Source organism: Podarcis cretensis, assembly GCF_951804945.1.
Source record: "Podarcis cretensis genome assembly, chromosome: 13".
NCBI classification, from domain to species: domain Eukaryota; kingdom Metazoa; phylum Chordata; class Lepidosauria; order Squamata; family Lacertidae; genus Podarcis; species Podarcis cretensis.
In genome coordinates this window covers 56,378,620-56,443,588 of record NC_137182.1, presented here as the reverse complement: position 1 = coordinate 56,443,588, position 64,969 = coordinate 56,378,620, and the positions used below count along the sequence as shown (strand labels likewise).

Sequence of the window (64,969 nt, the reverse complement as noted above, 5' to 3'; positions counted from 1 at the left end):
TACTTACAAAAACAAGAGGCACAGACTGACCAGCCCGGAAGAGATAGGCAAATTCCAGAGAAAATATAAAGAATTACTAACAGAGGAAGAAGAAGAACTTAAAGGAGCAGTAGGAGGAGTGGTGGCTAAGGGAGTGAAGGACTTGAAGGGAAAGATGAAAAATGGTGAAAAACAGGAGGAAGAAGAAGAAGAAGAGGAAGAAGAAGAGGAAGAGGAAGAAGAGGAAAGATTATAATAAAAAATTAGGGAAGATTATTATTTTTATTAATTGGAAACAACATGGCTTTAAAAATATGGAATTGGAATATTAATGGACTGAACGATAAAAAAAACGGAATAAAGTGGAACCATTTTTAAAGAAAAAGAATTTAGACATAATTTGTTTGCAGGAGACACACGTGGCAAAAAGGCATAGAAAAATTCTGATTAACAAAAGACTCGGAAATGAATTTATATCTTCAGATAAAGAAAAGAAAAGAGGAGTGATTTTGTACATAAAAAGTAAAATTGAAGCTCAACAAATCTTCAAGGATGAAGAAGGAAGAATTATTGCTGTTCAAATCACTTGGCAAGGCGAAAAAATAATAATTGTCGGGATCTACGCACCCAATGGAAATAAAACTGATTTCTACAAAAGTTTGGAAGAAAAATTGTTGGAATATGTGGATCAAAAGATAATAGTGATGGGAGACATGAATGGGGTAGTTTCTACAGAAATGGATAGACTGAGAAATAGTGGAACGAAAGAAGGTAAACTACCCAAAACATTTTTTGAAATGGTAAAGAACTGTAATTTAATAGATATCTGGAGGCTAAGATACCCATTGGAGAAACAATTTACATTTTATTCAGACGCAAATCAGTCAATGTCCAGAATTGATCAAATTTGGATTTCTAATGAATTAACTCCAAGAATCCTACAAGTGGAAATTGAACCAAGAGTAATCTCAGACCATAGCCCGATTAAATTAGAACTCAAAGGCTTCGAAGAAAAAACATTCAGATGGAGAATGAATGATTATCTATTCGACAATCAAAAATTTGTACAGGAGGCACAGAAGAAATTGAATGAATATTTTGTGGACAATTGTAACAAGGGAACGAAGATGAGTATAGTGTGGGATGCAAGCAAGGCGGTGATGAGAGGGTTTCTTATACAACAAAATTCAATTAAAAAGAAGAATAGAGAGAAAGAAAAGAAAGAAATCCTAAAACAAATCATGGAAAATGAACAAAAATTAATTAAAAAACCAAACAACATAAGAATTAAACAAAGTATTAAGGTTCTACAAACTCAATTTGCAATGATGATAAACAGAGAGGTGGAATGGAATATTAAAAAATTAAGACAAAAGATCTTTGAATTTGCGAATAAATCTGGAAAATGGCTTGCTTGGCAGATTAAGAAAAGGAAAGAACAAAGTACAATAAACAAAATTAAAGTGGAAGGAGAAGAGATAATCAGCCCTAAAGGTATTAGAAAAGGATTCCTGGACTTTTATAGACAATTGTATAAACATAGAGAAAAGAATAACATGAGGAAAATAGAAAGATATTTAAAAGAGAAAGAGGTGCGAAAGATCCCGACAGAAGCAATAGAGAGGCTGAACACCCTGATTGATATTGAAGAGATTAAGGAGGTAATAACAGAATTGAAAAACGGGAAAGCCCCAGGACCAGATGGTTTTACAGCAAGGTACTACAAAGAACTGAGACTAATTTTGATGACACCGTTAAAGAAAGTAATGAATAATATCTTAAAAGAGAGAGAGATTCCGGAGACCTGGAAAGATGCATTTATAACCTTTATTCCAAAAGAGGATGCGGACTTAACTCAAGTAAAGAACTATAGACCAATTTCTTTATTAAATATGGATTATAAAATCTTCGCAGGAATAATGGCAAAGAGATTAAAAAAGGTATTACAAGAAATCATTCATGAGGATCAAGCGGGTTTCCTTCCTGGCAGACAGATGAAAGATAATGTGAGGAACATAATAAATATTTTGGAATATCTGACAGCCAGGAATGAGAAACGAGCAATGTTAATGTTTGTAGATGCTGAAAAGGCATTCGATAATGTGTCATAGGACTTCATGTTGAAAAACTTAGAATATATGGAAATGGGGAATGATTTCTTTAATGGAATTAAGGCAATATATACAGAACAAAAGGCGAAGTTGATAGTAAATAATGTGATAACAGAAGAAATCAAAATATCAAAAGGTACCAGACAGGGCTGTCCGCTCTCACCTTTACTGTTTATATTGATCCTGGAGGTCTTTCTGAATTCAATTAGGAAAAATGAAAAGATAAAGGGGGTGACATTAGGCCAAAACGAATATAAAGTTAAAGCCTTTGCCGATGATTTGGTTATAATGACGGAAGATCCGATGGATAGTGCAACTGAAGTGTTGGAAGAAATTGAAAAATTTGGCGAGGTGGCAGGTTTTATATTAAACAGGAAAAAAACGAAAATTATAACTAAAAATATGGAACAAACAATGATGGAAGTGCTGCAACAACAGATGGGTATTGAAATTGTTAAAAAAGTTAAATATTTGGGAATATGGTTAACTCCAAAAAATATTGACCTATTTCAGAACAATTATGTTCCGGTGTGGAATGGAATTAAGAAAGATCTGGAGGTATGGGGAAGGTTAAAACTATCCTTTTGGGGTAGAATTTCAATGATCAAGATGGCGATGCTACCAAAGATGTTATTTTTATTTCAGATGATCCCAATTCTAAAAGGAGTAGCGATTTTTAAGGAATGGCAAAGAGTGATTTCAAGATATATCTGGCAGGGCAAAAAGCCGAGAATTAAATATAAACTACTAACAGATGCAAAAGAAAGAGGAGGCTTTGCCCTGCCAGACTTGAGGTTATACTATGAGGCATCATGTCTTTGCTGGATAAAAGAATGGATAAAACTTAAGAATACAAAACTCCTGGACTTAGAAGGATTTGATAACAGATTTGGGTGGCATGCGCATTTATGGCAAGAGAAGAAAAAGGGTTACAAATATTTTGAAAACCATATCTTCCGGAAATCGTTAATTGAAGTATGGGACAGATATATAAACTTATTAGAAATGGGAGTCCCACATTGGTTATCCCCACTTGAGGTTATAGGAGTTAAGAAAATTAATATGAGGAGTGAATGGATTACTTATGGAGATCTAGTGGTGAAAGAAGGAGAGAAATGGAGATTAAAACCATATGAGCAAGTAAAAGAATATGTATATGATTGGCTGCACTACCATCAGATAAATGATATGTTTAAAAAGGATGTGAAAGAAAAAGGGTATAAAGAAAAAGATTCGAAATTTCAAATAGAAATTATTAACAATGATTGTAAGATAATCTCGAAAATGTATAAAATCTTATTGGAATGGCACACGATAGACGAGGAAGTAAAAGTGGTTATGATTCAATGGGCCAGAGATTTAGGATACAATATAAATATGGAAGATTGGCAAAAAATATGGAATGAAAATATGAAATTTACAGCGTGTACTACGTTAAAAGAAAATGTTATGAAAATGGTATACAGATGGTATATGACACCAGTTAAATTGGCAAAAATGTACCAAACTTGTAACTAATGTTGGAAATGTAAAGAGAAAGAGGGTACATTTATTCATATGTGGTGGGAGTGTAAGAAAGTGAAGGGGTTTTGGGAAATGATCTATAACGAGTTAAAGAAAATGCTGAAATACAGCTTTGTAAAGAAACCAGAAACCTTCCTACTGGGAATAACTAGAAAAGATATAAATAAGAGGGACTGTAAACTTTTTCAGTATGCAATAACAGCAGCGAGAATACTGATGGCTCAAAAATGGAAACAAGAAGAAGTACCGACTTTGGAAGAATGGAGAACAAAATTAACAGACTATGCGGAACTGGATAAATTAACTGGAAAAATTAGATTTCAAAGGGACCATAAGTTTTTAGAGGACTGGGGAAAGTTTAGAGAATATTTGAAAACTATATGTGAAGAGCAGACAACGCTAGTGTGTTTTAAAGAAGCTTTGTGAAAAAATAAGAAATATTGTAAGAATGTAAATGAGGGAGGAAATTTTTTATTTAAAGGCGATATTAGAATTAAGGAATGTGAAGTTAGGAATTCAACTACGGATGACTGTTAGAGAAGTTGAGGGAGGTCTAAAAAGTTAAAATATGTGATGTGTAATTTGTACGATTGGAGATTTTATGGAAAAACTTAATAAAATTTATATTAAAAAAGGAGCAGGAGAAAACAAGCCTGCTCCCTCTTCATGGGGAGATCTTGGGAGATGGCCAATATCTCAGTCTCCTCTTTCCCAGACCCCAAAAGGCAGAAGTTTGTGGGTTTCTGCTTTGAAAAGGAAGTAGCAAAAGCTCTTGGTGGTTTCAGGGAGAAGGAAATATCATCACATGGCCCTTTCCCTTCGTGTCAGCAGGGGTGGCTCTGAGGGACACAACCGAAAGTATTTTGTGACGGCAAATCAGGGGACTAATTTATCATTTAAGAACATAGACCAAGAGCCCTGCAGGCTTAGACCAGGGGCCCATGTGGTCCAGCCTCCTGTCCTCACAGGGGCCAAGCCAGGCAGAGGCAAGCCCGGCCCTCCAGATGTTTGGGGACTACAATTTCCATCATCCCTGGCCACTTGTCCTGTTAGCTAGGGATGATGGGAGTTGTAGTCCCAAAACATCCAGAGGGCTGAGTTTGGGGATGCCTGTGAGGACAGGAGGCTGGCCTAGATGGGCCCCTGGTCTAAGCCTCCAGGGCTCTTGGTATTTGGGTGGAGCCCAAATTCACCTTTCTTTAAGCGTCAAAATGGCGTTGGAATGAGGAGTGTTGGTAAAAGTATGGATTTTCTACAAATTTTAAAGATGTGGCCGCCCCCATGTCATTTCCTTAACACCATCTTTTTATTATTTATACCCCACCCATCACTGACGGGGTTGCATTATGGAACCTCCAGGGCCAGAGGAAGTCTACCTAGCTTCCTAGGTTCTGAGGGGTCTTTGGCCACCGTGAGACCCGGATTCTGGACTAGGTGGACGACTTTGGACTGATCCAGGAGGGCTCCCCTTCTGTTCCCCACCAGAGCTTCCTTCCTTCCTTCCTTCCTTCCTTCCTCTGCCTCGCCCTTTCACTTACCTCCGCCCAGGACCACCACCAGCAGCAGCAGCAGTCCCTGGTGGATCATATCCTTTGCTGCTGGGGTGTCTCTGATGGCTTCAGGGATCAGAGCAAAGCCCGGCTGCAGCCACAAAAGCCACACACAAGCAGGTCCAGGAAGCCTCTCTCCCCTGAGTGCTGGAGATTCGGGTGGAAGATTGAGCAAAGGCCAAGCACATACAGCCACAGCCACAGCAAGGAGGAGGAAGGGAGGCGTCGGTCGTGTGAAAATTGTGCTGGCCTCTGAGCACAGGCAGATTGAGACCCCCACCCCACCCCAGCCATGGAAGAGGCACCCACCTTTAGAGGACTGGGAGTAAGCCGGCCCCACCAGGTGGGCTTCTGCCTCCTGGAGGAATTGGCTAACGACCTCCCTGCTCCTTTGCAGTGGCCTAGCGTGGGTTGTCAGCACCCGGGGCAAGGCAAGTCATTTGCGCCTCCTAACCCATGGATTTGCGCCCCCCAACCCGTGGATTTGCGCCCCCTAACCCTAACCCCCAGATGTTGCGCCCGGTGCGGCCGGCCCCCCCTGCACCCCCCACGCTACGCCACTGCTCTTTTGTCCCTTATGGGGAACCCAAGAACCCGTATAAAGTCCTTATGTAGGTTCCCTCTGTAATAAATGAAAATCTGCCCTTATGGGGGACACAAGAGCCCTTATGGAGTCCTTTGCAGGTTCTCCATCGGTCGGAGAAAAGAACAGAGGCCAAGCAGAGAAGATTGAGAAGCAAAGCAGCTAGTCTGATCTATATTGAACTCTTGCAACAGGGTGTTCCCCTCACACGCAGGAGGATGGAGGAGGACCCCGAACCAAGGTGTACCTGCCCTTATATAGACATTTTAAATTGCCTGCCCTGGAGTCCAAGACCACCCCCAGATACATCATACATACATCACAGAAGGGGCGGTCTACAGCAGAAATCTGAGTGGTTTGTTTACCTCCTGTCTGGCAGGTTACCTGTTAATGCTCACTTGATTGGATACCCTGGGGAGCCTGGCCAGTCTTTTGTAATGACAAATACTTACGGTAGTTCCTGAGCCAGGTCACAGGCTCACACCCTATTCATACAGAGACATACCCTTAAGGCAGGATTTGTGCAGGAAAAGACAATGGGGAGGCTTTTCCATTTTCCTGGGACCTTAAAATTATTATAACGCCAGCCGTAGCTGGGAAAATGTGCTCCTAGCCACAGAGGGTTCTTGAGCGTGACAGAGAGGGGTCCAGGAGCACCCCCAAAAACCTGCTCTTTCCAAAGGGGGGGGGGTTACCCTGCCCCAGCCAGCCACTCTCCAGCCTCCCCCAACCACAAAGCCAACATCCTCCCAGGTTCAAACTCTGTTAATTTCTACTCTTTACAGAAGTGCAGCTGTGCTTTTACAGATCCTGCTGGGTTTAGAAGACTTTATTAAAGCAGAATATAAAATTTGAAGTTCAGCAATTCACCAGCAGCACTTGAAAGCAGCAAAGAAGTTCCAGAAGCTAAAAGCTTCACAGCTAAGTTCCTGGTGCCCAGCAAAGAGAGGTTTTTTAAATGTTTATAGCTTCCCTTTTCCGTTTGTGGCAGCCAGGAAGAGAACGCTCTCCCTCGGAAGGTCCCAGGAACTAGACTTGACAATCAACAGCCTTTCCTTGGACCTTGTCAGGACAGAAATTCCACCCATGCGCAACCAGACTCGTCCCGTGTGCCTCTTTCCCCCTTTTGTTCCCCACCTTTCGCTTCTCATTGGCTGCTGAAACCGTCCTCTCCATTTTACGTACCCACTCTCCTGTGTGGGTGTCTGAGGGCCCTGCTCCTTCCTGCCACTCACCATCTGGCCTGGGGCGGGGCCTGACAGGCCTGACAGGGACGATTGCTGCCACTGCTGCTGCGGCCCAGGGGGATCCGGAGGGGTGCAGAGTTCTTTTTAAAATGTTTTAAAATTTTCCTTTTCCTTTTTATTTCTTTATTATTATTATTATTGTCATTATTATTACTGTATATGCAGGGATGGGGTGGGGGTGGGATGGATGTTTAGTTGGGAATTTGTTTTGATTTTGATGGATTTGTAATTTTTGGAGTTTTTTATTTGTATTGTTTTTTGTTTTTTGGGGTTTCTTTTTTGTTCTGTTTTCATTGTTTTAAGGTCTTATTTTGTTCTTAAGGGGAGGGGTCAGGGCTGCCGGGGAGTGGGTCCCAGCCAACAAAATGGCTGCGGCATGTTCCACAGGGGGGGATGCGTTGGGACAACCGATCTCAGTGATCTCGGGTAGGAGGAGGAGTTACGCTAAGACCAGACCATGTCATTACAGAGGAGGCAGGTTTAGTCGTTGTCTGAGGACTATCCCTGCCTCCAGGTCTGGTCCTGACCAGATGGATACTAGAATCAGCAAGGGATACCCACATGACCTGAAGGTGCTGCTGTGCAATGCCAGGTCAATGATTCATAAGACCACTGCCATCCATGACCTGATCATGGATGGGGGATTTGACCTGGCATGTGTAACAGAGACTTGGTTGAATGAAGCGGATGGGCCTGTTCTTGCTGCTGCTTGTCCACCAGGTTTCTCTTACGCACAGCAACCCAGGCCTTGTGGGCGGGGAGGGGGGGTTGCAGTGATTTTTAGGAAGTCATTAGTTTGCACCAGGCGTCCTATTGGGAAGACCCAGTTCTCTGAGTGCATGTTCTGGAAGTTGGGCAATAGGGGCAGTACAGGATTCCTTTTGGTGTACCGACCTCCCCGCTGCACCAAGGATTCCCTGCCCGAGCTGCTTCAGGTCGTGGCGGATGTTCTCCTGGAGACACCTAGTTTGGTTGTCCTAGGGGATTTTAATATCCATGCCGACACGACCTTACAAGGGGCCGCTCGGGACTTCATGGAAAGCATGGCCTCCATGGGGCTGTCCCTGAATAAGTTTGGCCCAACCCATAGCCGCGGACATGCCTTGGACCTGGTGTTTACCTCTACGGATGTTGGTGACCTGACACTAACTAAAAGTGAAACAAAAGAAGTGCCATGGTCAGATCACTTCCTGGTGCAACTGGACTTCTCCGCGACCCTTCCCCTCTGCAGGGAGGTGGGACCGATTCGGATGGTCCGCCCCCGCCACTTAATGGATCCAAATGGTTTCCAGAGAGTGGTAGGGGATGCTTTATCCCATGTTGATGGCCTTTCAGCTGATTCCCTGGTGGCCCGCTGGAATGTGGAGTTAACCAGGGCTATTGACTGTTTGGCTCCGAAGCGCCCTCTCCGATTGCATGGAGCCCGAAGAGCCCCGTGGTTTTCCACGGATCTGAGGGCAATGAAACAATCGTTGAGACGGCTAGAGCGCCGGTGGCGGATAACTCATTCTGAAGCTGACCGGACACAGGTTAGAGCTCAATGTCGAGCCTACCAAGTGGCGGTAGCGACGGCGAAGAAGACTTTCTTCACCGCCTCTATTGCATCTGCAGAAAACAGCAGCAGGAGACTTTTTCAGGTGGTCCGCAATTTAGCGGAACCACCTGCTACATCAGGGCCCAGTACGGGCCACATGATCTCCTGCAATGATTTTGCAAAGTTTTTTGCAGATAAAGTCGCTCAGATTCGGGAAGAGGTAGACGCCACCGTGGGAGCAGGGCCGGGGCGGGAGAGTGCTAGAGTCCTGTCTAGTCAAATTGCATGGGATCAATTCCAATCTGTTACCTCCGAGGATGTGGACAGGCTGCTTGGACGAGTGAAACCAACCACCTGTCTCCTTGATCCTTGCCCATCCTGGCTTATAAAAGCTAGCCGGGAAGGACTGGGCGATGGGCTTCGTGGGGTGGTGAATGCTTCCCTCCGTGAGGGAGCCTTCCCAGACCCGCTGAAAGAGGCGGTTATCAAACCACTTCTTAAAAAACCATCTTTAGATGCGGCCACGATGGCCAGCTATCGCCCAGTCTCAAATCTTCCATTCTTGGGCAAGGTGATTGAGCGAGTGGTTGCTGAACAACTCCAGGCACGCCTGGAAGAAGCGGACCATTTGGATCCCTTCCAGTCGGGATTCAGGCCTCATCATGGGACTGAAACTGCCTTGGTCGCACTGGTTGATGATCTCCGGCGGGCTAGGGACAAAGGTGAGAGCTGTTTCCTAGTTCTGCTGGATCTCTCAGCGGCGTTTGATACCATCGACCATAACATCCTTCTGGACCGTCTTGAGGGGCTGGGAGCTGGGGGCACTGTCCTACAGTGGTTCCGCTCCTTCCTCCTGGGCCGTGTTCAGAAAGTGGTGGTGGGGGATGAGTGTTCAGACCCCTGGGCTCTCACTTGTGGGGTGCCTCAGGGTTCTGTCCTCTCCCCCATGCTTTTCAACATTTACATGCAGCCGCTGGGAGAGATCATCAGGGGGTTTGGGCTGGGTGTTCATCAGTATGCGGATGATACCCAGCTCTACCTCTCTTTCAAATCAGAACCAGTGAAGGCGGTGAAGGTCCTGTGTGAGTGTCTGGAGGCGGTTGGAGGATGGATGGCGGCTAACAGATTGAGATTGAATCCTGACAAGACAGAAGTACTGTTTCTGGGGGACAGGAGGCGGGCAGGTGTGGAGGACTCCCTGGTCCTGAATGGGGTAACTGTGCCCCTGAAGGACCAGGTGCGCAGCCTGGGAGTCATTTTGGACTCACAGCTGTCCATGGAGGCACAGGTTAAATCCGTGTCCAGGGCAGCTGTGTACCAGCTCCATCTGGTACGCAGGCTGAGACCCTATCTGCCTGTGGACTGCCTCGCCAGAGTGGTGCATGCTCTGGTTATCTCCCGCTTGGATTACTGCAATGCACTCTACGTGGGGCTACCTTTGAAGGTGTCCCGGAAACTACAACTAATCCAGAACGCAGCAGCCAGACTGGTGACAGGGAGCGGCCACCGAGACCATATAACACCGGTCTTGAAAGACCTACATTGGCTCCCAGTACGTTTCCGAGCACAATTCAAAGTGTTGGTGCTGACCTTTAAAGCCCTAAACGGCCTCGGTCCAGTATACCTGAAGGAGCGTCTCCACCCCCATCGTTCTACCCGGACACTGAGGTCCAGCACCAAGGGCCTTCTGGCGGTTCCCTCACTGCGAGAAGCCAAGTTACAGGGAACCAGGCAGAGGGCCTTTTCGGTAGTGGCACCCTCCTTGTGGAATGCCCTCCCACCAGATGTCAAAGAGAACAACAACTACCAGACTTTTAGAAGACATCTGAAGGCAGCCCTGTTCAGGGATGCTTTTAATGTTTGATGTATCATAGTATTTTAATATTCTTTTGGAAGCCGCCCAGAGTGGCTGGGGAGGCCCAGCCAGATGGGCGGGGTATAAATAATAAATTATTATTATTATTATTATTATTATAAAGTGGAATTTCAAGAAATGTCTGCAGAAATTGTAATGATCAGGTGGGGTCGCTATGAGGAATTATGAAATATGGCAAGCCATTTGTGTCAGCAATGAAAGCGTTGCGCTGACTGGGTTTGATTCATTGACAATAATTTCTGATTGAATCCCACAGGCCTCTCCACCTCTGCCATTTGCTCTCTCTATGCCTGACAGGCACCTATCAGCATTCTGAAACACAGGCCATTTGCTTCCTCAGGCATCCTCAGTACATAAAGACAGTAGGTAGCTTCTTTGATGTACCCTTCCTTGGTTTTTGTTAATCTTTAGATAGATCTCAAGGGCCAGGAAGAGAGTTCACAAGGAAATGGTAAATTCTCTTTCCTTGTCATCCTTCCGTCCTCTCCTGTTTATGGCCTCTGGGGTTTCCTAAAAGCATTTCTCCTTGCTTCCTCTTTTATTTACTCTGAACTACTATGCATGCTCAAGTAGGAAATCGTTTCTTTGTAGTTAACAGGATTTCTTCTGAACTGACTTTGTCCCACGTGGGGGTTTTTTGAAATGCTCAGAGGAAATCTAATTGGTTCTTACGGACACTGTGTAAAGAATTCTTTTGTGAATAAAACGACCTGGGCCGAGGGGTGGAGAAGGAATTATTATTATACGCACCCCTCACAAGTCTTGCTGGTCAAGCCTCATGTGTATTCTATTAATCAGGGTCCAATCCTTCCTTGCTTTGGGAATGCAACAGAAATCAATGACAACAAGCAGCACAACTTCTTCTTGAGCAGAAGGACAGCGGTCCTTGCGTGTGTGCCTACAGGTCTCTGCCGCGGCACAGAAAAGCCTCGCTTCACATGCCCCTGTCACTGCCGGGATCGGATTGCAGCCATCAGCAGTCTTACTCTCCTGTAAGCGCCATGGATCTGGGCCCAAAACCATGTTGTTGGGATACTGCCGGGGAGATGGGGGCATCAGGCAGGCCCCCAGCTGGCTCCAGATGATCACCAGTCTCCCGTGAAACAGCATCAGTCAGCCAGCAACACGAGCCTCAGATACGCTTAGAGACTTGTGCACGCTCTATCAGCAGAGTGTGTAAACCATCACACAGCGGATGAGGCAGACAGAGGCAGATGTAAGCATTATTTACAGCATTTATTCAGCATAGTTCAGGAACACAGGAAAACATGTCTGCATCCCTTCGTCTCCGGTAAAAGAGCAGTATAGCAAAAGCAACATACAACGGAAGTTCCCAGCAGACTGCGCTGGAAGTAAACAGGCACGTGATACACAAAAGTCATGCCTGTACTCTTTATATCCTAACATGCCCCCCCCCCCGGCGGGCACCCAATGCACTCCCTGGCGCCCACAAAGGGCTCCTTGGCCGAGCTCACAGAGCCAGGAGGTCGGAGCTGGTGGAGGTCTCCACGAGGATGGAGCCCGGGGGGCAGGCAGGGGGTCCCCCTTGCAGCCGCAGCACCTGCCCACTGCCAGCATCCGGGGGGGTCTCCGCAGCCAAGACTTTGACGTACCCCAGCCGGGTGCTGCGCAGGAACCGCCTGGCCCACACCTGTGGAGCGGGGAACAAAAGGAGAGGAATGTGAGGCAGTAGATTAAGAAAGGTTGTGGAAAACAGATTTGTAATTTACGGCGTGTTGTGAATTGAAAGAAAACTACCTCCGCTTACGTAACCCTCTGGCTTGGTAAATACTATCTTTCCCTACCATCCTTCCTTTCCTGTTTACTGCCTGTTTATGACATCCGGGGGGGACGCAGGGGGCGCTGCGGGTTAGAATCATAGAATCATAGAAGAGTTGGAAGAGCCCACAAGGGCCATGGAGTCCAACCCCCTGCCAAGCAGGAAACACCATCAGAGCACTCCTGACATATGGTTGTCAAGCCTCTGCTTAAAGACCTCCAAAGAAGGAGACTCCACCACACTCCTTGGCAGCAAATTCCACTGTTGAACAGCTCTTACTGTCAGGAAGTTCTTCCTAATGTTTAGGTGGAATCTTCTTTCTTGCAGTTTGGAGCCATTGCTCCGTGTCCGCTTCTCTGGAGCAGCAGAAAACAACCTTTCTCCCTCCTCTATGTGACATCCTTTTATATATTGGAACATGGCTATCATATCCCCCCTTAACCTCCTCTTCTCCAGGCTAAACATGCCCAGCTCCCTTAGCCGTTCCTCATAAGGCATCGTTTCCAGGCCTTTGACCATTTTGGTTGCCCTCCTCTGGACACGTTCCAGTTTGTCCGTGTCCTTCTTGAACTGGGGTGCCCAGAACTGGACACAGTACTCCAGGCGAGGTCTGACCAGAGCAGAATACAGTGGCACTATTACTTCCCTTGATCTAGGGTTAAACCACAGAGCCTAGGACTTGCCGATCGGAAGGTCGGTGGTTTGAATCCCCGCGACGGGGTGAGCTCCACCTCCCTCCATGAACCAAGAAGCAGGAACAGGGCATCCCACCATAATTCCCGAAGTGTGAGAGCACAGACAGGGCCCCCCACCCAGGGAGTGACGGGGGGGGGCAACCCTAGACATCCGCAGAGGCAGTTGAGCAAGTCAGGTTCTCTGAAAGCCCATCTCCAGACAAGTCCTGAGGGCAAGGAGATGTCAAGAGTTTGATAGTTCTTTGGGTGATGGGTACTTAAAAGGGATGTGGGTGGCGCTGTGGGTTAAACCACAGAGCCTAGGACTTGCCGATCAGAAGGTCGGCAGTTTGAATCCCAGAGACGGGGTGAGCTCCCATTGCTCGGTCCCTGCTCCTGCCCACCTAGCAGTTAGAAAGCACATCAAAGTGCAAGTAGATAAATAGGCACCGCTCCAGCGGGAAGGTAAACGGCATTTCCGTGCACTGCTCTGGTTCGCCAGAAGCGGCTTAGTCCTGCTGGCCACATGACCCGGAAGCTGTACGCCGGCTCCCTCGGTCAGTAAAGCGAGATGAGCGCCGAAACCCCAGAGTCGGCCACCACTGGACCTAATGGTCAGGGGTCCCTTTACCTATGACCTCCAGGGTTTGCTAAATGCATTCCTCCTTCATTCCTGTTTTATTTACCCAAAACGTATGCATGCTCAAATTAGCTCTTTGTAGTTTTAACTTTATCCCCACATGGTAGGTTATTTTTTTTTAAAATGCTCAGAGGAAATCTGAATGGTTCTTACAAGCACTGTTATAAGTTAATAAACTTATAAGTTATAAGTTATTTGTTAATGAAAGGGAGCTGGGCCAGGGTGTGGCAGATGATTATTCCCAGAGTCTTGCTGGCCAAGCCTCGTGTGTATTGTATTAATCAGGGTCCAATCCTTCCTTTGCCTTCGGAGCGCAACAGGTGGGAGATCATGCCGCTGCCCGTGTGTCCCCCCCCCCCCCCCGCCCAATTCCACCCACCTCGATGCGGATGGGCTTCCGCGGGCGCCGGCGGCAGAAGACGGCCTTGAAGTTGAAGTCTGGGCTGGAGGTGGCCTTGTGGAGGCAGGATCGCACCGCCTGGCCTTCGGAGCAGACCTTGACGTAGACATCTGGGGCTGGATAGAGAGAGGGAGGGGGGGACACACCCCAGTCATTTGCCCCCAGGTCTCTTGTGGAACCCCTCTCCCGGGACCTAGGCCTTCCACAAGAGCCCCTCCCTCATCAGCACCCCCCCCCCCGGGCACAGGTAGACTATTCCTGAATGTGGAGGCTCTGCACCACAGCCTAGAGCTGCTGGCAGGCGTCTCCTGCCGCCTCCCCCTTGAATTCGCCCTATGCCTTTTGCCAAGCCATCCAGGGCATGCCCTCAACACCCACCTCGTGGCAGCGAGATCCACAGAACTGTCGTAATTTTATCTATCGTTGCTGCATCACAGCGGGTTGGGCTGGATGACCCTCAGGGTCCCCCCTCCAACTCCACCGTTCTACAATTCTGGTCAAGGCTCCCAAAAGGGGTGGCATTTGGGAGAGGGGAGTGTCTTTCTGCGGAATCACAGTTGGGAGAGACCCCCAGGGGTCATCTAGAACAACCCGCTGCGATGCAGGAGTCGTCACAAGCTCACCTTTGCTGGAGCTGGGGAGCCCCAGCCCCACGGCCCGATGGACACAAACAGAGGTGATGAGCTGGTGGGATCCGGAGCAGCAGCTGCAGCGTGGAGGTGGGGGGTCATTGTGGTTGATGGCCCTGGGGGGCGCAGAGAGGGAGGGAAAGAAGTGTATTTTTATTCTAATATGGGGGGGGGGGAATAATAATAATGATCATAAATTTTATTTATACCCCACCCTCCCCAGCCAAGACTGGGCTCATGGCGGCTAAAAACAATTGATTGAAATACAGCTTAAAAACAAGATTAAAATACAACATTAAAACATTAAAATACAGCCTTACTTACAGGAACATAGATCTGTATGGGGCTCCCAGGGGTAATCCAGTCCACCCCCTGCAATCCCTGCTTAGGGCCCCTTCATCCATAGCCCACCCACCCGCTAAACTCCCCTGTGAACTGCAGTTTGCCAACAACCCTGGGGACCAGGGGTCTGTGAGGGGCACATGAGCTCCCAGGAACTTTTTTTTTGGGGGGGGTGCTTTCAAATTAAACACACAGCAAGGAGAGAAGCCCCACCAGCCTCTGTCTTTAGGTTATCAGACAACTGTCTCCATCTGTCGAGAGGGAAAAGCACTCCGCCCATGCCCAGAGGAACGCTTGTCACCATCGTGAAATCTCAAGTTGCCGAGCTGAAAGGGGCTGCTGCAAAGAGGCCCCTCGGGCGAGGCGAATGCACTCTGCAGATGCTCAGAGGGAGGGAGACTGGGGTTCGAGGGGCCCTGCTCACCGCAGCCTGGCCGGGCGCTCACTGTAGATGCGCAGGAGGAAGGCGCTGCTTTGGCCGGGGTCGAAGGTCGTGGGCAGGAGGGCGTAGCGGCCCCCGGGCACCTCCGCCCGGAGCAAGACGCTGCGGGAGTTGATGTAGGTGGAGCCGGCCATTCGGGGCGGGATACAGTGCAGGCGCCAAGTCCGGTTCTGCTCCACCTGCGAGGAAGGGAATTACATGGAATGGGGAGGGGACCCCAGAGGTCATCCAGTCCAACCCTGGCAAGGCAGGAATCGCCACTCGAGAATCCCCGGGGGGTGGCCAGCCGGCCTCTGCTCAAAGGCCTCCGTTGGGGTAGATGAGTCCTGGGGGTCCCTTCCAAGTCTGCAATTCAAATTGCAGCGCCAACGCCCCCCTCCTCAGCCCCTCCCCTGCCAGGTCAGGCAAGGCCTCTCCCTCCCCCCCCCCCAGGGCAGTTCATTAAAAGCTTTGTTTTGAAAATGCCTTCTCCAAAGTCTTATCATACTACACCAGGGATTATATAGCTGTATCTGAAATTTCATGCATATCAGTTATGGTAATATCTTGACCCTCCTCCACGAAAATAGCTGTTTATTTGGCCGTTTTCCCATGTCGTGAAGGATGAAATTTCAATTCACCAGAGCAGCGTCAAGATATTGCCGTATTTTTCACTCCATAAGACGCACCTAGTTTTTAGAGGAGGAAAACAAGAAAAAAAATATATTCCGAAGGAAACAGTGGATGTATGATTTTTGTGGTTCATGCTGTGGCCACAGACATGTGATCTGGTGGTGAATTTGGGGTGACCCAATGCAAAAATCCTGAGGATCCATGTGGATCTGTGCTTTGTAACCGTGTTTTTGCACCATTGCGGCCCCACAAAACAGTGGGTGCGTGGTTTTTTTGCTCAGGCTGTAGCCATGGACATGCTATGTGATCTCGTGGTGAATTTGGGGTGACCCAATGCAAAAATCCTGAGGATCCATGGGCTTTTACCTCCCCCCTCCCAGACAGCCTCCTTTATTGCTGGTGTCCTTTATCTCCCTCCCCAATCGCTTGCCGATTAACAGCTTTGTTTCAACAAAGCTTTTTTCTTTCAAAAAAAGAAGCATGATCTGCCTTTTGCCCCGGGGCAATTCGGCTCCAGGGACCACGCATTCGCTCCATAAGACACACAGACATTTCCCCTTACTTTTTAGGAGGAAAAAAGTGCGTCTTATGGAGCGAAAAATACAGTAACTGATACGCATGAAATTTCAGGTATAGCTATATAATCCCTTGCTGAAGAATGGATGCTTTTGAATTCTGGTGCTGGAGGAAACTCTTGAGAGTCCCATGGACTGCAAGAAGATCACACCTCTCCATTCCGAAGGAAATCAGCCCTGAGTGCTCACTGGAAGGACGGATCCTGAAGCTGAGGCTCCAAGACTTTGGCCACCTCATGAGAAGAGAAGACTCCCTGGAAAAGACCCTGATGTTGGGAAAGATGGAGGGCGCAAGGAGAAGGGGGCGACAGAGGGCGAGATGGTGGGACAGTGTTCTTGAAGCGACCAGCATGAGGGAGGCAGTGGAAGACAGGAGTGCCTGGCGTGTTCTGGTCCAGGGGGTCACGAAGAGGCGGACACCACTAAACGACTAAACAACAACAACAAACAAACAAACAATATAATCCCTAGTCTAGGAAGACAAGACTTTGGAGAAGGCATTTAAAAAAAAAAAAAATGAACGGCCCTACTTCGCCCCCCCCCCCGAGCTTCCTGCACCCCCAAGCCCCCCCCCCCCAATGAGGTGCTTGGACTCACACTGAAGAGCTCAAAGCCAATGGGGAGGTTGTGCCCTCCGGATCCAGACCCCCGGAGCTGACGGGTATCTTCCTGCTGCAGTGAGATTAGGACCGAGTCTCGAACCCCAGACACGTCAAAGAAGAACTGGGGGGAGAAAAGAGAAAACGTCAGCCAATTGTTTTCACAGCTTATATATATATCTGTTAATATGTATGTGTGTGTGTGTATATATATATATATATATATACACACACACACACACATGCACACACGCACACACACAAACATATATACATATACATGTACATATACATATACATATGTATATAGGATTGTTCTTATTCTTATTTTTATTATGTACCGTAGAGTGGTTCCTCTGGCTGTGGACACGATCCGTTCCGGGGTGCCGTTCGCACCCTGAAAAGTCTGTAACCAGAGCGGCACTTCTGCGCATGTGCAAAGCACAATAGAGCGCTTCTGTGCATGCGCGAACCGCACAGAACACTTCTGCGCGTGTGGCGAAACACTGAAATAAACACTTCCAGGTTTGCCGCATTCTTAACCCGAAAGAAACGCAACATGAAGCGTTCACAAGAAGAGGTGTGACTGTATAGGCCTGAATATAAGCCTCACCTTTTCTCCCCCCCCCCCCCCCAAATTCTGACCATGAAAAGTTAAAGTGTGGCTTACCGGTAAGTTCACAAACTAAAAAAACCTGGCTTTTACGATATCGCTGCTGAAACAGATATATGGTAAAAGGGAACGGATGTGAGTACCTGTGGAATTTTAAGGGAGCGGCTTATATTTGGGCATTGTCTTTTTTTCTCCCCCCCCCCCCGAACTTTAAAGGTGCAGCTTATATTTGGGTGCGGCTTATATTCAGGCCAATACGGTATTTTGTGTTTTTATCTTGTGTTTTTATGCTGTGCACCTCCCTAAGATCTACGGATGGAGGGCAGTATACAAATTTAATAATTTACATAATCAAACTGCAGAATTGGGAGTGACCCCCAGTGGTCATCTAGTCCAGCCCGCCTTGCAATGCAGGAATCGCAGCTAAAATGGAGACAGAAAATCAAGGGCATTTAAAGCCTACTAAGCAAAAGAAATAAAATGCTCAAACAGAGGAGAACTCAGCCTGCCACCCTTATTCTCAGCTTGCAAACAACCGAAACTGATGATAATAATAATAATAATAATAATAATAATAATAATAATAATAATATTTTTTTATTTATACCCCGCCCTCCCCAGCCAAGGCCGGGCTCAGAGCGGCTTACAAGCAATAATAAAAACAAGATGAATGATTACAAACTTAAAAACAAAAATAAAATACAACATTAAAATATTGAAACATTAAAATATTAAAATGTAGCCTCATCGCAGGAGGAGATGGAAAGGAAAAAAGAAAGAAAGGGAGGGAGGGAATCAAATTGGCTCCAAGCCAAAGGCCAGGCAGAACAACTCTGTCTTACAGGCCCTGCGGAAAGAAATCAGATCCTGCAGGGCCCTGGTCTCATGCGACAGAGTGTTCCATCAGGCCGGAGCCAGTGCTGAAAAGGCCCTGGCTCTGGCTGAGGCTAATCTGACTTCCTTAGGGCCCGGGACCTCTAGGGTGTTGCTATTTATGGACCTTGAGGCTCTCCGTGGGGCATAGCGGGAGAGGCGGTCCCGTAGGTACGAGGGTCCTAGGCCGTGAAGGTCAAAAGCAGCACCTTAAATCTGACCCTGTACTCCACCGGGAGCCAGTGCAGCTGGAAAAGCACTGGGTGAATATGCTCCCATGGCAGAGACCCCGTGAGGAGCCTCGCTGCAGCATTCTGCACCCGCTGGAGTTTCTGGGACAGCTTCAAGGGCAGCCCCGCGTAGAGCGAATTACAGTAGTCAAGCCTGGAGATGACCGTCACGTGGATCACTGTGGCCAGGGCGGGGCGGGAAAGGTAAGGGACCAACTGCTTGATGCGGCGAAGGTGGAAAAATGTCGCCTTGGCTGTTGATGTAACCTGCGCCTCCATAGAAAGGACCCAAACTCTTAACAGAAGGCAATGGCACTAATTGGGCCCCCGCAAGAGAAGGGAGTTGGTCCCTCATCCCCAAGCCATCCCGACCCAGCCATAGGACCTCTGTTTTCGAAGGATTTAGTTTCAATCGGCTCCCACGAAACCATCCAGCCACAGCTTCCAAGCATCTGGTCAGTGTGTTCGGGGCCGAGTCGGTGTGGCCATCCATCAGCAGATAGAACTGAGTGTCATCAGCATATTGGTGACAGCCCAGCCCAAAGCTCCGGATAATCTGGGCAAGGGGGCGCATAAAGATGTTAAAAAGCATCGGGGAGAGAATTGCGCCCTGCGACACTCCACACACCAAGGAGTGGCGCGACGACATTTCCCTCCCTAGTGCCACCCTCTGTCCCCGACCAGAGATAAAAGAGCACAGCCAGTTACGGGCTATGCCCTGTATCCCCACGAGGTTTTTGAAATACACGGTCCCAGAACGTCCATCGCTTTCCCCCAATCACCTGGGGGTTCTCCAGGAAGGTGTCCCGGTGGTTGAGGCAGCCCCCTGCCCGCCTCTTCTGGGGGTCCCACTCCCCAAACTGCAGACCCTCCACCCAGCTCCGCCGGCAGCTCAGCCTCGCCGTGTTCAATCGGCGGCAGATGACGACGTCTGTGAAATGGGCGCAGAAGTCCTCAAAGCTCATCCTGCCGGGAAAATCAGGGAGACGGGGAAGAAGAGTCAGGCAGGGCCTGGAAAGGTCGGAAATATTCTCCTTCAACCTTCCTGTACATGTGTGTGGCTTGGCTCACTTACTCGAGCCACCTGGAGCTCCTTAGACAGACTCTCTCAATGAACCAAAGAGAGCGAAAGATGACGAAACATTGGGGTGTGTAGACCTTGCAGCTTATTTTTTTAGTTGCAATTGAGTGAATATTGCTTCAGAGATTATAAACGCTTTATTGGTTTGCTAATCAGATGATGTGTCATGCTCCAATTGTGACGTCCAGCTATTTTTTAGTTTGCTGGTTTGCTAATATAGTGTTTTATCGGTTGCAATTACTGACGTTGTGTGGTTATATGTTGCTTGTGAGCTGCTCTGGGACTCATTTGAACCGGAACAGAAATACTGTCCGTCAGTCAATCAATCAATCAATCAATCAATCAGTCAGCTGTCAGAGTCTGGTCTTGGCAGACTGGAAGTGGGGCTGGAGGGGCTGCCCCATGGAGAAGGAAAGAGGGGCCAGCCTGCCTTGGGGTCTTTCCACATCCTAGAGCAGGCATAGGCAAACTCCGGCCCTCCAGATGTTTGGGACTACAATTCCCATCATCCCTGACCACTGGTCCTGTTAGCTAGGGATGATGGGAATTATAGTCCCAAACATCTGAAGGGCCAAAGTTTGCCTGTGCCTGTCCTAGAGACCTGCAGCTAACCCCTGAAATGGAGCCTTGCAGGATCGGACCCTAAGGAGCACCACAATCTCAAAGAGATCAACGGAGACCCCCCCAAAAAACCCCCAAACTTACCAGAATTCGCCATCGTCCCGGACGGTCACCCCCATTTGCTTCCGGTTTCTCTGGCTCACCTTCTGCCATTCTGGGGACCTGTGAAGGGGGAAGGTTTTAAGTGAGACCCTCCGCCCCTCGAGCAGGACCCTCTCTAACAAACCCCCAGAGCCCACCCTGTCTCCTTTCCCCTCCAGGGGGAGCCCACCACATTGCATTGCAGGGGGTTGGGCTGGATGACCTTTGGGTTCCCCTTCCCACTCTACATTCTAGGATTTGTTGGAGGTTTTTAAGCAGAGATCAGGCGACCATCTCTTTAGGGATTATTCAGCTGCGATTCTTGCATTGTGGGGGTTGGACTAGATGACCACTGGTGCCCCCTCCTATCTCTACAGGTCCATAATTCTGCGACTAAGGGGGCTGACTTCTCCCCTTGACTCCTGCATTGAGGGGTTGGAGTAGATGACCACTGGTGCCCCCTCCTGTCTCTACAGGTCCATAATTCTGTGACTAAGGGGGCTGACTGCTCCCCCTGGACCCCTTCCGCCCCCCCAATACAGCCTTCCCGCGCGCCCCCTTACTTGTCGCTCCAGGCCCCGTTCCATTCCACCGTCCCCCAGGGGTTCCGCATGCGAATCAGCTGCAGTTTCTTGACCTTGAAGAGCTCCAGGAGGTTCCTCCTGCGCAGGTGGACGGTCCTGACCGCCGTGACCCCGTAGGCGTGGCCCCGGACCAGGCCGCAGGGCAGCTCAGCCTCAGGCCCCTCGCCAGGGAGGGACTATGGAGGGGGACACACAACACACACAGAGTCAGAGAATGGCCATGCAAAACTAAGAACGCCCTGTGGTGGTTTTGCAGGAAGGTTAAGGCTTCCTGGGAAACGATATAAAATGAAACGAAAAAGATGTTCAAAATAACATTTGTAAAAAAAAAAACCCCAAAGCCTTTCTCTTGGGAATTATAGGAACAGAACTACCTAAATTGTACAGAAACTTATTTATGTCTGCAACTACAGCGGCAAGAATGTTATTTTCTATCGTATGGGGTGCTTACAGTAAAGTTCAAAGCTTACTGGGAAACGATATACAATGAATTGAAAAAGATGTTTAAAGTAACATTTGTTAAAAAACAAACAAAACCCAGAAGCTTTTCATCTGGGAATTATAGGGGTAGAACTACCTAAACTGTATAGAAACTTATTTATGTCTGCAACTACAGCGGCAAGAATGTTATTTGCCCAAAAAGGGAAAGGAGAAGAAGTCTCAGCAAAAGAAGAATGGACACAAAAACTTATGGAATATGCCGAAATGGCAAAACTTACCAGAAGAATAAGAAATCTGGATAACGAACTTTTTTATAAAAGAGTGGAAATGGTTTATTGAATTATTTACAGGTAAATTGCAAACAGATAAAAAAACACACTGGCAGGATTATTGTAATAACCTGCAGTTAAAGGTAAAGGTAAAGGGACCCCTGACCGACTCTGGGGTTGCGGTGCTCATCTCGCTTTACTGGCCGAGGGAGCCGGCGTACAGCTTCCAGGTCATGTGGCCAGCAGGACTAAGCCGCTTCTGGCGAACCAGAGCAGCGCATGGAAACGCCGTTTACCTTCCCACCGGAGCGGGACCTCTTTATCTACTTGCACTTTGACGTGCTTTCGAACTGCTAGGTTGGCAGGAGCAGGGACCGTGGAACGGGAACTCACCCCGTCATTGCGGGGATTCGAACCGCTGACCTTCTGATCGGCAAGCCCTAGGCTCAGTGGTTTAACCCACAGCGCCACCCATGTTCCACTACCTGCAGTTACGTAAGAGTAAATATTGGAAGAAGATAAACGAGCGAGTTAAGTGAATTTGGATATGCAGAAGATGTTAAAGAATAAATTTAGGGAGCCGCAGTAAGAGGGGGAAGGAAGTCAGGTTCTGAAACGTCAAAAGGATTGTAAAAGCAGTGAAATGTATATATCTGAAAAGTAGAAATAAAAATGGGGGTGGGGTGGAGACAAAGAACGCCGGCCCTGCTGGCCAGGCCAACCAGACCACAACTGAAGCACACGGACACCCCCAGTTTATTACTGATTTCTTGTTTATTTATTGCAAGTCTTGGCAGCAGCAGCTGGTGCTGAGTTTTGCCATTGCTTCTTTTTTTACTTCTAATGGCCAGTTTATCTTTATTTAATTTATTTATTGCACTGATATCCCAACCCTTTCCCCCTCTCTCTCTCTCTCTCTCCCCTTCCTCATTCAATCCCCAGCAACAGCCCTGAGAGGAAAGCCAAGAGGCAGAGTCTGGCCTTCAGGGTCACACCAGCGAGCGCCGGGATGATTCGAACACTGGTCTCTTTCCGTGCTCTAACCACTGAGCCGCGCTGCCTCTCCTTCACCTCGGCCTCTTTTCTCACCCGGATGGAGCAGCTGACTAGAGCCGCTCGGGCATGGGCTTTCTTCAGCTGCTGGAAGAGCTCCTTCCGCTTCTCGGGGTCCGTGCCGTAGCCCCCCTCGTCCAGCGCCAGGGGCTCCGAAATGCCCCCCGAAAAGTCCACCAGCGCCTCGGCCGTGTTGCCGCCCTCCAGGGCCTCGTAGCACCCATTCAGCCTGGGGAGGAGAGGGGAAAGAGGGTGGGTGGGCTGGAATGCCCAGTGGTCAGCGGGGAGAGGGACTCCCCGCAATGCTGAAGTTGGGGCTGGGGTGTGCTGGTCACTCCCCAATGACCGGTCTTCTGGGCAAAGGAACAAGGCCCATCCTCAGAGCAGGTGCTCTAACCATTCGACCACACAGCCCTTGAAGGGGGGAATTACAGCCAGCCAGCCGCCCCAATGGAGAGTCCGTCAGGAGGAGGGCCTGAGCACCCCAGCCGCCCTCCCCACACTTGCAAAGCCCATTACTGACATTTATTAAGACGAAAAGCGGACTTTAAATTAACTTCCTTTTCCTTCTGTGATGGAACCCCTGTTTGGGGACTTCCCTGTCTTTTCTGGCCCACGTAGAACCAGTCTGGAGAGTTGGCCTTGGTGAAGACGTGACATTTTCTCCCCCCCAACAGTTTTCTATCTGGGCTTCCACTGAAATGAGGCTGCATTTTAAGTAGTATTTTAATCTTGTTTTTAAGTTGCATTTTAATCAATTGTTTTTATACCTGGTGTTAGTGCCCTGAGCCCGGTCTTGGCCAGGGAGGGCGGGGTTTAAATAAAATTAAATAATAATATCTGGCAAAAAATAATGGTTGATAGGAAATAGAATAGCTGAATATTAATTTGAGCGAATATATTAGTATATTTAGCTAGCAGATGGAAAATCAGAAGCCATTTCATCTTTTTCTATGTTTCCTTTCCTTTTACTTTCCCCTTCTCCTGTTCATTTTTCTAGATTAGATTTTTTTTTTTTTAAGTACTCTGGAATATTATAAAAAGAGCTACATGACATCTGACGGCTTTCCGTCAGGGGTTCTTGAGCCGCGATTCCTGCGTTGCGACTGCGGAACTCCCTGCTACAAGAGCCAACCTGGATGCCTTTAAAAAAGGATCACACAAATTCATGGAGGAGGAGAGAGCTATCGATTATTGCTCTGCATTCACAGGCAGTCAATGCTTCTGAACCCCAGTTGCAGGAAATCGCGGGACGGGGGAGCACTCTTGTGTTCGAATCCTGACCGCAGGCTTCGGCAGTGGGGGATCCACTTGGCCACTGTGAGAACAGGGCTAGATGGGCCCCCATTGGCTAGATCCAGCAGCCAGTCTATCTTGTTGGGAAACTATGTACGTTAGGGCTACTCACACAGAGTCAATTAAGGTTTGGCAGACAGCCAGAAGGTCGTGTTAAGGAGTAAGTCTGCCTGGTGATAACAGAGACATGGAGACAGCTCCCTGATTGGTCAAGCTCTCTCAAGGGAGTGATAATTAATGGCCTATTAACTGGAATGTGTTAGTTCAGTGTTTAGTGGTTCAGTGTGTCAGTGAGTGTAGGAGTTGTGAGTCGTGTCAGAGAGAGCTAGCAAAAGATCCGTGTCCTGTTCCTGTAAATAGGTAAAGGTAAAGGGACCCCTGACCATTAGGTCCAGTCGTGGCCGACTCTGGGGTTGCGGTGCTCATCTCGCTTTATTGGCCAAGGGAGTCGGCGTCCAGCTTCCGGGTCATGTGGCCAGCAAGACTAAGTCTCTTCTGGCGAACCAGAGCATCGCACGGAAACGCCGTTTACCTTCCCGCCGGAGTGGTACCTATTTATCTACTTGCACTTTGAGGTGCTTTCGAACTGCTAGGTTGGCAGGAGCAGGGACCGTGGAATGGGAACTCACCCCGTCGCGGGAATTCGAACCGCCGACCTTCTGATCGGCAATTTCCTAGGCTCTGTTGTTTAACCCACAGCGCCACCCGCGTCCTGGTGTTCCTGTAAACAGTCCGCTGTATATAATAAACACCTAACTACAAGTTCCTGGTTCCTGCTTCGTCTATCCTGTCTGCAGCCAAGTCGCCAATGGCTTCCGTGGATTCTGTGTTTACTCTTCTAGGTCTGGCTAAGTTCCTGCAACGAGTCGGAAAGTTGCAAAACACCAATAGGTTTTGCCCATATATCTCGCTCCCTAGGTTCTTGGGGTCCTTTGGCTATTTTTAGGGCAGGATGCTGATCCAGGTGGCCTGATCCAGCAGCAGGTCTCTCCTTACACCCTTGAGAGGACCCCCCCCATTTCCCCCGCCATTTTGCCCCACCCACTTGGCGTAGGCCTTCTCCAGGAGGGCGCTCCAGAACTCGCGGGGCTCGGCCGAGCGGCAGAAGAGGAGCTGTCCCTGGCGGCAGGGCAGCCGGTCGTCCACCACAACCTCCGTCCAGCTGCCCCAGCGCCAGAAGCGGAAGCGGAAGATGCCGCCGTAGGCGTGGGGCCGGCCAGGGTCCCAATCCTGCTCCCGGGGGTTGGGGATGACCTGAGGGAAGAGAAGCAGGAAGGGCTTTGGACTCGACAGGAGGAGGTCAAAGAAAAAGGCCGAGATACAAACTCGGTGGATCAGGGGGATGCTGAGGACATAGTTTATCTTGATTTCAGGAGGGCTTTTGACAAAGTCCCCCAGGATATTCTCGTGAGGAAGCTGGTAAAATGGGGGTGCGGCGAGGTAACTGTTAGGTGGATTTGTAGCTGGCTAACTGACCGAACCCTGAATGGATCCTCGTCACTTTGCACATGCCCAGAGGCACTCAAAGAAGCCAGAATCAAGGCTAGGTTCTGGGTTTGTTTGTTTTTTTTAAAAAACAGACACTTTTTTTCTCTTTATTTTTTCTTTTCTTCTCTTTTTTATATATGTGTGCTTATCTGAAATATATACATATGTATGTATTTGCAACATTTAGCTTATATTTTGTAATAACTATGTTAAATAAATTAATTCTGAAAAATAAAAAGAGAGAGACTGGATTCTGCTTGGGCGCAGCAGGCCTGGCACCCGGACACCCCTCAGAGGGCAGCCCTCTGGACAGGGCTGCACCTCTCTTTCGGGCACTCTGCACATGCCCAGGGGCACCCTGGCCTGAACCAACCAGCCCCGGTTCATATCAGGGCTCGATCCCGCTCGCAAACAAGAGAGAGGCTGGTGTCTGCTTGGGCAGAGGGGGGCAGAGAAGGGGGGATGGGGGTGGGCAAAGGAGGGGCCCCTACCTTCTTCCAGATGCTGGGCTCGCTGGCCAGGCAGGAGGCGGCCGCCACAAACCAGCAGTTCCCGAGGCTGCCCTGGTGCAGGTCCCTGGGGCTGATGCCGTCCACAAAGAGCCGGGGGTCAGCGCACAGCTCCTGGCCAAGGGAAAGAGGGATTACACCAAACAAAAGAATATTACCATGAAAATCCCTGAAACGAGAAGTCATCGACTATAGAATTCAATTAAATAACAAAAATCAAAAAATAAACTAGAATTAAAGAAAGACTTTACGAGATACCGGCTACAAAACTCGTTTCACTGAACTAATCCGTTTCCTCAAAAGGAAATGAAGAAATTATAAGATTTTAAGTGATATCAAATAAGGTCAAGAGCAGGGCTGAAAACGCTTCCTCGAGTTTACAGAAAATGGGGGTGAAAACCTCAATGACAAGTTTTAAAGATAGCCCTGCTTAAGAGAACCAAGCAGTAGTGATAAGAAATTGAGGTTTTAAGTTTCAAACAGACTCAGAAACTGCTGAGGTCTGTGGCTGATAAGTAACCAAACACTTAGACCCCTGTGTTGCAAGCAAATATCAGTAATATCCAAAAGCAACACCAAGTACAACAATGCGATGTCAATATAAACTCTTTTTTTATAATCTATACAGAACATAATCTCTAGAAAACATAGAACCAAATAAACATAAGTCTCTAGGTCTCTGAAAGTCTTTGTGGGCTATGAAAGTCTCTGGGAGAAGCGATGGGTCAGATTCCTATCTGGTGAAAACAAGCTGTGAAGCTTTGTTTAATGATGTTTAATGATAGTTGTAGTTTCCGGGTCACCTTCAAAGGTAGCCCCACATAGAGCGCATTGCAGTAGTCCAAGCGGGAGATAACTAGAGCATGCGCCACTCTGGCCAGACAGTCCGCAGGCAGGGAGGGTCTCATCCTGCGTACCAGATGGAGCTGGTAGACAGCTGCCCTGGACACAGAATTGACCTGCGCCTCCATGGACAGCTGTGAGTCCAGAATGACTCCCAGGCTGCGCACCTGGTCCTTCAGGGGCACAGTTACCCCATTCAGGACCAGGGAGCCCCCCCACACACACACACACCTGCCCAGGCCCCCACTCTCTCCCACCCACCCCTTTGGAGTCAAGGACACACCCTCCTCTTGGAGGGAACCCCAAATCTATGGGGGTCTGGGGAGCTGAAGTCCTTTGGGTACAGTAGGATTTTCCCCACCCGGACCCCATATTTACGTATTCATTTAATTCCCACCCCACTTTTTCCTCCTAATACAGGGATAGCTCAGTTGGCAGACTCCTTAATCTCAAGGTTGCGGGTTCGAGCCCCACATTGGGCAAAAGATTCCTGCACTGCACATGGGGTTGGACTAGAGAGCCTCTGAGGGTCCCTTGCGACTCTGCAATTCCGTGATTCAAGGGGGGCTCCCCTTCTCAATAATCCCTGTGAGGGAGGCCAGCCTGAGAGAGGCGGGGAGACCGGCCCCCAAGGGAGCTTCACGGGGGCCAAGTGGGGGAATGTGAACCCTGGCCTCTCCAGCGCTCTAACCACTAGGCGCCCCTGTCTCCTGCTCACCCCAGGGCGCTTCCAGGAGACTCCCTGCAGAGGGTCTCTGCGGTAGAAGAGGGAGGCGTTTGTGGCCGGGAACTCGGGGTCCTCAAAGAGGCTCTGCTGCTGCAGGCAGCGATTCTTCAGGTGCTGGTAGCGCTGTCCCCGGAAGAACTTCAGCCTGGAAGGCATGGCGACCTGGGGGGGGGACACAGGGCAGGGGGCTGCAGCCCTTGGAAGAAGGATGAGGGACCCTGGGTCAGAATTATGGGGGTTGGGGGGAAAGGGAACAAAAACACAGGTTAGGAGGCAGATTTGCATAGCTATCATTCGATTGACGTTGGATTGAGACTGAGTTGAGAAATAAGACTAAGAGCACATATTGATACAGGAATGTATTAGATAATATGTAAAGAAATATACAATAATAAGAGTACATTCGTTTGTAAAACAGGAATATATAACGGGAAAGAAAGGAAGTCTAGTGTGTTGGTATGTATATGATTTTTTGGGGTGGAGGAATTGGTTTTTGTTTTTTCTCTGTTCTTTTGTTTGTTTGTTTGTTTCATTTTCTTTCTAGGTAAATAAAATTTGTATATAATTTTTGTATGCATGTTGGAAACTATATTACAGTAAGTCCTGTAATGTAATAGGACGACGTTTACCGATGTAATATAAGAATGTTAACAAATAAATAAAATGCAAATTCAAAAGAAGAAGAAGAAGCCCCTAAAGTGACAGAATAAAACAGGAAGAAGAAAAAATAGGAGGCAGATTTGACTTTTATTCTTCTGAAATCTAATCATGGAATTGGCGAGTGGGAAGGGAGACCCCTAAAGGTCATCCATCCCAACCCGCAACACAGGAATCAACGCAGCCTGCCAATTCCTTAAAAATCCCTGAGAGTTTGCCTTTCGCGGGTCAACGGGGGGGGGGGCTCATAGGGCAGGTAGGGAAGGCCCCACACAATGCCAGGCCTTCGCTGCCCCCTCCTCTCCTACTGTGAGCTCATCGCTGCCGCCTCACAATGGCTTCTCCTCCCTGTCCCCCCTCCCCCCCCACCGGCTGGTTTCTTGGTCCTCAGTCTGCAATGGCTGCCCACCTCCTGCCATGTCTTCCAAGCACAGCTCCTGCCAGGAGGTCGGGGACTTGGCCATCAAGTTTCTGGGCGGCCTGGTCTTGCTCTGCGTAGCCAACAACGTCATTGCTCTGGTGAGGACGGGCGAGGGGTTGGGTGGGGGGAGTAATGCCCTGTTAGGCCACAGCCCCCTATTGCAGGAATTTATGTACAGGTTGGGGGGGTGTTTGCCCCTCCAGCAGATATCCTGCACATGCAGCCCACTACCAAAACCAGCACAATCACTTTTGTGACTTTTTGGGACTTGTCCCCACAAAACACTTCATCAGTTTCTTCCTGTCTGTTCAAAGGGCCTCTGCTGCAGGATACCAAATGTAAGAATTCACTGGTCAATGTCTCTATGTACTGACTCACAGGTGTGGCAGTAAAAAACACACCCCAATCATTCAGTTTGTACAGACGTGACACACACACGTTCACACATGACATACGCGACACTTCTGTTATAAATTCATAGAAAATCACCCGTGCATCGGATCTGTACCGTTCCACTTTTATTTTCCTCTATGAAGGAAGAACTATCAAAGGAGGATGGTTTGATACAGGGCAGCCATAATCCCTTGAGCATACCAACACGTCTACAGGAGCCCTACCCAGTTGGCATGCCAACCTTGATAGTCCTAGACAGCCTCTTGGGCTTGCCGATCAGAAGGTCGGCGGTTCGAATCCCCGCGACAGGGTGAGCTCCCGTTGCTCGGTCCCTGCTCCTGCCAACCTAGCAGTTCGAAAGCACCTCAAAGTGCAAGTAGATAAATAGGTACCGCTCCTGCGGGAAGGTAAGCGGTGTTTCCATCTTGTTCCACCTGGTGGCAGGTGGGAGTCCTGTCGCAACAGTCTTCTATCAAGACCAAGCCTACTGGCTGCTGTTTTGCTCTGGTATTCCTGGCTGGGGTCCTTGTTTTTTCTCCAAGGGAGACCTCAGATTTCTCTGTTAACACCCCCAAATATTAAGTCTCCAGCTGCCAACAGTGGCCAGCCAGGGGTGCCGGAATTCACCCCTGACCTCCCCGCTCTGGCTCTGGGGTAGGAAATTCAAGAATTGTAGACCTGTAGATTCAGGAGGGACCCCTAAGGGTCATCTAGACCAACCCCCTGAAGTGCAGGAATGACCCAAGCTGGGATTGGTTTTTGGAGGAGGCTCACTGGACCTGCTGACCTCATAAAAGGTAGCAGGGAAGGGCTGGGTGATGGGCTCTGTGGGGCAGGGAATGCTTTCCTCTGTGAAGGAGTGTTCCCAGACCCGGTCTCAAATCTTCCATTCTTGGGCAAGGTGACTGAGCGGGTGGTTGCTGAACGACTCCAGGCACCCCTGGAAGAAGCGGACCATTTGGATCCCTTCCAGTCGGGATTCAGGCCTCATCACGGGACTGAAATCACCTTGGTTGGGAGAAGTGAGGTTACAGGGAACTAGGCAGAGGGCCTCCTTGGTGGTGGCGCCTGGAACACCCACATAAACAACGATCTGACTTTCAGAAGACACCTGAAGGCAGCTCTGTTTAGGGGAGTTTTTAATGTTTGATCTTTTATCGCTATTATTATTCTGCTGGGAGCCGCCCAGAATGGCTGGGGAAACCCAGCCAGATGGGCGGGATACAAAGAAATTATTATTATTATTATTATTATTATTATTATTATTATTATTATTATTATGTTGGGAGCTGCCCAGAGTGGATGGGAAACCCAGCCAGATTGGCAGGATATAAAGAAATTATTATTATTATTATTATTATTATTATTATTATTATTTCTCCCCCCACTCCCAGCTCTGCCTGCCTCCGCCGCCCTTCAGCAGCAAAGAGGTTCCCCGGAGCAAGCGCAAGAGAGAGAAGCAGGAAGCGGAGGAGCAGGAGGCGAAGGAGGCGCTGGAGCTGACAAGCAGCCGAGGTTGGGGGGGGGGTGTCATTTTTTGTGGGATGAGAAAACTTGGGGAGGCACCAGAGGCCGGGGGGGGGGGAGGCAGGAACAAAGCAGGGGCAGCCCTGGACCAAGATCCCCGTCCACATCAGGACCCCCGAAAGATGCTCTCCCCCAGACTCTGCAGGGACCCCACAACGGATCTTTTTTTTAAAAATATATTTATTAGGTTTTACAGAAAAAAGAAACACATAACAACCACAAAAATAAAGAAAAACAGAAACAATCAAAAATACATATAAAACCGATAAGAAAAACAAAATATAGAAAAAAATAAGTTCCATCCATCAAAAAGAAAAAATTTAAAATAAAAACTCCAACCTTTAAATTCTTACTTACAAAGCTTTCTTTCTTGACTTCCTCACACCTCCCTTTTTTGTGTTCCTCTTTACCCAATCAGATACAGCAAATCCTTACCCTCTTTCATAACTCATTTCTAATTATTAAAGTCATTCTATTATGTCTCCAATCTTTCCTCCTTATGTTTAAACACCTTTAACATATTGTTTACTTTTGACATAATATTACTTCAGTCTTTCGCCCTTTTTCTGTTACATTTTTACATAGTTTTTAAACCTATATCACTAATGCCATATTGTTTTTATCTCCAACATCATTCTAGCATTCATAAATTTTGCAGTGTTTCTGCAGATAGTCTTTAAACTTCTTCCAGTCCTCTTCCACCGCTTCTTCTCCCAGATCTCGGATTCTGCCAGTCATTTCTGCCATCTCCATGTAGTCTATTACTTGCATCTGCCATTCTTCCAGGGTGGGCAAATCTTGTGTCTTCCAATACTTTGCGATAAGTATTCTTGCTGCTGTTGTCGCATACATAAAAAACGTTCTGTCTTTCTTTAACACCAGTTGGCCGACCATGCCCAGGAGAAAGGCCTCTGGTTTCTTAAGGAAGGTATATTTAAATACCTTTTTCAGTTCATTATATATCATCTCCCAGAAAGCCTTAATCTTCGGGCACGTCCACCAAAGGTGAAAGAATGTACCCTCAGTTTCTTTACATTTCCAACATTTGTTATCAGGCAGATGGTAAATTTTAGCAAGCTTGACTGGGGTCATGTACCACCTATAAATCATTTTCATAATATTCTCTCTTAAGGCATTGCATGCCGTAAATTTCATACCGGTGGTCCACAACTTTTCCCAGTCAGCAAACATAATGTTATGACCTATGTCCTGTGCCCATTTAATCATAGCTGATTTGACTGTTTCATCCTGTGTATTCCATTTTAACAGCAAGTTATACATTCTTGAAAGAATCTTAGTTTTAGGTTCTAACAGTTCTGTTTCCAATTTCGATTTTTCCACCTGGAAGCCCAATTTCTTGTCCAAATTATAGGCCTCTCTTATTTGATAGTAATGAAGCCAATCTCGCACTTTATCTTTTAATTTCTCAGGCAACTGGTTTCGGGGTGTTGAGAAAATGCATTTTAATAGTTGCATTTAAACAGTAAGAGAAAGAGAGACAGAAACCCGTGCTTGCAGGATTCTCTACCTCAGATGATGATGATAATAATAATATTTAATTTATATCCCGCCCTCCCTAGCCGAAGCCGGGCTCAGAGCGGCTAACAACAGTAAAAGTAACACAGTTTACATAAAATCACGGTCAATTAATTGAAATACATTCTAAAATCAATTCATTCTAAAATCAATTCAGAGTCAAATTGATGGCAACCATTGGGCTAGAGTTCTGTGAGGATTACCGAAGGAGGGGGTCAGACTTTGCCTCGGCCAAAGGCCAGGCAGAACAGCTCTGTCTTTCAGGCCCTGCGGAAAGATGTCAAGTCCCGCAGAGCCCTAGTCTCTTGGGACAGAGCGTTCCACCAGATTGGAGCCACAGCCGAAAAGGCCCTGGCTCTGGTTGAGGCCAGCCTGACCTCCCTGTGGCCCGGGACCTCCAAGACCTGGAGCTCATGGGACCAACCACACACACACACACACACCACAGCCCCTGCTGCTCCGGTTGCAACCCCAGCAGAACTCAGCCCACTAGCAGCTGGAGTAGGCGCATAGGCCAGGCTGCTCTCAAGCATGTGCAGAGCGCCTTCCTGCAATGCTCCCTTGGAGGGGCTTCCCTTACACGAAATCTATAACTTAGCGTGGCAGCACATACAACTTTGGAACTCCCTGCGTTTTGACATCACGCAGGAGCGTTCAACGGCACTACTTCCGCCGCCAGGTGCTTAGAAATTGCATTCTGTCTTGTGCGCATTGAAGTCGGGTTGAAAATTATTCCCCATTTCCTGGGTAACGGCATATTTTTCTGGTAAGACGCTCGAGGGTGTGGCTGTCGTCGTTTCCTACAAGCGGGCGGTGCAATAAAAAAAAAAAATCTCATGCAATAAAAATCTCCCCTCGGGTGGGCCGGTGTGACTTTGGGTACTGGATCGGCCGAGTGCCTCTGGCGCACGGAAAAGTCCGCAGATCGGGGCGCGCAGAGTTGCCCTAAATTGGGACGGGGGCACAGAGAGGGAGCAGCAATTTGGGGACCCTCCTCCTTGGGGCCTCACCCTCTTCTTTCTCTCCCCCCCCCCGCAATTTGCAGAAGGCGGACGCCCCAAGAGCGCGCGCAGCACCCACCGCGCCTCCTCTCGGCCAGAGACGGCTCCCCGGACGCACAGACACAGCTCCAGCCGGGCGGCCCTCGACCGCGGCGGCGGAGGCGGCAGCGGAGTGAGCCGTCGGGGCTCCAGGCGGGACGGGACCGACGGGAAGCGCCCCGAGCCGTCGAGCAGCGCCCGGCGGCGGGAGCAGCAGCAGCAACCCGAGGAGCTGGAGGACCCGTCGGGGCGGCGGCAGCGCTCGCGGCAGCAGGTGCCGAGCCGCTCGCCGTCCCCTCCAGAGCGCCGCCTGCGCGCCCCCTGCCCCTCCAAGATCCTGATCCTGCGCACGGACTCCAAGGGCGAAGTCCCCAAAGGGAGCTGCGGCGGCGCCCCTCGAGGGCAGGTGGTCTACGACGCGCGCTGGCTCCCCTGCGTGCTGGGCGAGGGCGGACAGGCGACGCTGCTCCCCCAGCAGCTCCGGGAGCTGTGCAGCCGGACGCCCCCCGTCAGGCGGCCAGGGGGCGCCTCGCCCGCCCGGCTCAGTAAAGAAGTCGCCCAGTGAACCCCCGACGTGTCCGCGTGTTTGTGGGGAGCGGAGGCTGCTGCAGCCGCCGCCGCGCGCCCGGGCGCTCGCGCGTCCTGGGAAGCTCGCCTCCGAAAAGCGGCCTTGGTGCGGGGCTAGGAAGGGATCCGTGGGAAAGGCAAGCCGGATCCGGCCCCACTCCGAGGGAGAGGCAGTGAGGGGTACCGTGCGTCGCAGGGGGCTGGACTACTAGAGGACCCTTGCCAGCCAAAAGTGGTGGCACTCGCCATCTCCGGAGGCAGCGGGGGCGTCCAACCTGCGGGGCTTCAAAATCAACCCTGGAATTATAGAGCTGCAAGGCGCCTCCAGGGGCCATCTAGTCCAACCCCATGCGCTGCAGGAACCCCTGGCCACCCAAACTCGTTTAAGAACCCAGGAAGGAGAGGCCACCACCTTCTGTCAATCTGGCCCTCAGAAAGTTCTTCCAGAGGCACCCCTTTCTCGCTTCTGCCCCAGGCTCTTTTTGGCATGGGTGCTTTTGTACAAACCCTTTGCCCAGGCCTTGCGCTCTGCCTCTGGTCCCACCCAAGGGACTCCTCCTCCTCCCCTCACCTCCCAACAGGTGGGCAAAGGTGAGGCCTCTTACCTGCTTCCTCCCCGTGGGTCCAGCGCAGCTTCCTCTTTGCGGGATGCGCAGGCTGGAGCTTGCAGAGAGGGGCAGGCCCATATCCAGATCTACCGGGAGCCCCACGGGAAGCTGGCAGAACCGGTTGCGGAGCCAGGATCCCCCACGCCCTGGGACTGGCGTGCCAAGAAAGCGCCAGGATGCAGCAAAAGCAAGGGCTTCATATGCACACAGCAGCAGCAGAAGATGATGATGATGGAGAACTGGGGGCCCTGCAGTGTCGTCCACACCAGCGAGATTCTCCAAGTAGATGTTAGGAAGAACTGTCTGAAGGTAGGAGGGCCGGGTGCCCTCAGAAAAAGGTGGGCTCTCCTTCCTCGGAGGTTTCTCAGCAGAGGCCGGGTGGGCCCCTGTCGGGGATACCCGTGCTGCAATTCCTGCATTATTATTTCGGGGTTGGGCTGGATGACCCCCGGGGTCCCTTCCAAGTCTAGGACTCTCTGATGGGAGCGGCATCTGTTGCACTCACAGCTGCCTGCTTTGGGTTAGAGGCCTGCCCTGCCAAGCCCAGGTGGCCGTCACAATCTCCCCGTGGCTTTCAAGAGGAAGGGGGTTCCTTTTACTGTGTCCTAGATTTCTTTGGGGGGAGGAATCCCACAAGGGAAGAGGGCGAACACCACTCTCACAGACAAGTAGAAGAGTCGAGTTTATTGGAACTTAAAAGAGGATCTATTTACATTTATGTGACACAGACAAAAGGGAAGAGGGGGCTTTCCTACTACACCAAACGTGGGTCCCCCCCCCCAACGTTCACAAACACACACACACACGCCCCCCAATTTGGCCCTGCTGCTCGCAGGCAGAAAAAACAACACGCAAGAGTCTCGATTCCTTCTCCTCTGCCCCCCAAGTTGCTCCAAAGGTGGGGAGGGAATAGACAGCACCCTTAACGTCACGCAGAGGCTGTCGAGATGCCACCGTCGCCCCCCTTCCTTGGCGCGCAGTGGGCAAGGGGGGATGCCGTGCCGTGTTGCGGCCTCCAAGCTGTCTTTCGATCCAAGGACGTTCACGGCTTCCCTCACAGGGAGGGCGTCTGCGGGGACTCCGGCACCAGGCCCTGTGCCCCGTTGGCCTTGGCCAGGAAGGCGGTGGCGGCGGAGGTGCTGGTGCTGCTGCCGGGGGGCGGGGGGCTCTCGCCGTGCTCCTGCTTGATGCCCCCCGCCAGGGCCAAGCCGCCGGCCCCCGAGGAGGAGGGCGAGAGCTGGGCGGCCCCCGCTCCTTTGCCCTCGGCGGCGGCGGGCAGCGAGACCACAATGTACTTCTGGACGCTACCCGAGACGGGGGGGCTGGGGGCAGCCTGCCCGCCGGAGACCAGCTTGACCAGGGGCTGGGTGCTGGGCACGGTTGTAGTGACGGGGGAAGTGGAGGTGCAGGCGGGGCCCCCGCTGAGCGTGATCACCTGCTGCGAGGTGGGCGTCCCTGAGGCCGAGGAGGACATGACGATGAACTTGGTGGGCGGAGGGGAGGGCTGGGTGGGGGTGGCCGGCCGGGCAGAGACCAGCGTCTGCATGGGGAGGGCCAGGGAGCCGGGCATCTTGATGATGCTGGGGGCCCGTGAGGCGCCGCCGGAGCCCCCCTGGGGGGCCTGGGACAGGGTCAGCGTGGGGCGAGGCTGCGGAGAGAAAGAGAGACAGAGAGGATCACGGGGGGTGTTTGATTCCCCCCCCCCGGTTCGTTTTAATCTTTTTTAAAAAACTGTATTTCAATCAATTGTTTTATAGCTGGTGTTAGCCACCCTGAGCCCAGTCTTGGCTGGGGAGGGCGGGGAATAAATAAGATTAATAAATAATAAGAAATAATAATATCTTGCAAAAAATAATGGTTGATAGAAAATAGAATAGCTGGATATTAATTTGAGCGAATATATCAGTATATTTAGCTGGCAGACAGAGAATCAGAAGCCATTTCATCTTTTTCTATTTTTCCTTTCCTTTTACTTTTCCCCTTCTCCCGTTTGTTTTTCTAGATTAGATTTTTTTAAAGTACTCTACATTATTATAAAAAGAGCCACATGACATCTGACGGCTGTCCGTCAGGGGTTCTTGAGCCGCGATTCCTGCGTTGCGACTGCGGAACTCCCTGCTACAGGAGCCATTGCTGTCCACCAACCTGGCTTTAAAAAAGGATCCTACAAATTCATGGAGGAGGAGAGGGCTAATAATAATAATAATAATAATAATAATAATAATAATAATACTATATTTATACCCTGCCCATCTGGCTGGGTTTTCCCCAGCCACTCTGGGCGGCTTCCAACAAAATGTTAAAATACAATAGCCCTTCAGATATGAAAAGCTTCCCTAAACAAGGCTGCCTTCAGATGTCTTCTAAAGGTCTGGTAGGTTTCCCCCCCCCCCCATCTGGTGGCAGGGAGTTTCACAGGGCGGGCGCCACTACAGAGTGCGAGTTCCTTCAGCGGCAGGGCAAATGCACTCTGCACATGCACAGATGGCACCCAGTCTTCCTAATGCATCCTAGGCGTGCACACCACAGACCCCAGGCCCTTGTTCCAGGCCCTATTATTTATTATTATTATTATTATTATTATTATTATTATTATTATTATTAATACCCCGCCCATCTGGCTGGGTTTCCCCAGCCACTCTGGGCGGCTTCCAACAAAACACTAAAATACAATAACCTATTAAACATTAAAAGCTTCCCTAAACAGGGTTGCCGGTTTAAATAAAATTTAAATATTAATTTATTTAAATAAATTTAAATAAAATAAATAAAATATATTATTTTTATGAAGGGAGAGGGGAACCGCAGCCATGGGTGGGGCCGCCCAGGGAAAGAGGCAGAGCCCGTGGGTGCTTGGGGGTGGGGGTTCTGCCCCCCCTGCCCTTACCTGGGTGATGGTGAGGGTGGTGCGGTTCACCTGCTGGGCCTGCATGGCTGCCTGGGCGCGAGCCTTGACCACGTGGGTGCACAGGAGCGTCCCCAGCGCCCCATACTCCGCCCGGTAGGCCTCCTGGTTGTCGGGCTGGGGGCGCAGCTTCGCCAGGACCGGAGCACAGTGTTTCTGCAGTGGGGGGAGGACACAGGAGAGACTTAAGAAGAGCAGCGGGGGGAAAGGACCACCCAAGCTCAGCAGCCCACCCTCACAGCAGCCGTAAGCGACTCAGAACCCGGGAATCGAGAAAGACTGCTCCTGGATGTGGAGGTTCTACCAGAAGAGCAGAAGAGCCCCGAAGCTGGTTGGGCAAAAAGGGGACCCGCCTATTCCACCGTCTTGCCCTCACAGATGCCAACTAGATGCCCTTGGCAAGCCCACAAGCAAGATTGACACGCAGGGAAGTTGCACAAGAGGAGATTGATGTGCTGCCCAGACCGTGCGCTCAGAAATATTTTTCTTAATTTCCCACCCATGTTCTCCTTGCTGCATGCAATAACGCATGAATCTGACCTTTGAAGTTTGTAAGTAAAGCATTTAAACTTACCAACGGTGTGGTCCATTTGTTGCGAGAAGCGCAGAGAAGGGCAGCGCCGTTAAGTGGACTAAATGGGAGATGTAAAGGATCTCACTGCCTATATAGGGGATAGCTACGTCGGTAGAGCATGAGACACTTAATCTCAGGCTTGTGGGTTCAAAAGATTCTCACGTTGCAGGGGGTTGGGCTAGATGACCCTTGGTGTCCCTTCCAACCAATGCTACTGTATTTCACATGCTTCATCACTGTGCTGTGTGATTCTGTGACCTTAATACAGTGGCGCCTCGCAAGACGAAAAGAATCCGTTCCGCGATTCTCTTCGTCTAGCTCTAAGGCTCCAGCCGATCGATTACCCCACATGGGTGACCTATATTTTCCTCCCCACAGCTTCTCCCTGTGCTTGAGACCAGCTTTTTCTCTGTACGCACGCAAGCCATTTGGCAGCAGCCACCCCCCCGCCAGCTGCCCCCTTACCAAGAGGAGGCTCTGGACGTGGTCGGCCCCGATCTTGTCGATGTTGCTGACAACCGGCCCCTCGAGGACGGAGCGGACCCTCTCCCCCTCCACCTGCAGCCGCGGCAGGATCAGGGTCTTGATCACCTGGGGAGGCAGGAGGAGAGAGAACGAGGGGGGAGATGTGAGCCTGGCCCAGCGCTTGCCCCCCGGGATGCCCCTGCTGTGCCCATAGCCGGCTCTGAGGCTACTCACGTCGTGCCCCAACTCAGCCAGCCCAGCGATGGAGCCGTAGCGCGTGGTCCAGGGGGTCTTCTCGTCCACCCAGCTCTAGTGGGGGAAGAAAAGAGAGAGAGAGGAGTCAGGGGTAGGGGAGGGGGCTCCCAAAATGCATATTTTGATCTGATTTCTTTCCGCAGGGCCTGTAAGACAGAGCTGTTCTGCCTAGCCTTTGGCTTGGAATCAATCTTTTCTTTTTCCTTTCTCCTTCTGTGATGGAACTCCTATTTGGGGACTTCCCTGGCTTTTTTCTGGCCCACGTAGGACCAGTCTGGAAGGGACACGGGTGGCACTGTGGGTTAAAGCACAGAGCCTAGGATTTGCTGATCAGAAGGTCAGCGGTTCGAATCCCTGCGACGGTGTGAGCTCCCATTGCTCAGTCCCTGCTCCTGCCCGCCTAGCAGTTCGAAAGCACATCAAAGTGCAAGTAGATAAATATCGTATTTTTCGCCCTATAGGATGCACTTTTCCCCCTCCAAAAATGAAGGGGAAATCTGGGTGCGTCCTATGGCGCGAATGCAGGCTTTCGCTGGAGCTTGGAGAGCGAGAGGGGTCAGTGTGCACCGACCCCTCTCGCTCTCCAGGCTTCAGGAAGCTATCCGCAAGCCTGGGGAGCCCGCGGGAGTTCCCACAGGGCTCCCCAGGCTGCGGATAGCAGCCTGCTGCCCGGAGCGTGGGGCGCGCTGAAGCAGAACGCCCCGCGCTTCGGGCAGATATCCTTTTCTCCTCTAAAAACTACGGTAGGTACGTTTTTAAAAGCTCGGGCTTCCCACGCGGCTGGGGGGGGGGGAATAATTTTTTTTCCTTTATTCCCCCCCCCCCAAAAAAAAAACCTAGGTGCATCCTATGGGCCGGTGCGTCCTATAGGGTGAAAAATACGGTAGGTGCCACTCTGGCGGGAAGCTAAATGGTGTTTCCGTGCGCTGCTCTGGTTCGCCAGAAGCAGCTTAGTCATGCTGGCCACATGACCCGGAAGCTGTACGCCGGCTCCCTCAGCCAATAAAGCGAGATGAGCGCCACAACCCCAGAGTCGGCCACGACTGGACCTAACGGTCAGGGGTCCCTTTACCTTTAGGACCAGTCTGGACAGTTGGCCTTGGTGAAGACTTGACGTTTTCATCCCCAAAAAAGTTTTTGAGTTTCTGCTGAAATGAGGCTGCGTTTTAACGTTGTGTTTTAATCTTGTTTTTAAGTTGTATTTTAATCTGTTGCTTTTATATCTGGTGTTAGCTGCCCTGAGCCCGGTATAAATTAAAATTATTATTATTATTATTTATTATATGAACAGGAGGAGAGCCTGGCTGGTGGATCAGGCCAAAGGGGGCTCATTCAGAATCCTGTTCTCACAGCGGCCAACCAGTGCCTATTACAGGAAAGCTGCAGGCAGGATTCAAACCCTGACAACAACAACAATTATTATTATTATTATTTATGACTTATACCCTGCCCATCTGGCCGGGCCTCCCTAGGCACTCTGGGCAGCTCCCAACAGAATATTTAAAACACCATAAAACATAAAAGACTTCCCTAAACAGGGCTGCCTTCAGATATCTTATAGAAGTCAGATAGTTCTTTATTTCCTCGACATCTGATGGGAGGGCGCCACCACCAAGAAGGCCCTGTGCCTGGTTCCCTCTAAACTCATTTCTCGCGGGGAGGGAACCACCAGAAGGCCCTCGGAGCTGGACCTCAGTGTCCGGGCTGAACGATGGAGGTGGAGATGCTCCTTCAGGTATACTGGGCCTTTGAGATCGTTTCGGGCTTTCAAGCTCAGCACCAATACTTTGAATTGTGCTCAGAAACGTCCTGGGAGCCCTCGATAGCCCTGCCCTCCTCCATGAATTCCCCCAACCCTCTTTTAAAGCCATCCAAGACGGTGCCCATCGCTGCCTGCGGTGGCAGGGAGTTCTGCAGTCCAACTCAACCTCCCCACGCTCAGCTCCATCGGAGGCCTGCGTGTTCCGGCGTTAAAATGCACCTTGGTGAAGGTCTTGGTGATGCGCGACTGAATGTTGTTTGTGGTGGTGCTGAAGTTCTTGCAGATCTGGGCGATGAGCCGGGCGGCGAAGTCCCGCAACGCCCAGTGGTTGTCCACGTCCGGCCGAAGACACAGCTGGCGGCTGACAATGCAGGTCATGACGGCCGGGATCAGTTCGTGGAGCTGCCAGGGGGTGGGGAAGAAAAGAGGCCCATGGCGTTAAGGTCAGCGCCCGCTCCCGATTCACTTTGGGGCACCCCAGGACACACACCCCCCACCCCGGGCTGGACGAGGAAGAGGAAGGGCTGTTTCAGTACAAGACTAAGGTGAGGCTGCTTGTGTTGCGGTTGTGCCACAAAGGGATGTCTCCCCGTCACCCACCTGCCCAGTGGCCCCCAGCCCCCCAGAGAGAGCAGGGCTGGATTAAGACCTTTCGCACTCGGAAAGATTTTGGTGCCCCTGTATATACCTAATTCAAAAGATAATAAAAAAACTGAGCCGCTTGCAGACGGAGACTTTATTTGGACCAACACAGTCATACCTCGGGTTAAATGTGCTTCAGGTTGAGCGTTTTCAAGTTACGCTCCGCGGCAACCCAGAAGTAACGGAGCGCGTTACTTCCGGGTTTCGCCGCTCGCACATGCAGAGACGCTCAAAATGACGTCACGCACATGCGCAGAAGGGGCAAAACGTGACCCTTGCAGATGCGTCTTACGTTCTACTTAGGATGCGAATGGGGCTCCGGAACAGATCCCGTTCGCATCCCGAGGTACCACTGTATGGTGATTATCTGGAACGAGTTGATATGTAAATATTAATAGCCTGCTAAATTTTGTATTTATTCAGATAATAAATGTAATTTATAAAAGAATAAAAAAGTTTTTTAAAAATTTCCAGTAGCACCTTATGGACCGACAAAGTTTGTTCTTGGTATGAGCTTCCGTGTGCATGCACACTTCTTCAGATACACTGAAACAGAAGTCGCCAGACCCTTATATATAGTGGGAGGGTGGGGTGGGATATTTCTCAGAAGGGTAGTGGGAGATGGGGGATTGACTCAAGGGGTATGGTAAACCTGTGGACGACTGTTAACAACTGCTTATAAAAGAATGTGTGGGTTAGGGTAATTTTCACCTTGATCGGATCCTCAAAACTAATCTTACGTAACACACCTGCTTCTGTACTTTGTCGAGATTGGGCGTCCGGCCTGCCTAGTTGCTCTGCTGGGATTTCTAGCTGAGAAAAGGAACGCTCAGCTGAGCCATTTGACACCGTTCTTGTTAAAAATACGCCAAGGCAAATACATTGCTACCTTGGTTTAAGAACAGATTAGTTTATGAACAGCTTGGATTAAGAACGCTGCAAACCCGGAAGTAGGTGTTTTGGTTTGCGAACTTCGTCTTGGAATAAGAACATGTTCCGCTTCCTGTTGAGTGTGTCCCATTTGTAAATTGAGTCCCCCGCTGCTATGGGAAAGCACACCTTGGTTTAAGAACGCTTCGGTTTAAGAATGGACTTCCGGAACGGATTACGTTCGTAAACCAAAGTACCACTGTATGCCAAAGTGTTTGGATGAGACACACTCAATATAGTCTTCTACACTTATTTAATAAGTTCAGCTTTTTTCTCCCCCACCCACCGGTGGAACCTGGTTCAGCGGCACCATGTGGCCCATGGACCATGTCTGTGGTTCCCCCCTTACTTTGATGCCCTAGGAATGAGCTTATTTTGCTTAATGGTCCCTCCATCCCTGAGAGAGAGAGAGAAGAGAGAGAGGCTCACGTATTTCTCCAGGTAGAGGGTCGGGTTGTCCATCAACGCCTTCACCATCCGCATCAGGTAGATCAGCAGAGCCAGGTTGTTCTGTACCACGTTCACCCGCACCTGGAGGGAGGGAGGGAGAGAGAGAGAGAGGGATGGGGAGATGGGGGCCTCAGGTGAGAGACTCCAGATCAGACTGGGAAAGGCAGCCGGCAGCTACAGAGATACGCCTCTAGGCATCTTTTACCGCATGTGGTGGACATGTACATTGGTAAAGGCTTTCTGGGAAATGGTATACTGTATTTTTCGCTCCATAAGACACACTTTTTTCTTCCTAAAAAGTAAGGGGAAATGTCTGTGCGTCTTACGGAGCGAATGTGTGGTCCCTGGAGCCAAATTGCCCAGGGGCAAAAGGCAAAAAGACTTTTTATGTATGCAAAGGCGGCAATGAGAATGCTACTAGCCCAGAGATGGAAGCAAGGAGAAGTACCAATGAAAGAAGAATGGGAGATGAAACTGACGGGAGTTTGCAGAGATGGTGAAACTGACGGGGAAGATTCGAAACCAGGAAGCTCAGGTGTTTTCTAAAGACTGGAGTAAACTTGTAATTTGTTTAAAAGACCACTGTAAACAGTTAAAATCTTTGGCAGGGATGTAAGGACACTTGTAATGTGGGACAATTTATGGCAACTATGGTCATATAATGGATAGATAACGGTAAAAGATGCAGCAAACGGAAATTTAAACATAGAAGCCAACGGAAGGAAGGAGGGAAGGATGGGTGTCTGAAGGTTCAAAAGAACCATGCATTTTAATGTTTGAAATGGCTTTGTTTCATTAAAATTATCAAAAATGCAAAAAAAAAAAAGTGCCCTCGAATGCAGGAGCATTGCTGACAGGAGCAAGGAGGCCTTGTCTGCACTGAGAGGTCTCATCCGACACAGGACCAGGTTCAAGGTGCAGCTGCTACTATCAGGATAAAAGGTAAAGGGACCCCTGACCATTAGGTCCAGTCGTGGACGACTCTGGGGTTGCGGCGCTCATCTCGCTTTACTGGCCGAGGGAGCCGGCGTACAGCTTCCAGGTCATGTGGCCAGCAGGACTAAGCCGCTTCTGGCGAACCAGAGCAGCGCACGGAAATGCCGTTTACCTTCCCGCCGGATCGGTACCTATTTATCTACTTGCACTTTGATGAGCTTTCAAACTGCTAGGTTGGCAGGAGCTGGGACTGAGCAACGGGAGCTCACCCCATCACGGAGATTCGAACCGCCGACCTTCTGATCGGCAAGTCCTAGGCTCTGTGGTTTAACCCACAGCGCCACCCGCTTCCCTCACTATCAGGATACAAAGCCCTTAAAAAGCTTGAGACCTGCATGATCGTCTAACTCCACATGCGCCCAACTCAGCAGCAGGAGGGGCGCTGCCACAGGTGTCATGCGACACCCATTCCACATTTGCAAGAACTCGATTGTTTAGTGTGGCGGCGCCTGGACTCTGGAACTCCCTGCCTCTTGAGATCAAGCAAAGGCACCCTCGCTGTACGCTTTCCGGCGCCTACTGAGAACATGCTTCGCTTTGGCAAACCTGTCCGGATGCTTAGGAAGCGGGTGCGAGTTTTAATCTGGTTTTGAAATACTTTTCTAAAATCCTCCCCGCCCTTTGCACACAAACCCCTTACCCCTTCGGAGATGAACGTGCTGAAACGAGGCAGCATCTGGTACAGGCCGGGGTCTGTGGCGATGCTCTGAAGAGCTTCCTGCAGAAAAAAAGGCAGAATGTCAGGAAACAGGGAGGGCGTTGCAGCCGGATCAGGCCATTGGCATCCTCACAGCGGCCGACCCAACGCCCCAAAGAGAAGAAAGCCCCCAAGGAGAATGCGAGGGCAGCGGCCTCCTCCCACTCTTGTTCTCCGCCATTCTGAGGTAGACTGGTTTTGTCCATGGAGGCTCCACATGGGAATCATAGGAAACTTGGCCAGCATCCCGGTCTCACAACCAGACACCCCAAAGGGAACTCCAGAAGCAGGATCTGAGCAAAGCAATGGTCTCCCTTCCTGTGGTTTCCAGCCACAGGCCTCAAGAAGTGGTGGACTCCACTTCCCATGATGCATCAGCGCTGGGCATACTGGCTACTGGGAGTTGTAGTCCAAGTCACCAGCAGGCGGCCTCCAGGGTGGGACTGCAGTGGTACCTTGTTTTGAGTCCAGGATCTGTTCTGGAGCCCCGGACGCTCAACGAAGCGACGTTTTGCACACGTGAGTGAGCGGTTTTGCACTTCTGCACATGTGCAAAGCGCGATTCAGCGCTTCTGCACGTGCACAAGCAGCAAACCCGGAAGAAACCCGTTCCGGTACTTCCAGGTTTGCCGCGGACATTCCACGAAATGGACACTAAGTGGGGCGGACTCACAAAGAGGTCCCACTGTATAAACTGGCCACACGAGCCCCGCACAAGGCAGTACGGTGGTAGAGGGAGAGCTAAGAAGATTCAGGACAAATAAAAGCACTTCTTGAAAAACTTACACTGGCTCCCAGGACGTTTCCAAGCACCATTCAAAGCATGGGTGCTGAAACTTAAAGCCCTAAGCGGCCTCTATCCAGTATACCTGAAGGAGCGTCTCCACCCCCATCATCCAGCCCAGACACTCAGGTCCAGCTCCGAGGGCCTTCTGGTAGTTCCCTCACTGCAAGAAGTGAGGTTGCAGGGAACCAGGCTGAGGGCCTTCTCGGTGGTGGCGCCCGCCCTGTGGAACGCCCTCCCAGCAGATGTCAACGAGAAAAACAACTACCAGACTTTTAGAAGACACCTGAAGTCAGCCCTGTTTAGGGAAGCATTTAATGTTTAAGAGGTTATTGTATTTTAATGTTCTGTTGGAAGCCAACCAGAATGTCTGGGGAAACCCAGCCAGATGGGCAGGGTATAAATAAATTTGTTGTTGTTGTTGTTGTTGTTGTTGTTGTTGTTGTTGTTGCTGCTGCTGCTGCAGCACAGGGTTAAGCTATGGAACTCCCTGCCACAGCAGGCTGGGATGGCCACCAACCTGGCTTTAAAAGAGGATTAGGCAAATTAATGAAGGAGTGAGGGCTCTGCCACAACAGCAGGCGCTCTGAATCCCAGTTGCTGGCAACAACAGGAGAGGAGAGTGCTCAGATCCTGCTGTCTGTTTCCCATAATGGGCACCTGGCTGCCCACTGCAAGAAGAGGGTGCTGGGCCAGATGGGCAACTGCTGGCCTGATCCTGCTGCCAGGCTCTTCTGGTGCCCTAAGCCAGCTGAGCTTGGATTCAGAGCCAGCTTCCTCTGGGCAGGAGCAGGTCCCCAACTCCTGCGACTGCTGCCTTGTGCAGGGGGCTGGACTAGAGGATCTCAGGGGTCCCTGCCGTCCCACGGTTTCTCACCGCCCGCTTTGCCTCGCAGGAGCCCACGCAGGCCTCCGTGATCTCCTTGTAGTACAGCTGCTGCTCGACGGAGAGTTCGTGGATGCTCCGAGGCTTCAGCTTTAGGGGGGCGCCCTCCAAAAGGGGGCCCTTCTTCTCTTTGCCTGGCAGGGAGGGAAGGAAGGAAGGAAGGCAGGGTCACGGCGGGGCAGCAAAGGGTTTGGCAACTGGCAAAGGTCCAACTGACCAGCTGGAGAACTCTGGGCACCAGGTTGGTTGACAACGGACATCTCCATCTGGCTGATCCCTCCAGCTTCCTTACGCAGGTCGGCAGAAGAGGTAGGCAAAAATCCTGAGGATCCATGGGCTTTTACCTCCCCCCTTACCTCTCTTCCGATCGCTTACCAATCAGCTGCTTCCTTTCAACACTCCCTTCCCTCTTGTTTGCCTTAGTGTCTTTTCCTTAGCTGGAGCAGTTTATTGCTCCTCCTTTTCTTCTCATTTCTCTCCTTATTGCTTTAGTCTTCCTAACTCCTTTCCTTGTCTTTACCTCTTCTCTCCCAGGAAGCCTCCTTTATCTCTAGCATCCCTTATCTCTCTCCCGATCACTTGCCAATCACCCACTTCCCTCTTTCAAAAAAAAAAGCATGACCTGCTTTTCTCCCCTGGGCAATTCAGCTCCAGGGACCACACATTCGCTCCATAATACGCACAGACATTTCCTCTCACTTTTTAGGAAGAAAAAAGTGTGTCTTATGGAGCGAAAAATACGGTGCCTTGTCCAGTCCACATTTTACCAGCTTCTCTGCAAGAATATCATGGGGGACCGTGACAAGAGCCTTCCTGAAATCAAGATGCGCTATATCCACAGCGTTCCCCTGATCCACCAAGCTTGCAACTCCATCAAAAAAATAAATGGGCAAACATTTATCAACATACAGAGCACCGCTGCCCTGCCAAGACCTGACCTTTGCCATCGGGGGCCGCGGTGGTCTGCCCTTTGCCCCTGAGGGCACCGTCCTCCTCCTGCCCTGGTTTCGTTGCTTTGAGGGGCTCAGTGGCCTCTGTTTTCTGCTGCTCCTTCGGGGCTGGCGAGGAAGGAAAAAAGATGGATTGAGGTCAGGGTCTGCTGCTTCTCTGTGCAAATGAAGTTTCGTTTATTGACTTCCTAACGTGCACCAAACAGAGAGAACGCTCCTAACATGGGAAGTCCCATTAAAAAAATTATAATTTGGCAGAATATTTGGATTATTGGATATGTGTATGCATAATTTGGAATATTTAATGTGATTGGATTGGATTGTTAAAGTGGAAAACTTAATAAAAATGATTTATTTTTTTTAAAAAAGTGCCCCATCAGATTCACGGCATCAACTGAAGCGGGCGACTCACCTGGGGGTGGGTTTTCCGGGATGGCAGGCTGGACCCCCTCGATGCTCAGCCAGTGGGCTACAAGAGAAGGGAAAAGAAACCTCAGAGAGAAACAGAGAGGCAAACCTCCACACGCTTTTGCTCAGCTGCCGACCCACAAGCTTGAGGATCCCAGCGCGGATCTCAAGAGTCGCTTCTCCTAGACGCTTGGAAAACCTCTTCAAAGATCCCTGCATTACAGGGGTTGGACTGGATGACCCTTGGGGTCCTTTCTAAGTCTACAATTCTAAGGTCCCTCACACCAGGGCCAGAAGGGACTGCCAAGGGTCATCTAATAATAATAATAATAATAATTTTTACTTATACGCCGCCCTTCCCGGTTCAAAAACCGGGCTCAGGGCAGCTAACAACAAATTTAAAACACTTAATTATAAAAGCAGCATAAAATACAGTATAAAAACATGAATAACAACTAGGATTATAATAACAAGGATGGCAGCATCTTTGTGAACTCTCTTCCTGGCCCTTAAGATCTATCTAAAGATTAACTACATCAAAGTGACCTACTATCTTCATGTACGGAGGACGCCCGGTGAAGCCACTGGGCTGTGTACATGACTTGTCAAGCAAGAGAAATTGGACAGGGATGCAGAGGCGTGGATTGATCAGAAATCATATCCGAATGGCTCAAACCCAGTCAATGCTTTCACTGCTGGCACAAATGGCTTGCTCCATATTTTTTATAATTCCTCCTAGCAACCCCACCTGATCACTACAGTGGAGGGCAGTGACTAGCCATTCATAATAATAATAAATTTTATTTATACCCCACCCTCCCCAGCCAAGGCCAGGCTCAGGGCAGCTAACAACCGATAATAAAAACAAGTTGAATGAATACAACTTAAAAACAAGATTAAAATACAACATTAAAACGTTGTGGCTGGTTGCCCTCCATCGCCCTCTCCTCCTGCATGAACGCTGCTTTGCCAACAGGAGCCCCCCCCCCCCGGATCTGAGCGCCACACAGCCCCTGGGCTCCCACCCCCCACCTCACCTTTGAGGCAGACGTCGAGGGGCACACGGGGCAAGGGCGTGTTGATAATGTCGCTCAGGTCCACCTCTTTCTCCTCGTAGAAGTGCAGCTCGCGCCCCCCGCCGCTGGCGTAGCGGAAGGGGATGAATTCCTGGGCGTGGAAGCCGTACAGCGGCTGGGGTGGCAACAGAGGAAGAAAGCGGGTCAAGGACAGTCCCCAAAAGGGGTCATCCCGGATAAGGCCCTGCTGCCTCCCTCCCTGAATCCAACTCAAAACACCCGGCTGCCACCTGGCCCCGACTCAGCTGGTAGAGCAAGAGACTCTCAATTTCAGGGTCGAGGGTTCAAGGACCCCGTTGGGCAAAATATTCGTGCATTGCAGGGGGTTGGACTAGATGATCCTCAGGTTCCCTCCCAACTCTGCAATTCTATGAATCCAGGATCGCTCATTTATTTTTAGTTCTTTCCTATGACACGGACCAGGAGAAAAAGCAAATAATGACGGGAAAGTACTGTTAAGTTCAGCACAAGGAGCTTTCGAGAACAGGGTCAAAATCTGGGGAGAATGAAACGGATGCAATTGTACCTGGGGCATGAAAACACAACTGACACAATGAAAGAGGCAGGGAAATAAAGAAAAGGCTCATCTATTTACAGATGCTGCCACATGTAAGGAATTTGGCACCCACGTGGCTGCGATGCCATACAGGTGAAACTCAAAAAATTAGAATATAGTGGGAAATTAGCTTCTGAGGCTTTCCCTCCTTATGGAGGGTCTCAGTGATGGCTTTCTGCACAACTGTCAGGTCAGCAGCCTTCCCCAGGATTGTGCTTCCTACTGAACCTGACTGAGAGACCATTTAAAGGCTCAGGAACCCATTGCAGGTGTTATGGATTGAATAGCTACTGCACCTTTCCACAATATTCTAATTTTCTGAGATTGTTAATTTGGGGTTTTCATCAGCTGTACGCCATGATCATCGCAATTATAACAAATAAAGGCTTGACGTATCTCACTTTGCATGTCATGAGTCTATCTCATATATTAGTTTCACCTTTTAAGTTGAATTACTGAAATATATTAACTTTCCCACAGTATTCTAATTTTTCGAGTTTCACCTGTATGTTTAATAAAAAATAAACCCCAAATAGAGGAGGTGGGGTCACCCCTTAGCCACTATGCCAATTTCTGTGAGGCAGCAATGAACACACAATCACAGAAGTGTTGGAAGGGACCCCACGAGTCATCTAGTCCTACCCCTTGCAAGGCAGGAACATGCAGCTCGAGACGATGGCTCTGCTTCCGCGCAAATACCCCCAGCCCTGCCGAAATTGCCCGCCCCACCCAAACACTCACCTCCACATTCTTCAGTTTGAGGGCCAAGTCGATGTCTCCCGTGGTGAGGGTCCGGCGTTTGCCCATGCGCATGAATTTCAAGGCATCCTGATCGGGTGGAAATCGCAGCGGGGAAAAGAGAGACGGGGCAAAAGGGTTGGGTGCGCCTCAAAGAGGGGAGGCCAAAGCTTCTGCTCTCTCTTCCCCTACCCACCTCCCCAAACCCGGCAGGGCAACCGCCTGCCAATGAACCGATGGCACACTGATGCTTTCTGGGCCCTGCACAGTTAGAAGTCAAGCAGGGTGAGCGGAGGCGAAACGCACAGCCCCACAGACCCTTGGGGTCCCACGAGTCTTTGCTTGAACATGAGAAGAGCATTTACTGCCTCCAAACTTGGCATCAGAGCGTAGCCATCGTGGCTGGTAGCCTCTCCATCATCTTTCAAAAGCGACACGATGGCCAGAAACAATCACAATGTGAAAAACTTTAGGGAATAATTCAAAACATCAAAACTAACAAGCTGAAGTCTCTGCAAGTCCTTAAATGAATCACGGTGCCAGACTTTACCCGGCTGTGAACAGCTTTGTATAATCAGCAAATGTCCGATTCTGATGTCCAACTCTGAACTCTGCAACAGTGTTTCCGGATAACAACTACTGCTTCATTGAATTCTTTTTTTAATTTTCAAAGATCTTTATTGAAACTTAACATATATACATAATAACCAAAATTCCCAATGATTCCCTCGCATAAAATATAATATCTAAATTACAACAGCTGCATAATTATACACTTAATTATAACCCCCCCTCCACAGCAATTTGACTTCTTTATATTTTTTTCTACCTTTCCCCCCTTGCATTCTATAATAAATTATTTTGGTTAAATTCTGATCTTTCCTTCTTTCTTTATTGGTTTTGTTATTGCTTACATTTTTTACTCTAAGCCTATTAACATGTCATTTTTAGAACAATATTTTGACATGTTTCGTTGAATTCTTCATCAGCCAATTAGTTCAACACTAGTAAGTAGAGAGATATGTAATTTCATCATTAACCAATCTTTTTTCTGAATAGATATAATATACATGAGAAGGAAAAAATACTCCGGAACAGGGCTCATGCACGATGAAGAATTCAACGAAACAGGACTTGCAGAGACTTCAGTTTGTTAGTTTTGATGTTTTGAATTATTCCATAAAGTTTTTCACATTGTAATTGTTTCTGGCCATCGTGTCGCTTTTGATATTGCCGATTCATATTTTGCAACACAGGGGTTTGTTGGTTTGCTCATCCTCTTCCAAAGCTAGCCTTGGTGAAGACCTGATGTTTTCATCCCCAAAAAAGTTTTTGATTTGAGTTTCTATTGAAATGAGGCTGCATTTTAATGTTTTAATGTTGTCTTTTAATCTTGTTTTTAAGTTGTATTTCAATCAATCGGTTGTTAGCTGCTCTGAGCCCAGTCTTGGCTGGGGAGGGCGGGGTATAAATTATTATTATTATTATTAAGCTATCTGAGTTGGTGGCCAGCCCTGCCTCCAGTGGGAGGGAGTTCCGCAGTTGAACTCTGTGTTGAAGTACCGACCTGGGCGATCTCCTTGATGCGATAGCTGACTTCATCCGCCAGCATCTGGCAGGTCTCCTCAGGGACTTGCCCGATGCCCATCGACTCGGCCATGACCTTCATGGACTCGGTGGGCAGCTGCATGTTGCTCAGCTTCATCTTCTTCTCTTCCGCCATCTTGGCTCAACGGCTGCCCCTGAGGGTGGAAAGAGCACAAAGATCTGCATCCCTCATTCCAGTCAGCCTTCTGCCTCAGCCCTCTCAGACCCCAACATTGGCCAACTCATAGCGAAGCCTTTTTGGTGGTGGCTCCCCGTTGGCGTAACGCCCTCCCTGGAGATGTGTTGCTGCGTCCCCTGCTATTATTGCTTTGCCAACTGATTTTCATGGAGATTTCTGTGGACATGTAAGAAGTACATGGTAAGAAACAAAACATACATGACAAAACCTATCTGTGAACTCAATATTATTTGTTGGAGCACGGAAAAGAAACAGAGGCGGTTGAGGAAAGCCAAGGAGGTAAGATATGGAGGTGGTAATCTGTATAACAAATGGAAGTAGTTTTGCGCATTGCAGGCCAGAGACCCCCAATGCTGAACTGCAATGCAGCCATACCTCGGGTTACAGACACTACAGGTTGTGGACTGCTGAAACCCAGAAGTACCGGAACGGGTTACTTCCGGGTTTCGGCGGTCGCACATGCACAGAAGTGATAAATCACGCTTTGTGCATGCGCAGAAGCGCTGAATCCCAACCTGCGCATGAGTAGATGTGCCGCTGTGGGTTGTGAACGTGCATCCTGCACGGATCATGTTCGCAACCCGAGCATCCACTGTACTTGCCCACAATCTCTCCCTCGCTAGGCAGCCCTGTTTAGGGAAGTTTTTAATGTTTGATGTTTTATCGTGTTTTTAATCTTCTGTTGGGAAACCCAGCAAGATAGGTGGGGTATGAATCATATATTATTATTATTATTAGGGACTTTTCAGAAGGAAATCTAAAGACCAGGTATTCCGACGGCTGAATGATGCTTTTCCGGGCAACCCAGAAACCACTGCTTTTATGGTTTTTAAACTATTACAGTGGTACCTCGGGTTGAGTACTTAATTCGTTCCGGAGGTCTGTCCTTAACCTGAAACTGTTCTTAACCTGAAGCACCACTTTAGCTAGTGCGGCCTCCCGCTGCTGCCGCGGCACGATTTCTGTTCTCATCCTGAAGCCAAGTTCTTAACCTGAAGCACTATTTCTGGGTTAGTGGAGTCTATAACCTGAAGGGTCTGTAACCCAAGGTACAACTGTACTATTCCTTGCCAGCGCAGGCTCCTTCAGGTGGAGGAAGAGAAGCAGAATAGCAATGGGAAATGAGGAGGGCAGGGGTGCCCAAAGGGCAAATGCTTGCAACCCGAGCATCCTGGCTTGAGAGCAGTACATGTGAAAAGGATCTAGAAGTCTTGGTTGACCACAAACTTGACATGAGCCAACAGTGTGACGCGGCAGCTAAAAAAGCCAATGCAATTCTGGGCTGCATCAATAGGAGTATAGCATCTAGATCAAGGGAAGTAATAGTGCCACTGTATTCTGCTCTGGTCAGACCTCACCTGGAGTACTGTGTCCAGTTCTGGGCACCACAGTTCAAGAAGGACACGGACAAACTGGAACGTGTCCAGAGGAGGGCAACCAAAATGGTCCAAGGCCTGGAAACGATGCCTTATGAGGAACGGCTAAGGGAGCTGGGCATGTTAAGCCTGGAGAAGAGGAGGTTAAGGGGTGATATGATAGCCATGTTCAAATATATAAAAGGATGTCACATAGAGGAGGGAGAAAGGTTGTTTTCTGCTGCTCCAGAGAAGCGGACACGGAGCAATGGATCCAAACTACAAGAAAGAAGATTCCACCTAAACATTAGGAAGAACTTCCTGACAGTAAGAGCTGTTCGACAGTGGAATTTGCTGCCAAGGAGTGTGGTGGAGTCTCCTTCTTTGGAGGTCTTTAAGCAGAGGCTTGACAACCATATGTCAGGAGTGCTCTGATGGTGTTTCCTGCTTGGCAGGGGGTTGGACTCGATGGCCCTTGGGGTCTCTTCCAACTCTTCTAGGATTCTATGCAGCTGAATGTCAGAACCGGCGTCCCAGCCCCCTGCAGCCCCCGGAGGGGCGGCGGCTCAGCCCTTCGGTGCCCAGGACCACCGGGGGGGGGGAGAAGGAGCGGCCAAGCGGCCAGGCCGGAGGATGCGACGCCCAGCTGGGGCGAGGCTGCCCCCAGACCCCGCAGGGCCCGCCTCGGGGGCCGGGGGGGACCCCCAGGGGCCATCTAGTCCAACCCCCCTCCCCCCGGCCAGACAGGACCCAGCTCGCCCGCTGCCCCCGGGGCATGTGCAGAGCGCAGCCACTTACCGCCGGCGGAGGCCTCCCTGGCCGCAAATACGGTACAGACGCCTCAGGCGGCGGCGCCCCTACACCCGCATATACGGTAGCCCGCTCCAGGTGGCGTCATCCGACGGCGCCCCTGCTCCGCGACGGGGAGACCCAAGCCCCGCCCACAGCCCCCACCGGAAGTGCTCAAATGAGGTGGGCGGACCTTCCTTTCCCCGGCGCCCGGTTGGTGGGGGTGGTTTCTTTTTTTTTTTTATCCACACGCGCATGCGCACTCCTCCTCAGGATAGGCGGAGGAAGACGTTGGGGCGGCAGCACAGAGGAAGAGGAGGTGCTAGAGCGGCGCCTGCGTGAGCGCGCGTACTTCCGGTGCGTGCGGCGGACGTGACGTCACGAGGTGGGAAATAGAAAAGAGTCTACAGGTGTATTTACTTCTGTCACTGTTTGCTGACAATTTAATTCCCCCTATTTTCGTTTTTTTTTTTCCCCCTAGCGGGTTCTCGGTTTTGTTTTTCTTTGGTAAAGGCGGTTTGACAGGTATGAATAAATTATTTGTTTCTTAAATTCCCCTGCCCCTCTCCAGGGTGGTTTACGGTATAGAAAACCAGGAGGGAAATGCAGGAGGAAGGCGCCAGGGGAGCCTCCCTGGGGGAGCCACCACAGAGAAGGCCCTGCTCTCACATTGCCAGGGAGGGAGGTCAACTCCACAGCCCCACCTCTCCCCACCCCAGATTCCTGGCAGGTGGCTCTCAGGCACCTTCCCTGCCCCCCAAAAGTCAAGGGAGGGAAGGGCCATTGCGGTGTCTCCTCCTACCAGCCCCAGCCCACCTTCTACTCCTCTGCCCGATCCTCTGGGATGAGCCTGATGGGTTTGGGATTCAGTGGAGGCCACAGGGAGGCTGGGGGGGGGCCACACCTGCACGCACCTGGTCCGTTGTCCCGGGACAGGTGGGCGGGGGGGGGTCCTCCTTTCTACTGGCATCATTTCACCCCTGATGTTGCCAAGGATGGCGCTGCGTCCTCATTTCTCCAGAGACTTGGGGAGCCACTAGCAACGCTAGTGTATTTTAATTAATTGATGTCTGTTTTTATGCATATGGTGTTGTTTTTATGATGTTAGCCGCTCTGAGCCCGGCCCCATCTGGGGAGGGCGGGATACCAAAAAAAAAATTATTATTATTATTATTTTCCTGTCTGATCCTTTCCTGTCAAAGGGCAGCCTCAGAAATCTCTGCCAAGTTGGCAAGCAGAGCCAAAGTTGCCCCAGCCCCCTTGGGCCGGATGCTGCCCAATTGCCTTCTAAATCTGGCCCACAGACAGTCCAGGAATCAGAGTATTTTTACATGAGTAGAATGTGTCCTTTTATTTAAAATGCATCTCTGGGTGATTTGTGGGGCATAGAAATTCGTTCATTCCCCCCCCCCCAAAAAAAATACAGTCCGGCCCCCCACAAGGTCTGAGGGACGGTGGACTGGCCCACGGCTGAGAAAGGTTGCTGCCCCTGGGTTAGATGAACTTTGGGGGCACCCTTCTAACTCTTCCTTATCCTGTGTGTTAAAGGTCTTCAGGATCTGCTTTGCCAGGACCCACCGGGAGTTTTGCCCTCAAGCCGTCCCTCCGCCGGGCAGAAAGAAAGGACCCCCCGCCCCCGGACCCTTTCCCCTCCGGATCTCCCTCTCCATGGCTCTCTGCTCCCCGGCCTCCACCTCTTCGAAGCCACGGACAGCCCCCTTCCCCTCACGGCTCATCCCCGGCTCGCCCTACTCGGTGCTGGTCCTCCAGGAGGGCTTTTCGGAGGAGCTTTGCGACGGCAGCACCCGAGCGGACGGGACCGTCTCCCTGGTCTTGGGTCCCCACCTCACCCTGGTGGACACAGGGGGTCCCTGGGGCCGTGAGCGGCTGTTGGCGGGGCTGGCCGAGCAGGGTGTGTCCCCTCGAGACGTCCGCCACGTGGTCTGCACCCACGGCCACTCGGACCACGTGGGCAACCTCAACCTCTTCCCCGAGGCCCAGCTGGTTGTGGGAACGGACGTCAGCCGGCCTGATGGACGTTACCTCCCCACGGATCTGCGCCGGGGGCTCCCCTACCCACTCCACAAGGGGCACCTGGAGGTGCTGCCCACCCCGGGCCACACGGGGAACGACGTTAGCCTGCTGGTCCGCGGCACTTCCCTGGGGGACGTCCTTGTGGCCGGAGACCTTTTTGAGCGCGAGGGAGATGAAGGAGACTGGGAGCCGCTTAGCGAGGACCCTGCACGGCAGGCAGGGAGCAGGGCCCGTGCCCTGGGCATGGCGGACCTCATCGTGCCAGGGCATGGGGGACCCTTCCAAGTCTTCAGGGAAGGAGTTGGGTCTCGAGGGGAGGGTCTGGGTGGACTCCACGGCCCCAGCCAAGAGTTGCAGAGCTGCTCTGCATCCCCCGACAAAAATGGTGACCAAGAGGATGAAGGGTTTGGAAACTAAGCCTTGTGAGGAGCGGTTGAGGGAGCTGGGGAAGTTTAGCCTGCGAAAGAGGAGAGGGGATATGAGAGGCAACTTCAAATATCTCAGGGGCTGCCCCATGGAAGAAGGTGCCAGCTTCTTTTCTGCCGCTCCAGAGGGCAGGGTCCAAACCAGCGGCTTCAAGCTCCAAGAAAGGAGATTCGGACTCAACATTAGGAAAAATTTTCTGACGGTGAGAACAGTTTGACAGTGGAAACTCGGCGGGGGGGGGGTGGAACATTCTCCTTCATTGGGGGGTGTTAAGCAGAGGTTAGATGGCCGTCTGCCATGGATGCTTTAGCTGAGATTCCTGCGTTAGGTTTCTGGATGACCTGGGAGTCCCTTCCAATTCTACAATTCTATGAAATAAATAAATATTTTCAAGTACCTAAATTCCAATTAATTCTGGGCTTTTAACCCTTTTACTAAGGGACGTGGGTGGCGCTGTGGGTTAAACCACAGAGCCTAGGACTTGCCGATCAGAAGGTCGGCGGTTTGAATCCCTGCGACGGGGTGAGCTCCCGTTGCTCAGTCCCTGCTCCTGCCAACCTAGCAGTTCGAAAGCACGCCAGTGCAAGTAGATCAATAGGTACCGCTTCGGCGGGAAGGTGAACGGCGTTTCCATGCGCTGCTCTGGTTCTCCAGAAGTGGCTTAGTCATGCTGGCTACATGACCCGGAAGCTGTACGCCGGCTCCCTCGGCCAGTGAAGTGAGATGAGCGCCACAACCCCAGAGTCGGTCATGACTGGACCTAACGGTCAGGGTCTCTTTACCTTTACCTAGCCCTTGTACTAATTGCACCCAGAAACACCTTGACAGTGGCCACAGAAGACCCTCCTCCCTCTGTTTAGTGACCCTGATGGACTTTAAATTTTTTTTACACTCCCCTGCCAGATGCGCCTTGGCTAGCTTGCTCGAGCCTCTTCTGGCTCTTCTTCCTTTGCTTCCTGTTTTTATCCCCTTAGTGGTCTGGAGATGGTGGGCAGGATGCAGGATCCCTGTGTTGCAGGAGGTTGTACTAGATGTGGGAATGTTTATATAATTTAGCAGAGTTTAAACGGTCCCCTGTTTGAGTTTATGCGGGTTGCTAACTCATTTGAGTCCTATCAATACCTTCCTGGTTGATAATCCCTTTCTGTCCCTCTTAAAGAAAACACACATGAATCTGAATCGTATTAACATAAACTGCTTTATTATCAGATTCATTCAGGTTTTACAGAGTTGTTCCTGAAGGCAGGCTTAGGTGACATAACAGATAAACTATATACTAGATAGTCGTGAGTCATGAGAAGGCTATGTACTAGATAGTCTTGAGTATATAGTATATATAAACTATATACTAGATAGTCGTGAGTCATGAGAAGGCTATATACTAGATAGTCTTGAGTATATAGTACAGTGGTGCCTCGCAAGATGAAATTAATCCGTTCCGCGATTCTCTTCGTCTAGCGGTCTTTTCGTCTTGCGAAGCAAGCCCATTGACGGCTTAGTGGATTAGTGCTATTAGCGGCTCTTAGCGGCTTAGCGGATAATCAGATAAGCGGCTTAGCGACTTAGAAAAGGGGGGGGGGAGGAAAAAACCCACGCAGGAACTCGCAAGACATTCTTTTCTAGCGAAGCAAGCCCATAGGAAATTCGTTTTGTGAAGCACCTCCAAAACGGAAAACCCTTTCGTCTAGCGGGTTTTCCGTCTTGCGAGGCGTTCGTCTTGCGGGGCACCACTGTACCGTAATGCACTCAGTGTGGGGTTCCCCTTACTCTTGATCTGGAAGCTGCCGCTGGTGCAGGACGGAGGCCTTGTCAGTGCACAACACCTGTACCAGAAATCTGAACTGGCTACCAGTTTGCTACTGGCCCAAGTTCAAGGCAATACTATTAGTACACAAAGCCCTTAACAACTTGGGACCAGTTTACATGCAAGATTGACGGCTTCGGTTGTGGGAACTCTGGAACTCCCTGCCTGTTGATACGAATGCTATCAAGCAGGAACCTCCTCTGTTCTTTCTCAAAAAACTTCCTTGTTTAGACAAGCCGTCCCAGATGCTTAGAAAGGGTTCAGTCTTTTAACTTTGGGTACGTTAAAGTCTTGAAAATGTTTCTTGGTCGTTTTATCCTTTTGCGAAACCGCTGTGAGAGGACTTTCTCATTTTTTGCAGTAATGCGGGGTGTAGATTTTAGGAGAGAAATGCGGTTCTATCATTCTGCGACCTCGGAAGGGGGCAGCTTCTACTTCCTTTTACTCAGGGGTCGGGTGGCCATCGCATCACCTGCAACTGTTGCACTTGCAGAGGGTTGGACTGGATGACCCCTGGATGTCCCTTCCACCACTATGCCTCTCTGACTCATGCTTTGGAGGAGAGGGCTCTGCCCATGCCAGGAACCCCTTGCCCCCAGCGCCACTATCTGCTCACCCCACTTGCTGGACGGCATCCGAGGGGACAAAGGTGGCATTTACGAGCCAATTGCGCTGAGAAAGTCCAAAGACTTTCCCCACTTCCTCCTCTCGAGTCTGCCAGGTGCCACCCCCTGCCACCCCCCGGGCGTATAAGGCTGCCTCTTGCCCCGCAGAGCCCCATTTCGGCGTTGCCATGTGCACGGGGGCCTGTTCCCGCGTGCTGGGGGCTGCCCTCTGGCCTTTCGCTCTCCTGTGCATTGTGTGCAACATCGTCCTTGCCTTCCCGGACTGGAAGACCCAGTATGTCCACCACTGGGGACAGTACCTGACCCCCGAAATCCTCTACCTGGGCGGGATCATCGGAGGGGGCGTCATGGTAAGCATCCACGGCAAGAGGGAGCTGCTATTAGCCCTGAAAGGAATCCTGTACAGTCTTTGCAACAGAAGGAATAATCTGGCAGAGGATATTGGGGGGGGGGGCTGTGCCGAAACCTGGCTCTTTCTTTCCTACTCCCCCTTCTTAAACTGTCTCTGGGACACAAGCAGGATGAACGGCCCTTAAGGGAAGGACCCTGGGCAGTTTCACCTCCTGAGATGTTTTCATTTTGCTCGCAAGCTGCCTTGAGAGGTTTTGAGAATCGTGGCGTGAGGGACCCAAAGGTCATCCAGTCCAACCCTGGGCAAGGCAGGGATCGCGGCTATCACATCTCGGGGGAGAATTGCCTTTAGTGGGTTTTGCGACCACCTCATGACTGTGTGTGTGTGTGTGTGTGTGTGTGTGTGTGTGAAGTAGAGTAAAGCTGGGAAACAGTTCTTAATCAGCTGCACGCCAACCCTGAAGAGCAGGCCACTTGCCATACAGATTAAGAATTCCCCTTGTGGCGGGTGGGTGAGGACTAAGGGAGAGAGTGTGATTTGTCTCCTGCAGAAATGGGATCTGAATGCCAGGCTGGCTGCCTTGTTCACACCCAGTGCCAACAGCTGGCCTGTGGGTTCAGAATGGGGGGGGGGAGGATGTCGTGGTTATGAGAAAGCAGGAGACCGGGGGGGGGGGGGGAGCGTTATCTGTGTGTTTCGGGGGGACGGGACATTATGATCACATTTCTTGAGCTGATGCGTCTTCTCTCCTCCCCAGGTGATGGTTCCAGCCGTCCACATCCAGGCCACCGGGCGCAAAGGCTGCTGTGGGAACCGCTGCGGGGTGAGATGTGGGGCAGAAACTTCTGCTTTTCCCCCACCCCCTTGTTTGTTTGCACATGCCAGCGTGGAGCAGGGGCGGGCAAAGTGCCACAAACTCCCAGGCAAAACCTCATAAAACTGTAGAGCGGGAAGGAACGCACGAGTCCTCCTCGTCCAGGCCCCCCCCTGCAGTGCCGTGAAACGTCCCCTTTCTCCGTTCTCACCTCGGCACCCTCTCCATTCTGCGCTCCCATGCTGTTATTTCAAAGCCCCCTCCCCAAATAAACATATATATATCTGCATGCCACCCCAATCTCCGAGCGGCGTGATATTCCAGGCGCTTCCGTCCGTGTTTCCTTTTGGGAATGAGGCACACCTGACACTATGGCGTTCATTGCTATGGACTTGGCTGCCCATCTTGGCAGGAGCAAGGGATTCCCACATGGCGGGGTTGATGTTGCCAGTCTTCACGTCACGTTTGCAGACAGCTTTGTAGTGCAGAGTTGGTCTGCCCAAGGGGCTTGGTACCAGAAACCAGCTCCCCGTAGAGCATATCCTTGTGGGATCCTGCCCTCTTCCATGGAGATGGCCAAGCCAGCGTCCGTGAGACAGGAGTGCGAACATGCTGGGAACACTTGCTAAATCTCAGGACTGACACTCGAGTAAGACTCCAAGCACGGGTTAAATCCTAGCCCCGACTGGAACCAGGAATTTAGGGGGTGGAACTCATAACAATATTAGCCCTATACGGCCTAGGACCCTCGTACCTACAGGACCGCCTCTCCTGGTGTGTCCCACAGAGGACCTTACTGTCCTCAAATAGAAACATCTTGGAAGTCCCGGGCCACAGAGAGGTCAGACTGGCCTCAACCAGAGCCAGGGCCTTTTCAGCCATGGCCCCGATCTGGTGGAGCGCTCTGTCCCAAGAGACTAGGGCTCTGTGGGACTTGACATCTTTCCACAGGGCTTGCAAGACAGAGCTGTTCCACCAGGACTTTGGCCAAGGCACAGCCTGACCCCCTCCTTTGGCAATCCTCACAGAACTCCAGCCCAATGGTTGCCATCAATTTGATTTTAAATGAATTGATTTTAGAATGCATTTCAATTGATTGATTGTGATTTTATGTGAACTGTGTTGCTTTTATTGTTGTTGGCCGCTCTGAGCCTGGCTTTGGCTGGGGAGGGCGGGATATAAATAGAATTATTTTATTATCATGATTACTATTAAATATCAGGGGGAACTGGTGCTCCACCCAGAACCAAGTCGCACCTTCAGGGCTCTTGTTTCCCTGGGCTGGCCACTAACCCCCGCCCCACATTCCCTCCCCAGATGTGCCTTTCGATCATCTTCGCAGCTGTGGGGGCCTTGGGAGGCGTTTACGCCGTCGCCACCTCCTCTCTGGGCCTTGTCCACGGGCCCATGTGTCAGTACCCCCTGGCCAACGGGACGCTGGAGTGGGGCCGCCCCTTTGAGAGCAGCTTGGAGGACTTCAGGTGAGCCAGGGGCCTGGAGGGTGTTGTGGGGAGCGGCTTCAGCTAGCTCCAGTTTTGGCACATGGGAGACCCTTCAGAGCAGGCACGGCGGTGTTTCTGATTTATTTTAAAGGAGACATTACTCGCGCTGGCCGTCTCAAGTGGCAGGGAGTTCCAGGGGCTGTGCAAACCAGGCTCCCTTTGAAGGAAAGAGCTCTGGAGGCACAAAGCCATTTTTTGTTGGTATTTGATTTATGTACAGCGTTGCTGGAGGCAAAGAGAGGCTGCCCCTTCAAGATCAGCTTTGCTGACTTAAAGCTCTTTTTGTCTCTTCCTAACCCAGGGACGCCGGTGGCGCTGTGGGTTAAACCACAGAGCCTAGGACTTGCCGATCAGAAGGTTGGCGGTTCGAATCCCCACGACGGGGTGAGCTTCCGTTGCTCTGTCCCTGCTCCTGCCAACCTAGCAGTTCGAAAGCACGTCGAAGTGCAAGTAGATAAATAGGTACCGCTCCGGCGGGAAGGTAGACAGCGTTTCCGTGCGCTGCTCTGGTTCGCCAGAAGCGGCTTAGTCCTGCTGGCCACATGACCCAGAAGCTGTACGCCGGCTCCCTCGGCCAATAAAGCGAGATGAGTGCCGCAACCCCAGAGTTGGCCACGACTGGACCTAATGGTCAGGGGTCCCTTTACCTTTAACCCCGGGTGGGGCCCTGCCATGGCCCTCCTTGTTTTCTCCCATCCTAAGTCTGGGTCCCACCTGGTCCAGCATCCCGTTTGTTCTCGCAGGTGATCCGCAATCAGGATTCGAACACAAGACCAACTCTTCCCCTCCTGTGTTTTCCAGAAGCTTAACCCCCTAGGGGCTAGCAGCCCTCCATAACCCTCTCCTCCTCCCTGAATCTCCCTGAGTCACCATCCAGTTTGAAGGCCCTCACTGCCCTCATTCAGGGGTGAAGAAAGGGGTGCAGGGCTTGTGCGAGGCGACAGTTGTGAGCGTGACGAGACTGCCCGTCTCTTCTCTGCCCCGTTCTCTTCCAGCGAGAAAAACTACCTCTTTGACACGAGCTTGTGGGACGTCTGCCGGGACCCCCCCGGCGTCACCCGCTTCAACGTCATCCTCTTCTCCATCATCCTGGCCTCCGGCCTGGTGGAGTTCTGCCTCTGCACCCTCCAGATCCTCAACGGCCTCTTTGGCTGTGTTTGCGGAACCTGCAACGAGGAAGAAAAGGTGGGTTCGCTGCAGCCCCCCCAAAGGCAGCCGCCTCCCTAGCCCAACCTGGAGGGGGGGGGGGAGAAAGACCAGTCGCAGGCAGCCCTGCGGAGGAAGCCCCTCTGAGCTCCTGAAACCACAGAAGGGTCGAGCTGGAGGGGAACCCAAAGGTCCTCTAGACCATCCCCCGTTATGGAGGGGGGGGGTAGTTATCGGTCTGGACTTGTTCTTCTTTCTGGTATTTTGTGCTTGTGTCTTTATGTCGTCAGCCGCAACCCTGAGATCTACGGGTGAAGGGTGGTATGCAAAGTTAGTTAATTAATATCCAGCTAATAATAAAACAATTACCGTACTTTTCCGTGTGTAAGACCAGGTTTTTTTTAATTTAAAAATTACGTTCAAAATTGTGGGTCGTCTTATACATGGATACAACCTCCCCCCATTTTCTCTATTTAGAGTCCCCCAAAATTGGGGGCGTCTTACACACAGAAAAATATGGTATATTATTATTATTATTGTCAGGGACTCAGCGGGAGCACAGGGAGGGGAGGAGATGGAGAGCGAGGGGGAGCAATCCGAGGGCAGCGTAGGAGAAGATGACAGCAGCCCGATAGATTCCATGAGCCTCTCCAGCGAATCGGAAGATTCACAGAAGGGGGCGCCGATGGGCAGGGCAAGGGGGGACCCAAGGGGGACACCCCAGAAGCAAGGGGCCAGCGGGGACTCCCAGAGCAGCAGTTGGAAATCAGGACCAGCTTCCCCACCAGAGCGTAGTGGGGGGGAGGAGTCCCAGGTATCAGAGCCCACATATTCACCACCAGCGAGAGAAGATGAGTCAGGGGTGGCCACGCCTCCATCGGAGAGCGAGTTAACGGTCAAGAGGAAAGTTGCAGGCTGGGCGCGCACGCCATGTTCAAAGGTACAGGCGAGCGGCACAGAAGGTAGCCCGGATAGGGAACCAGGTCCTAAAGCCCGCCGGAAGGAGGGGCAAGAATCGTCAGGGTCAGCGTCAGAGGAGTCCAGGAAGGATGAGACCCTAGCGGGCAGGAGGGCCCAGAGGAGAAAGGAACTTAGGAAGAGGTGGAGCAAGGCGAGAGTCTTAAACTGGTGTGGAGGGGGAGGAGACTCAGACGGGACTTCGCCGGTCTAAGGTCGAGACGTAGAGCTGCACGCTGCGGCTTTAAAATGGAGACTGAATCTCAATAAAGACTTTTGTACATAACTACAGCCTAGCGTTGGTCCTCTGTGAGCTGGGACCTGGAGGCAGCTCTGACAATCATTATTATTATTAACTCAGTGGGATTGCTGCTCTTTGTGAGCAGAGGCCTCGCAGGAAGGCGGATGGGGGGAGACGCAGGAGGACCTCCTGCAGCTCCCCTTTCTCTGGAGGAGGAGGCAGCAATGGGGCATGTCTGGGGGGGGCCCTCTTTCCTGGGGGCTTCCTGGGTGCCCTCCCTGCTTCCAACTCCTCCTGCTGCTGCCACAACCAACGTGTCCCAGTGACGAGATGGAGAGCTTAAAGTGAGGGCAAGGCAGAGTCCACGATTCCTGCCTTTCAGCGGGTTGGGCTAGATGACCTTTGGGGTCCCCGCCATCTCCACAAAATCTGTAGCTGTGCCTTGGCCCCCCTTGGCCAGCTAGAGAGGGGCGCCCCTGCGGTCCTTCGAAGAGACAGTGCCGCTGAGCTGGACTGGGCCCAGTTTGCAAAGCCAGCATTGGCAAGGGAGTCCTGGGGCCTGCCCCACTCCCCACAGAAAGCCCCTTCCTCTGCCCCACATTCACCATCTGCCTTGTTTTTCTCTTTCCAGGAAACCTACCACTGATCCCTGCTCGTGTGGTTCCCCCTCTACCATCCCGTGATTTATTTTTAACTGAGATTCCGGCTTTGCAGCGGGTTGGGCTGGATGACCCCCGGGAGTCCCAACGTGATGGTTCTGTGATTCTTTCACTGCAATCCGGTACTCCTGTGTCGAAGCGAGAGGAGCACCTTTGCCCTCCGCCTCTTTCTCTCTGCCTTCCGAATCAGAGCAGCCACAATAAAGCGTTTTTTTCCGCCTCCGAGTCCTCTTGCGTCAGCGGCCTCTTTCCATCTGCTCTGAGATAGAGCCCAAGCAAAGGTTGATGATAAGAGGGGCTGGGCTGGGCCAGCGTGGGCAGGAAGAAGTCATGGGGTCTCTCCGTCACCAGGGTCCCCCGCCCCACCCAACGCCCACCACCCGGCCAGGCAGGAAGTGGGGAGAGTCAGCTGGTCCTCTGTGGGTGGCAGATGAAGGGTGAGGTTTCCCCACAAAATCAGGTCCCTGGGCTGCGAGGTCCTTTCTGCACATCTTCCCCGGACGCAGGTAAAAGAGAGAGGGGGCAGACCCCCTTCCCTCGGCCCTGGGGGCAACCCTATCCCTGCAGTGTGGGCTTGGAGGGCTTTGGCAGGTGAGCCGGGCATGCTTTGGGGTCTCCTGGAGGGTCTAGGGTGGCTAGACAGGGCCGTGGATGTACCCTATCTCAAAATAAGAGGGCTATGGGGTGGGTGCCCCTTTTTTTGAATACCCAGCGCACTCACCCTGATCCCAGAAAAGCACCCCCGGTCTGTAATGAACTTAAGAAAATATTAAAATATACCTTCCCCAAAAAGCCAGAGCCTTTTTTACTCAGCTCGATGGGAAAAGAGATTAAGATAAAAGATTATTT

At 50.7% G+C, this 64,969-nt stretch overlaps 4 protein-coding genes across 4 annotated transcripts; 2 read left to right on the top strand and 2 right to left on the bottom strand.

Moving 5' to 3' along the window:
* Window positions 1-11,621: 11,621 nt before the first annotated feature.
* LOC307202161 (calpain-5-like) lies at window positions 11,622-28,024 on the bottom strand. Its single transcript, XM_079951886.1, has 12 exons — window positions 27,798-28,024; window positions 26,219-26,350; window positions 25,285-25,493; window positions 22,980-23,172; window positions 21,160-21,356; window positions 20,600-20,677; window positions 19,596-19,779; window positions 17,096-17,221; window positions 15,294-15,490; window positions 14,522-14,643; window positions 13,878-14,014; window positions 11,622-12,055 (listed from the first exon to the last, which is right to left on the bottom strand). Exons 1-12 carry the CDS (start codon window positions 27,960-27,962, stop codon window positions 11,876-11,878), a joined length of 1,920 nt encoding a protein of 639 aa, XP_079808012.1. The 5' UTR covers window positions 27,963-28,024; the 3' UTR covers window positions 11,622-11,875.
* Window positions 28,025-28,322: 298 nt separating this feature from the next.
* On the top strand, window positions 28,323-33,946 carry LOC307202280 (uncharacterized protein). Its single transcript, XM_079952143.1, has 3 exons — window positions 28,323-28,982; window positions 30,672-30,792; window positions 33,386-33,946. The coding sequence occupies exons 1-3, from the start codon at window positions 28,881-28,883 to the stop codon at window positions 33,943-33,945; spliced, it is 783 nt and encodes a 260-aa protein (XP_079808269.1). The 5' UTR covers window positions 28,323-28,880; the 3' UTR covers window position 33,946.
* A 1,278-nt stretch (window positions 33,947-35,224) lies between these two features.
* On the bottom strand, window positions 35,225-53,699 carry TAF6 (TATA-box binding protein associated factor 6). Its single transcript, XM_079951865.1, has 14 exons — window positions 53,569-53,699; window positions 51,197-51,371; window positions 49,633-49,719; window positions 48,297-48,450; window positions 47,264-47,320; window positions 46,840-46,959; window positions 45,893-46,035; window positions 44,175-44,252; window positions 42,518-42,619; window positions 40,736-40,918; window positions 38,734-38,808; window positions 38,500-38,625; window positions 37,443-37,616; window positions 35,225-36,203 (listed from the first exon to the last, which is right to left on the bottom strand). Exons 2-14 carry the CDS (start codon window positions 51,350-51,352, stop codon window positions 35,610-35,612), a joined length of 2,049 nt encoding a protein of 682 aa, XP_079807991.1. The 5' UTR covers window positions 51,353-51,371; window positions 53,569-53,699; the 3' UTR covers window positions 35,225-35,609.
* A 1,775-nt stretch (window positions 53,700-55,474) lies between these two features.
* On the top strand, window positions 55,475-64,345 carry LOC307202240 (uncharacterized protein). The gene is made up of 5 exons (XM_079952079.1): window positions 55,475-56,221; window positions 59,559-59,624; window positions 60,933-61,096; window positions 62,113-62,302; window positions 64,093-64,345. The coding sequence occupies exons 1-5, from the start codon at window positions 55,592-55,594 to the stop codon at window positions 64,105-64,107; spliced, it is 1,065 nt and encodes a 354-aa protein (XP_079808205.1). The 5' UTR covers window positions 55,475-55,591; the 3' UTR covers window positions 64,108-64,345.
* The last annotated feature ends 624 nt before the right edge of the window (window positions 64,346-64,969 follow it).

Bases quoted from the DNA above. Each gene is read 5' to 3' on its own strand.
- LOC307202280 (XM_079952143.1), top strand. From the start codon at position 28,881: ATGTCTTCCAAGCACAGCTCCTGCCAGGAGGTCGGGGACTTGGCCATC. The intron at 28,983-30,671 runs GTGAGGACGGGC...CCCCACTCCCAG, and splicing joins CCAACAACGTCATTGCTCTG to CTCTGCCTGCCTCCGCCGCC. The intron at 30,793-33,385 runs GTTGGGGGGGGG...CGCAATTTGCAG, and splicing joins GGAGCTGACAAGCAGCCGAG to AAGGCGGACGCCCCAAGAGC.
- LOC307202161 (XM_079951886.1), bottom strand. From the start codon at position 27,962: ATGCCTTCCAGGCTGAAGTTCTTCCGGGGACAGCGCTACCAGCACCTG. The intron at 20,678-21,159 runs GTAAGGGGGCGC...CCCCCTTCACAG, and splicing joins AACGGGGCCTGGAGCGACAA to GTCCCCAGAATGGCAGAAGG. The intron at 12,056-13,877 runs GTGGGTGGAATT...CCCGCTCCACAG, and splicing joins GGAAGCCCATCCGCATCGAG to GTGTGGGCCAGGCGGTTCCT.
- LOC307202240 (XM_079952079.1), top strand. From the start codon at position 55,592: ATGGACGTTACCTCCCCACGGATCTGCGCCGGGGGCTCCCCTACCCAC. The intron at 56,222-59,558 runs GTGAGAACAGTT...TCTCCTCCCCAG, and splicing joins TTAGGAAAAATTTTCTGACG to GTGATGGTTCCAGCCGTCCA. The intron at 61,097-62,112 runs GTGAGCCAGGGG...GTTCTCTTCCAG, and splicing joins AGCAGCTTGGAGGACTTCAG to CGAGAAAAACTACCTCTTTG.
- TAF6 (XM_079951865.1), bottom strand. From the start codon at position 51,352: ATGGCGGAAGAGAAGAAGATGAAGCTGAGCAACATGCAGCTGCCCACC. The intron at 44,253-45,892 runs GTGAGAAACCGT...TTTTTTCTGCAG, and splicing joins CCTGCGAGGCAAAGCGGGCG to GAAGCTCTTCAGAGCATCGC. The intron at 36,204-37,442 runs GTAAGGGCAGGG...TTCTCTCCGCAG, and splicing joins CCACCCTCACCATCACCCAG to CCTCGCCCCACGCTGACCCT.